At 43.1% G+C, this 60,948-nt stretch overlaps 1 protein-coding gene and 1 long non-coding RNA gene across 2 annotated transcripts; both read right to left on the bottom strand.

Annotated features, from left to right (window-relative positions):
* Positions 1 to 1,357: 1,357 nt before the first annotated feature.
* LOC132206685 (carcinoembryonic antigen-related cell adhesion molecule 1-like) lies at positions 1,358 to 43,537 on the bottom strand. The gene is made up of 7 exons (XM_059641295.1): positions 43,431 to 43,537; positions 38,585 to 38,906; positions 35,874 to 36,187; positions 32,782 to 33,087; positions 18,677 to 18,991; positions 3,906 to 4,029; positions 1,358 to 1,433 (listed from the first exon to the last, which is right to left on the bottom strand). Exons 1-7 carry the CDS (start codon positions 43,483 to 43,485, stop codon positions 1,358 to 1,360), a joined length of 1,512 nt encoding a protein of 503 aa, XP_059497278.1. The 5' UTR covers positions 43,486 to 43,537.
* LOC132206721 (uncharacterized) lies at positions 28,465 to 31,335 on the bottom strand. Its single transcript, XR_009443107.1, has 3 exons — positions 31,303 to 31,335; positions 29,827 to 29,890; positions 28,465 to 28,575 (listed from the first exon to the last, which is right to left on the bottom strand). It is a non-coding gene; the product is annotated as an uncharacterized LOC132206721 (long non-coding RNA).
* Positions 43,538 to 60,948: the final 17,411 nt, after the last annotated feature.

Raw genomic sequence — 60,948 nt, 5'->3', positions numbered from 1 at the left:
CTCTAAGGAGCGCAAACTTCAAACAGACCTCGGCAAAGAAGCAGTTCAATTTAAAACAAAACACGATTTAGGGGATTTTTGTTTTTCCCTGCAGTTGTAGAGACTTTCCACTCCAGCTGTTGCCACTGGATGATTTCATGGATCAGTTGTGGCTGGTTGAAGTCATTTTTCAGGAGACAGTGGTCGAGATATTCATGCTCCTTTACAAAACTTCAGCAGTTTCTGTGTCACAGCTAGATTGCTTTATTTTGCCAAGCACTCTTTCTGAAATGTCCAATATTAAGCCAGTCAATGACATTAAATATTAAAAGATTTTAAAACACCCTGCTTGATACCTTAAAAGCCTCCCAGTAGCAACTGTTTTGAATATCATGATGCGGGGATGACACTGCCTACAGGAGAGCGGCTCTCTAGTCATTAGCAATTGCTGAAGCTGAGTTCTCACCATTTTCATAGTACATTTCATTCTGTTCTCAATTCAAGTGTGCTTATGGCATTCAGAATCAATCACATCATCAATCAGCGAAGCAGTCAATCACCCTGAAGAATTCTCAGAAGGAGATCCAAGGAACTCAAAGTTTTGCATGACCTTCACGTTTGATCATTAAATCAGGAGCTGAAATATGGTGCACAGATGTTACACGATAGGTTCTGCAATTCTAGTTTAAATAGAGAAATTCAACAATCCATAGATGCATTGTTTTTTTGTGTTCGAGATGCAATTCTTAATAATCTTCTCCAAATATATTTGCTTGGCAAAGCACAATATTTTCCAAGTACTTTTTTAAATTTATGATAAATATAACTGAAGATGTTCACATCCCCTCTGTTGATTTATATTTGTTTGTGAAGATTTTAACAGTGAGCCACCTAAAAGGTAAGTCACTCGATACAGAAGTATTACAGTATTCTGCATGTTCATGCACAGTTTTTAATCATTACAGCCATACAGTGCAAATCAGGACATTTTGTATCCAGTTGCAGTTCAGATATGGACTAAACGAGACAAACGTAGAACAATAAATAAATTTGGCAGTCTAAAAACATAAATCATAGGTGCAAGCAATAAGATGCCCACAGGAGTTTGGTGCTTAATTCTAAAGATGGGAAGCGTGTGCATGGCACATTTACTCAGAATCGCTCTTGTGTGGAAGAATGCCATTACGCCCAAGTCCACACTGACCCTCCGAACAGCATTCCACCCAAACCCTACATTTCCCATTGTTGATCCACTGAGTCCGCACATCCCTGGACACTACGGACAATTTAGCATCGCCAATCTGCCTAACCCTGGACTGTGGGAGGAAATCAGAGCACTCGGAGGAACCCTGAGCAAACACAGGAGAACATGCAAAATTCACACAGACAATCGCCCAAGACTCAAAGCAAACCTATGCCCTTGAGGCAGCAATGCATACAATTTTGCCAGTGTGCTGTTCAATACAACATGAAAAGCAACAGTTCAATTAATATTCAGTTTCCACAGTACTCAACTTCATTTTAGAGGCAGAATTGAACATTCAACCCAATACATACTACCCATACTCGCCTTCCCAATTTCTGCCCTTGCCTGAGACATGATGACCCTCAGCTTAAACGGCTACCAATAGACTGTCTCTACTGAGAGCAGCCCTATCATCTGGTGGAACAATAGCTGTTTTGCACTTGTGCACATGGGTCATTTTTGGATTAATGCTCACAGCACTTTAACTGCATATTAATTGAACAAACATAACTATAATAATTGTACCAAACTTTTCTTATTTGAAATACTTTCATAAATCGTTGATGATATCTCCCTGGGTGCTGCAGAGCAGTCTGAGAATACAATAATTTACAATGAATGGATAATTGCAGTGACACAGAATGTCAAAATAGCAAAGGAAGCTTTTTATCCTTCCATGCAAGTACCACCCTTCACTGATAAAGTTAAATTCATTCCCTTACTATTTTATCGCAGCATAGTAAACAGTTTTCCTCTAAATATTTATCAATTTTCTTGTGAATTCCGATGCAATTTGTTTAAAACAACATTTCCATCTGTATGTTCGAGATCTGAGCAACTCAAAGTCTGAAAGCAAAGTGCAAACTCTCACAGCTCAATCTCATTTTACAAAATATTTATTTATCTTTATTAAAAATTACATGGAGGTTCACAGCTTTTCATACTGGCTTCCACAAAATTTTATGCAGATGCCAAATCTGCTATTCACCTCCATCATCCAGGAAAATCAACCCACTGTCCTCACTGCCACAATGAACTGTCAACTGACATCTCTGGAACTATTGTAATAACATTCCCAGACAGTACCATTGAGCCGAAAACAATGGATCATTCCAAATTCAATATATTTGGAATAATTGCATCACAATGTATGAAATTGAAACTGCTATTCCTCATTATTCCCTTGCTGTTTTTTTCAATGAATTCTGTATCTCCCAACTTTGTCATTATTAGCAGTTGCATTGAATATCAGACCAAAGTTTAAACTTCGAATTGTTCCAATTAAAGAAAGCAAAGAAGCTCAACCAACCAAACAATATCCTCGATTCTTCTTGCACATGTTCATGTCAACTAAGTGATAAGAGTCAAGGTCTGAATTTGCATTTTGCAAAAATACATTTGTTGTGCTCTGAAGTAGTGTGTTGATTCCTGGTTGTCATTTTCATATTCAAACCATTACGGTAATTACAAATAAAACATTACATAGTTGCATCAGAGTTAACTGAAGTTACAGAATGAAATCCTGACTGGTTAGTAATAAATAATTAGATTGTATTCAGCATCCGTATCAAGACGTGCTCTCCATGCTCCCATTAGGCTGTTAGGCTGAACCTGTTAGGCTTTGAGAATAAAGGAATACATAATGTTGCAAAATATATCACAAAATGTGAAAGTATGTTAGAAATTGAGACTGTGTGATTTGAAAGTCATAGAATTTGCATTAGAATATGCATTATATAAAGGACTGTTACTTATCAACAAACTTATCATCAAAAGAACTGATTCATACAAATGCGGATATCATCATTCCAAACTGGACTTTGCGATGATTACAAATGGAAAGCATTTGGCAGCAATTGTTACATTAAGTGATCCTAATGTAGCCGCACACATGAACATTCAAGTCAGTATGATGCATGCTTCATCAAATTAACTTCAAATCAGCAAACACTCTTAAATCTTGTATTATTATGGCAACACAGAAATGATAAAATAATTCACTTACACTTTTCCACATAGCAAGTATTTTGCCCTTGTTCTGGAGATTTCATCCTAAACAAACATTGTGCAAAATAGAAAATTGTAACCTTTTCACGAGACTATTGTATGGTAATTCTTATGACCTGGAACAGAAGTTCTACTGTTCACGTGTAATTGTTCATGAAAACTGTATATTTTCAAAGTGTAAAGCACAACTTTATTACTCACTGGCACCCTTTCATATTAAAAATTTAGCGCAAATCCTTCAGGTGATGATGGATTGAAGAAACAAAATGATCAGGAGATTAAGGCATAACTTGAATTATTTTAGCCTGTCATTTACATTATTACAACTGTTCAAAAATCAAAATTTCAAACTGCTTAGAAGCAGAGTTAAGTCGATGAAATCTGGAAGATTTTCTACATTGCAGCTTCAGTATTGGCAATTTAAAACCATATCAATGCATCGACATTAAAAAGAGCTTTCTGTTGAACTAAAATGCAGAGTGAATACAGAGAAAGCTCTTTATCAATGCAAAATATAAAACATCAACATTGCCAGCGTAGATGTACTTTGCAATTATCTATGATTGATATAGAAATATCACGAAACAAGCTTTTACAAATCTACATTATTTAAAATTACCTGGTCATGAAGAAGATAGTAAATTTCAAGGAAAATGCCACATCATGTACTTACCCTTCCGATTTCCTTTTGATTAACCATGCAGTGATAGCTATGATAAAACCCAGACAAAGAAGAACAGCAATCACGATGCCTGCTATGGCACCATCACTGATATTATCCCTGGAATTTAATTGATCTGAAAATGCAACAGGAAGAGGTATTGAAGAATTGTGTAATAAAATGGCAACAACTGCATCTTCTAGAACTTAACAGTCACTTCATTTACATATATGGCTCATAAGACAGAAACATAGTAGTAATGTCATTCGACCTGTAATTGTGAGGCTGGCTAATGAAATGAATGTTTGTGACAGCTACATTCAGTGATTAAATCTCAAATATGTACAGCTGGCTTCTGTGATGTTGTATGTAAAATGTTATCAATTGCAAAAATCCTCTGGCTCACAAATTGCCTTTATGGAAGGAACTCTGCTGTCCTTTATGGTCTGTCTTACATGTAACTCCAGATAAGTGCAGTAATATGGATCTCTGAAATGCCTTCAGTCATAGGTGCAAAAGCTACAGAGCACCAGGACAAATCATGATAATCTTTGCAGTGCTGTCCACAATCCATGAAAAATAAGAAAAAAAAACTAACTTCTGAGAATGTCCAAATGATGGACTTTTGTGCACTTGTGTAAAATCAAATATTTAATGCTTCCTTCTACAGATCTTACAGGCTGAATCAAGTGCTGAGTTGCTTTGAATTACTTTGCAATCTCAATTACTTGATAACTACAACTTCAAATCTTTTAACATAAAAAAGGCAGTACGTTTCTTGCCATACAACTCCATGCATACAGCAATTGAACATGCAGCTTACTAAGGACATGCAGGGTGAGGGTCACTGATGCTTGGTCGCCCACTTCAGAGACCATGGTAACAGTGTACTCCCCACTGTCTAAAATGGTCAATGATTTCAGCAGAAGTGATCCATTTGGCAGTAAAATCTCAGCACGTGATTTATATTCGTTACTTAGTAAAAAAGATGAATTGATCCAAAGTGAAATAATCATCCCATTGAAATTCCAATGCCCATTCTTCACTGCACCTGATGGTTTCACTGAAAACAATGCGGTTTCTCCAATACTCGTATTAATCCACCTATGTTCGGTCTGGATCAGCTGCACTTGATGGGCCATGACAAAATAAAGATCATGAACAGAAAATTGATAAAAGATAGATTTCTCTAAAATGACAATGGCTTTGTTTTTTTAAATTTGACCACTTATTTTCCTATTAATTGATCGGTGTCTTCATGCTTCAGTCCCTGAAACAAACCGGGAGAAGACGTAATTCTCACTGACTGAGGACCTATGGAGCTCATGAGGGCATTAACTATTCGTTTGGGTGGTAAAGCTGTGCAGGGATATTGGGGGAAAGGCAGCAGATTAATACTAAATGGCAGAGGCGTTGCACACACTGTTTGCAGAATAACCTCTTCCTTCAGGGTAACAATTGTGTTGGACACCATTTACTTGAGGTTGAAGTAATTATGTCCATGCTGAGTGTAAATCCAGAGGACGTTTGTGGAAGAAGAAATGACACTTTGTGGTCAGCAGATATGTTCCAGCTTTTTAAAAGCAACTTGAAAAGTTACCCCATCAGTATGCAATGGCTGTCGTGTAGTTGTCGACATATATGTAGTTGACATATCAGTGCCACAAACTTTCACAAACAGGTTGTATTGTAGCGGGCAGATTTGCATCAACAACTTGTGCAAAGTTGCCAAACCCTGAGCTTGCCAAAGTCTTGCTCTGAATGCCAGTGCAGAACAATTTCCAATCTATATCCAATGGCAGGGATGTGTTTAAGTCAGATGGAAGTTCAGATGTTGCAACCCATCAGGTCACAGAAGAGGCTCTGCAGTAATGTTTAAGTAACATACTGTGTCACGGCAGCAGCTGTCACAGATGACATTGGAATTTTACAAAACATTTAGATGAGAGATAGTAGGAGCTGCCGATGCTGCAGAATCTGAGGTAACAAGGTGCAGAGCTGGATGAGCACAGCAGGGCAAGCAGCATCAAAGGAGCAGGAAAGCTGTTTGGGTGTAGACCCTTCTTCAGAAAAACTTGACCAGTTATTTTTTTCCGATTGCTCTCTTCATGTTTCAATCACTGAAACAAACAGGGAGAAGATATAATTCTCACTGACTGAGGACAGACGGAGAAGGGTCTGAAGAAGGGCATAGAACTGAAACTTCAACTTTCCTGCTGTTACCTCAATGTTATCTGAAAACATTTAGATCAAGTTTAGGATTCAGAACTATTAACCGGAAACAAATGTTGTATCACAGCATTCCGTTTCATGTATTTAAGCTTATTCTGATGGTTTTGCATTGTGAAAAAGTCTGTCAATTGCCAGTAACCTCATGAGGATTGTCACTCCTTCAGTTCAGGAAAGGTGAAAGCATACGTGCTACAGATGCTCAGTGGTTAGCACTGCTGCCTCACAGTGCCAAGAGCCCGGGTTTGATGTGTGGAGTTTGCACATTCTCCATGTGTCTGGGTCGGTTTCCTCGCACAATCCAAAGATATGCAGGCGAGGTGGTTGGCCATGCTAAATTGCACGTTGTATTCAGGGATGTGTGGAATGGGTGGGCTGTAGGAGTCTGGTTGGGATACTCTGAGGGTTGGTGTGCACTTGTTGGGCTGAAGGGCTTGTTTCCACTGTAGGGATTCTGTGATTGACACCTGTGGTTCAGAGCATCATTGGACTCCTCACAGTTCTAATGAATATGGAAGAAAAATGCACTGTTTCAAAGTTGAAATTTACCCCTCTTGTTTACATGATAGCTTCAGTAAAAAGAGTAAATGCTGGGCCAAGGCATATACATGATGATGTGTATTCTACTGATAAATATTGTATCATGAACATAAGATATGTAAACTCTTATTTTGGCCTATGGATGCCGTGGAATAGATAATGGACAGTACAGTAAAATTATACCAGTGGATGAAAAGTGTAATCAATGGAAAAATTCTGATGTCAATTTGGAAAGACTTTCCATGTCATATACTGGTTTCTCATACAGGTGACTCCAGACCTGCAGTCACATGATTGTCCATAAGCTGCCAATTGTGTTTTATTTATCATTCACAGGATGTGGGCATCACTGGCTTGGCGAGCATTTATCGTCCATGCCTAAATGCTCAAAGAGCAGCTAACAATCACCAAATTCCTGGTTTGGACTCACATGTATAACAGACCAGATCAGGATGACAGGTTTCCTTCCCTGAAAGATAGTAACAAAACATGAATCCTCTTTCATGACCCTATTTCTGAAGAAGGGTCTTGGCCTGAAATGTTCGCCATCCTGCTCCTCTGATGCTGCTTGGCCTGCTGTCTTCATCCAACTCTACACCTTGTTATTTCTAACCATCCCCCCCATCCTGATTGTCAACAATAGTTTCAGGGTCACTATGAGGCCCTATATTCCCGATTTCTATAAAATTCAAATGTCTTCAGTCACTAATTTGAACCCGGGTCTCCAGAATAGAAGCAACAGTCTCTCGGTGACACAACTAGTCCACCTCTTCACCAAGCAATGGTCCTTATGAAGGGGCAATTAAGGATGCACACAACGCAGGAATTGCAAGTGACACTCATGTTACAATTCGGAAAATCAAAGGAAGTTCGCTCAGGTACACTCACTGATATCCAGGCCCAGAAATTTTCCAATACTTACTTAACTTTCACTATAACAACCAAAAGAACTGTGGACGCTGTAAATCAGGAACAAAAACAAAGTTGCTGGAAATGCTCAGCAGGTCTGGCAGCATCTGTGGAGGATCGTTATCATTTCGGTTCCGGTGACCCTTCCACAGAACGGTTCTGAGGAAGGGTCACAAAACCCGAAACGTTAACTCTGTTTTCTCCTTCACAGATGCTGCAGAACTGCTGACCTTTTCCAGCAACTTTGTACTTGTTCCTAACTTTCCTTGTCTCTCTCGTGATGTCTGCCCTCTAACACGACCCTAATCCTAACCCCAACTGAACCTTCCAGCCACTCCAATATTTTTTTTTCCATATCCCATGTGACGTTGGCCTGCCAGAAGCCAAAGCCCTGGTGGAAAACACTTGAAATGGAAGGGAAACTTGTTTCGGTGTTCCAGCTCCATAACTGACAGTGATATTAAGTGCACAACTCTGAGTGGGTGGAACTCAGAATGAGTTTGAAGCTCGCTCCCCGCCACCTTGATTGTGCACACAGAAAACCATTCTTGAACATCATACTCTTCACAACTCCCATTATGCTGACAACTGGATGCATAGAGAAATAGAACATGCAGCTTACCACATACATGCAGGGTGAGGGTCGCTGATGCTGGGCCGCCCACATCAGAGACCATGTTAACAGTGTACTGCCCACTGTCAGAGGACATCAGTGATTTCAGCACAAGTGATCCATTTGGCAATAAAATGTCAGCACGCGATTCGTATTGTTTACTTAGAGAAACAGATGAACCGATCCACAACCCGATACTTTTTCCATCGAATGCCCAGTTTCCAGTCTTCACAGTAAGTGATGGGCTCACTGAAAAAAGTGCGGTTTCTCCAACACTCACATTAATCCAACTACGTTCGGTATGGATCAGCAACTCTTGGGGCAGAACGAGAGGACAAAAAACATCATTAACAGAAATAACAAGGTGTAGAGTTGGATGAACACAGCAGGCCAACCAACATCAGAGGAGCAGGAAGGCTGACGTTTCAGGCCTCGACCCTTCATCAGAAATGGGGGAAGGCGGTTCTGAAATAAATAGGGAGAGAGGGGTAAGCCGATAGAAGATGGATAGAGGAGAAGATAGGTGGAGAGGAGACAAGTTAAAGGTGGGGATGGAGCCAGTGAAGGTGAGTGTAGGTGGCGAGTTAGGGAGGTGATAGGTCAGTCCAGGAGGAGCAACAGGTCAAGGGGACGGAATGACCTTAGTCGGAAATGGTGGTGCAGCTTGAGATTGGAGGAAGCGACAGGTGGGAGGAGAAACAGGTTAGGGAGGCGGGGACAAGCTGGGCTGGTTTTGGGATGCGGTAGGTGGAGGGGAGATTTTGAAGCATGTCCACATTGATACCATTGGGCTGCAGGGTTCCCAAGCAGAATATGATCCCCTGTTCCTGCAACCTTCGGGTGGCATTGTTGTGGCACTGCAGGAAGCTCAGGCTCGACATGTTGTCTGAGGAATGGGAGTGGGAGTTGAACGGAAACTTGACGCAAGATAGAATTCTCGAAAATGACAGTGGCAATTTTTAGCTTGACCTTTTATTCCCCTAATCAACTGATTACAGCCTTGATGCTTCAGCTACTGAAGCAAACAGGGGCGAGGTTGTGATTGAAGACAGACGGAGCTAATGAGGGTGTTAGCTGTTTATTCGGATGGCAATAGTGTGCAGGGATTTTGTGGAAAAGGCAGATTCATGCTGAGTAATAGCGGCATTACAGGCACTCTCTTCCTGCGCGGCAATAATGATGTTGGATATCTTGTATTTTCCATTGAAGTAATTGTGTCTATGCTGAGTTTTAATTCAGAGGAAAGTTCCAGAAGGAGAAATGAAACTTTGTGGACTTCAGACATGTTCCAGCTCTTTGAAAAGTAATCACATCAGTTTACATTGGCTGAACCACGTGTGCTTGCGCACATGCATTTAATTGACATATTAGTGCCAAAAACCTTCAAAGCTATTGTAGCTGAGGTAGTAGGAACTGCAGATGCTGCAGAATCTGAGATAACAAGGTGTAGAGCTGGATGGACACTGCAGGCCAAGCAGCATCAGAGGAGCCGGAAAGCTGATGCTGCTTGGCCTGCTGTGTTCATCCAGCTCTTCACCTTGTTATTTAAGCTATTGTAGCTAACAGATTTGCATCAACAACGTGTGTGATGCTCCCAAAGCCAGAACTCTCTGAAGTCTGTCTGTGAATGCAATTGCACGACAATTTCCAATCTGCATCTCAGGATGGAAATACTTTCAGATGGTTGGAAGTTTAGATTTTCAAACTCAATACATCATCGAAAATTGAAATATTGTTCCTCTTTTCGGCAGTCATGATGAGGCTTATTATTCCCTCACTTCGGACTCCCAGAGCTCAATTTCCACTTTAGCAGTGTGTACCTGGCCTTTCTGAATGGCGCTCAGGTTCATTCTCACATTCGCTCAAACAATGCAGCTGGCCAGGCCCCACTTGCACTTGGATCTGAGCAGCTTCAGTGCCTGTGCTAAAGGATGGCAAAGAACATTCATAGCACAGAAGGGCCAGATGATGATCATTTCACTCAAGAATTTGGAACTAGCCCATTGCTTTCAGTGGCATTGCCAGGCTCTTAATTTCCCCTCTCAACAACCCAGTGGTCGCCTTTGAAAATAAACTTCATAGACACCTCCTTCATCCAGCTCTGATCGGGGATTGCTCAGGTACCGCCCCCTCCCATGCAATAACATTTGAGCACTGACAATGTTCATGTTGAATATTTGATGAAATATTTTGGATATGCCTGGGTACACACAGCTGTGGATAAACAACGCTGTCTGGGATAAAGTCATCTGCTCGAACTGAATGGTAATCAGCCATATTAAACTTTCTTTTTCCTGCGGAATATTTGTTCCCATTGTTTGAAGAATTGAAGGAGTCACAGATGAGCAATGCTCGAAAAAGACAAATGAAATAATGATGGCAGTAAGAAATGCTTGTTTACAGAATGACTGAAAGACTTTGCCTGAGCCAGAGGAAGCTGACCTGGGGAACTCCTGCAGACACCTGGAGCTGAGATGACAAACCTCAAGTAATCATTGCCATTTTCCGATGTGCCAGGTTAGAATCCAACTTCGGAAATTTGCCTTGGTTCTCATTTTCTCCAGTTTTGCTGGGGATCATTGACACCACACCCTATCAAATACGGCGTTCCTCTCAAGTGAAGTCATCATCATCCCACTGTCAATTGCTGTCGCTATCCGAATGCTGTGATTTATCAAAACAACATGTACCTTAATGGTATTTCAGTTTCAACAACAGCACAGGTATCTGCAATATAAAACTTGTATCTAAGCAGGAGCCTACTTTTCAGAATCAATTGCAAACCCTTGCTGTGAAAATGCATGTGATTGTGCTCCTGTAAGATGTATCGCAGAGGGATGACCATGTTGTGCTGCTGGATCGTTGAACAATGACATATGGTGCCTGAGGAGTCCAGGACCTTGAGAGTCAAGGCTACAATTGCAACTTGTCTTTGTCCAGAATACTGTTGGACTACTGTCCGTGAACCTTACGTGTTTTACAGTGACTACAGAGGAACTGGGCGGTTACAAGGAGTAATATTTATCCTTCAACAATCAAAGTGCAATATTGCAAATAAAAGGGTAAGAATGGATTTTTGAATCATTACATTCTGTCAGTTCTTAAATAAAAACAGAACAATATTTTCCAAAATGGCAGTGGAACTAAGGGCTGCTTCCATGCTGCATATTTGTCCAAATCATTGAAAAGTGAGAGCATGAAAAAAAAAGCATTCTTGGCTTCCCATCCAAGTAAACATCATGAACATCAACTAGCCACAAAACGACATGACCCACTATCACTCGTATCCTTACATACAGACGAGGAAGGACACCACTTTGATTGGGACAACACATCCATCCTAGGACAAGCGAAACAGTGACACGCACGAGAATTCCTAGAAGCATGGCATTCCAACCGGAACTCCATCAACAAACACATTGATTTGGAGCCAATCTACCATCCTCCGAGAAAAAGAACAGGAAATGACATCACCAACGCAGGAAATGACATCACCAACCCAAGGAACCCTAACCAGACAAATAGAAAGTGGGACATAACACCAGCGCTTCGTCAGAGGCTCACTGATGATGTTACCTAGAATGGTGACGAAACGTCAGAAAACTAACCTTCCAGCTCAGCGAGCAAGCTCACATCCATACTTGAAGATAGGGAAAGAGGCTCAAGAACAGAAAGTGAGGAATAGACGAGAAGAGTGGGCATTCATTTCCAGGCCAGCATTTGAGGGTCATTACTGATTTCCCTTGAACTGAGAACTTGCAATCTGAGTCCACTTGACAGCTGTAAAATTAATCTCGTTCTTGCGGATCTGGCTTTACACAATCCATTCTCACACTGAAAACTCACAAGGAGTTAATTTTCCTCAGTCACTCCAGAACAATCAAATATCTGTTTTCTTTATCTACAGTAATAAACCCTTAACTATTTGTAATTTATTTTTGAAAGAGCAGCAATATTTCTGGGCAGCAGCTGGAAGGCGGGGATAATGGGAACTGCAGATGCTGGAGAATTCCAAGATAATAAAATGTGAGGCTGGATGAACACAGCAGGCCAAGCAGCATCTCAGGAGCACAAAAGCTGACGTTTCGGGCCTTACCCTTCATCAGAGAGGGGGATGGGGGGAGGGAACTGGAATAAATAGGGAGAGAGGGGGAGGCGGACCGAAGATGGAGAGTAAAGAAGATAGGTGGAGAGAGTGTAGGTGGGGAGGTAGGGAGGGGATAGGTCAGTCCAGGGAAGACGGACAGGTCAAGGAGGTGGGATGAGGTTAGTAGGTAGCTGGGGGTGCAGCTTGTGGTGGGAGGAAGGGATGGGTGAGAGGAAGAACCGGTTAGGGAGGCAGAGACAGGTTGGACTGGTTTTGGGATGCAGTGGGTGGGGGGGAAGAGCTGGGCTGGTTGTGTGGTGCAGTGGGGGGAGGGGACGAACTGGGCTGGTTTAGGGATGCTGTAGGAGAAGGGGAGATTTTGAAACTGGTGAAGTCCACATTGATACCATATGGCTGCAGGGTTCCCAGGCAGAATATGAGTTGCTGTTCCTGCAACCTTCGGGTGGCATCATTGTGGCACTGCAGGAGGCCCAGGATGGACATGTCATCTAGAGAATGGGAGGGGGAGTGGAAATGGTTTGCGACTTGGAGGTGCAGTTGTTTGTTGCGGACTGAGCGGAGGTGTTCAGCAATATATAGCTGGAAGGCGGGACTCATTTAGATTTAGATTTAGAGTAGTCTTGTGCAGACCAAATGAGCAAAGAGCGTCTTCTATGCTGGATGGTACAACCTAAATAAAATGGGAATGTCACAGGAGAGCATCGCAGTCATGAAACAGATATCAAAATAAGTGACTACACAACGGCAGCAATGAGCAAAGAGGTAGAGGTGGAAATGTGGAAACATTTTGAGACAGGATTCCGGAAGTTTGGACTGGTACTATTATCAAGAATATTTCACATAAATACCAAGAATGCTGACTGAGACAGTGACACCCATATTCTATAAACAAATACAGGGCAAAACTGAACAGAGCTCAATTTCCACAGGTGGTCCCTGACGTAAATAACTTTCAATTGCATTTAATATTAAAGTTCTTGACTTGCTCACTGAACTGGCCTGTTTTTGTTCAGACGTTTTGTCATCATGTTAGATGACATCATCAGTGATGCCACCGATGAGGCGATGTTGTTCTATGTTGCTTGGAATTTATACTGTCCAGTCCATTCTGGTGAGTAGTGACATTTCCAGTTTTGTACATGGGGTCCAATTTTATATGTTTGTTAATTGCATTATTGGTGGAGAACCATGCCTCTAGGAATTCCTTTTGTGTCTATGTTTGGCTTGGGCTACTGTATTTACATTATCACAGTAAAACTGATCGCCTTTAGTTCAGGTACTGATATGACAGAAATTTCATCATGCTGCTTTGCTGCAAGCTAATGTTCGTGTACTCTGACGGCAAATTTCCTTCCTGTCTGACCAATGTAATTTTTGTGGCAGTCGTTGCATGGTATATTGTAAACAATGTTAGTTGTGCATAATGTGGGACAGAGGTCTTTAAATTTTTGTGAGTGTTTGTTATAGAGTGGCTGTGGGCTTGTGGGCTATCATGACTCCTTTTAGCATTCAGAGTCTTGTTGTCAGTTCTGATACGTTCTTGATGTAGGGCAGTGTGGCCAGTGTCTTCGGGCGTACAGTGTCCTCTCATGTTGACTATTTTGAAGGTAGCTGCGGATGAAGTTACAGGGATATCTGTTCAGAGCAAATGTTCTGTGCAGGTGCTCTTCCTCTTTCCTGCTTTGTTCTGGCATATTGTAATAAGTGGTGGCCCATTTAAATAGTTTCCCAATACATCTTTGTTTGTGGATATTGGGATGGTTGCTATGGAAGTTGAGAATTTGGTCAGTGTAGATTGCTTTCCTGTGCACTGATGTTTGGAACTTAATGTCAGTACACTCAGGCCGTGAAGGCTGTCAGTTTAATTGAGACACCAAATCTATGGTATTCTATAGTAAACAAGAGTAGCCCAAGCCAAACGTAGACACACATGGGGATTCCTAGAGGCATGGCTCTCAACCCACAATGCAATCAACAAGCATATAGAAATGGACCCCAGATACAAACCCATACAGAACAAAACGGCAAAATGACACTACTCACCATCATACACCAGAAACGAAAAATTCCAAGTGGAGTCCTCACTGATGATATAATCTAGCATGCTGATGAACATCTGAACAAAAACAAGCGAGCTCAGTGAGCAAGTCAACAATTTCATCCACAACCTGAGCTACAGACCTTTGCTAAAGCTTTAAATATTTAATACTGACTGAACTGAAGAAATAGGATGGTGGCTGGGATTGTACAAATGGGGTGATGGTTGTGGGTGGGGTAGGAGATGAAATTGTACACTCACAAATAGTGCTAGATTAGTATGGCAGTGGTTATTTTCACTGGGAACAAGAGCTTTCAGACATGAGACAGATCACGTGCTAAACACAAATTACATCTTCATGCATTTGAACATCTTACTTTAAAAAAAAATTGGGAAGCAGAAGATTATGGAATTCTGTTTGGGTGTCTCTAGTTGAGTTCAACAAGCATGATGTTACCTGGCAAGTCCTGTTATTAAATTGGCAAAGACACCACAGGCCACTTGCTATTGAGTGGTAACTGGTAGTAAACGTTTACTTGAGGTATGTCCAAACTCAAGTAGGGAAATGAGGTTAAGAGGTAGGGTCTTCCGGTAACCTCAGTAAATTCAGGAATAAAATGCATGTGCTGGCAGCACTCACTATCACAGGGCAATGCAGGCAACAGTGCAACAACTAAAAGGCAAACTTTTGGAAAATAATGTTCAAATTTGAGCCACCTTCGACAAGGATCACAGGTTGTCCCACTGGCATTAAATACACAGCGGTGATGAGTTTGTTTTGAATTATTCAAAAGACATTCATTTTGCTAACATGAATGTCATTTATGCGAGAACATGACTTTTTCAGAAAAGTTGTACGATGACTAACAATGGATTTTCTTGCTATGTTTTCTTCGCTTGTCAACATTAAAAGAATTCAATTACAGGAAGAAAGATGAAAGTGATGTGCTCAATAATTGTTAACAATGAACGGTACTGGCATCAGAAAAGATGTGACATAATGGACTCCCTGAGGGGTTTTCTCCTCATGATATAGAATCTACCACACAGTCAGTTTGAAAATGCTGAGACATTGTCACTTCTAACTGAACATGCACAAACTGACATTTGGCCTGGTGTATGCAATTCACTATCCAATTCTTACCATTTTGGGCATGGCAGGTAATTTGTAATCATGAGGATTGTGTAAAGTTGTATGGCACTATTTCATTATACTTGCTGCATATCTGCTTTGTTTAATTAAATTGTGGCTACACTCTACTGCAACAAATTTATTTTTCAGCTGTCCTCCACAAAATGAATTTTGTTCCCAAATAATAGTGACTCAGGTTAACGGTGTTTCATTATGTTTTTGAATATTGATGTCTCCTGCTTTGCGGTTCCAAAGCATTCAGATCTTGATCCAATGTCCTCTTGGAGGGAGCTGAGTCGTAATACATTCTGATCATTATTCCAAATTTGTTGCGCAACTGTGTGTTACCAAAGAGTGTTGCTGCTGTGTTTTCCATTCTAATGCTTGACTTCTGGCCATTATAAAGCTAAAATTTAAATTAAACTAACATAATATTTCATCTGCAACATATTTTCATTGGCAGTAAATGTTGGCACATTAGATTTATAGGTCAATCATGTTCATCTTTAGGGAATGGAGGGTATCTAATCTAATCTAATCGAATCTTTCATATTATTTTAAAATAACACCATGCAATACTTCGAGGAACTGCAGGCAAGATACTGAATTTCTCCTTCCTGTTTCACCAATGCATTTACAGAACTTGTTTGGTTTTCTATCTCTGTGTCTCACTGCTGCCAGACTCCTTGTTTCTCTTCTATTTTCAGGCAAAAGTGCCAACCATATGGAGTACACTAACAAAGCAAAGCGAAAATACAGGAGGCAATGATCTCTGGTGTTTTTGCTAGGCTGTTCATCCAGATACCTTGGTTTAAATCCCACACACTGTAAATGGCAGAATTGGCATTAAATATTAATCAGGAAATGACAATTTAATGATGACCATGAAACCATTACCACTTCTGAGGAAAAGAACAAAAAGGCATGTTTGCTAATGCCATTTAAGGGAGAAAATCTGCCATCCTTATCTCTGACCTATGCGTTTTTCCAGGACCACACTGAAGTGGGTTACCTTTACCTAGGGATGACCAATGAATAGTTAATCCAGCAAGTGACACCCACATCACATGAACTAATAAAAAGAATTAGCGACATGGCTTGTGATGAAAGACATTGTGCAGTGATACTATGCTCTAGCCCTGAGCCAGAAGGTTTCTGCTTCCTATTTGACTTATTTTATAATTCATTTGAATCCAATGACGAAAAAAAGATGAGCACAGTTCTATTTTTCAATTCATTCATATTTTTGAGAGAGGTGTTTACTATCCTTACAATTTCAGTTCAAACGACAATGCGTACTTTCACTCTGTACCATTCACCAGGTATGAATCTTGGTATTGATTATTGGTATGAGATTTGTACAATGTGATGAACATAGCTAAAATGTAGTTCAATGATTTGGTCCAAGATTATAAGCAGTGATTTTCAACTTCTGACTTCAGGCTGTTTGCATGACAGCCTCATTAAGCCCTCTGACAGATGTCCTCTGAAAAAATGGTGAAGGAAACCTGGTGGGCTGCTATTTGCGCAATGACGATGTCCCATAACTGATTATCCAAATGCCTGCTAATGTTTTGGGAATATTGGATCAACCTGCAACATGACAGTTGATGAATTTGTAACTCAGCAAAGACCTGGCTTTTTGGTCAGAAAATTCTACTCTTCACCTTGACTGGTTTACAAATAACACGAGACCAATTTTTAAAAAAAAACTCACTGAGGAATGAATACATACAAATTAAAACATACCTGCGAGTTGATGCTATTGGTCATACAACTCATACTTTCACAGTTATTCACTATTCTAGGTGACATTTAAGGACAGTGATCATTGTAAAATCAAAATGGTGAATGTCAATGTTTCTGGTAGTATCCCTGAGTGAATCTGTGCTAATTGTTATTTTCTCATGGCAGCTAACTAATGGACTGTCTCACCTATCTACATTTCCAAACAGTTAACATGGTGGCGATTGCCATCCTGGTCCAGGGGAAACTGTGATCTTTCTAAATGTATCATGTATTACTTTACGGCCATGGCAGCAGCAGATCTGTCAATTGTGATCTTGAGTGTTATACTTAATCTAACTATTGGCATTTACTTTCCCAGAAATTATCAATTGCTGACTCTCGGATGTCAAACCAAATATGTCCTTGTTTGTATAATAAGAGACTGATCTGTATGGTTTACTGTTGCATTTACTTTTGCTCATTTTACGGCTATCTGTTGTCACAAGTTCAAGACCAAATAGAACACACGGAAAACAGCTGTAGTGGTAGTTGGGATGTTGTTCATCCTTGGTTGTTTGAAAATATTCCCTTGTACTTTCTATTTGAACATTTGCACATAATTAACAATTTGCTGTGCTATTGCCAGATAAGATCAAACTTTTATAGTTCAACAGGATGGTTCACATTTTCTTATTTTAAGGAGAGAGGAGGGAGATTTAAGAAAAAAGACATCAGGGGCAACTTTCTTTAAACAGAGAGTGGTTTGTCTGCGAAATGAACCTTCCAAACTAAGTGATGGACATGAGTGCACTTACAATATTTAAAAGACGTTTGAATAACGATGTGAATAGGAAAGGTTGAGGGGGATATGGGAAGGAGTAGGCATTTGAGACTAGTCTAATTTGGGTTTATAGACGGCGGGGCCTCGTTGGACTGTAGGGTCTGTTTTCGTCGTGCATGACTCCATTACCCTATCCATCTCATCATCTTTTCATCGGCTCTTAGATAGGCACATGGAGGAGAGTAAAATGTCGGGTATGCAGGGTAAATTGATCTCAGTAGGATAATAGGTCGGCACAAAATCGTAGGCCGAACGGCCTGTGCTGTTCTGTACTGTTCTCCGTTCTATGTTCTATCTCTGCACCAGCCCACAACTCTACCGAACCACTGCAAACCAAACCGGAGATCAATTTCAATCCCCCTCTCACTCCAATATATTATTTTCCCATATCTCAAGTGAGGTTGGCCTCACCAGCAGCAGATTCCTGATGGGAAACGTTGGAAACGGAAGGGATACCTGGGTATGTGCACAGGATAGCTGCCTGACAGTGCTGTCAGGCACACTGCTCTGGGTGGGTGGAACTCGGAGGCGTTTGAAACTCCACTGCCCCATCCCCACGGATGTTCAAAGAGCAATTCCCGCTTTTCATAAACACTCCTCTAACGCAGCAGCCCCATACACAGAGCAATAGATCGCGCAGCTTACCAAGTACATGCAGGGTGACGGTCGCTGATGCTTGCTCGCCTTCTTCAGGGACCATGGTAACAGTGTATTTCCCACAGTCTGAGAACGTCAGCGATTTCAGCAGGAGTGATCCATTGGGCGTTAATATCTCAGCACGGGACTTGTACTCGTTACTTACAGAAGCAGATGAACCGATCCACAGCCCAATACTTTTGCCGTTGAAATCCCAGTTCCCATTCTTCACAGAACGTGATGGTTTCACTGAAAAGTTCGCCGTTCCTCCGACACTCACATTAATCCTGTTTTCGGCCTGGATTGTGAACGTCTGGGGCTCAACTGGAGAAATGAATATCGTTAAAGAAGTTGCAAACAGAAACTCTCTCCATGATACATATGTTGCTGTAAAATGCTGTACATCACTCTGGCTCTTTAACAATCGCTTGTCGTCACGTTTCTCCATGTTCTCAGATAGATTGCAATAGTCCGTATTCCTACCTCTGAGCCTGGACTCTCACCTACAAGTCTTACCTTCTCTGGAGATATGTAACAGCATTCCTGCAAAGGTGACGCCGGAAAATATCTACACCAGTTAGTATGAGGATGTGCACCTTACCTACTGCCATTAATAAGCCAACAGATCGTGGGAAGTCGCTGTCTCGCCATCCCGAATGCACCCCTCCAGTCTCCTCTGCATTCAGAGACTGATCCTCTCCTCCTGGGGCAGATCACTGAAGATAGTTCCGAAAGAAGCACCACGAACTGGCCCGAATTCCGGACATGGTGAAATGTTGAAGGGTGAATATTTGAACACGCTGATATGTAAGAAAATAGGTGCTGAGCTGTGCCGTGGATGCCTTTGTCTCGCAGACAGATTGTGGCAATCTGATTATACTCCGCTCTCTGTAAATACTGAACTAAAGCTAAAAAGATAGGGAACTGTCTGGAGCAGCTGTTGAGAATTGAGGAACTATGTACCTGTTTATGGGCAGCTGAAATTTGCTTCTAATGATCAGAGATCTAAGTCACGTACAATCACTGATGTTAGGCACCTAACTATGGAGAAGTACAAAAATTGTATCTTGTATACGTGACTCACTGTGATGTAAAATTCTATGTAAAGGGAGGACAGTTCCCTTTTCGGAGAGCATCACTGTGCAATGCGCCACACAGCGATGGACTTTTTTGAGTGATCCTCCCCCTGTGTTTGCGATTATTTAAGTAAATGTTACTGCAAGTTACCTACCTGTTGACGCCGTGCATTTGTATCAACCGTCAAAAGACCTCGACCATACAATTTGGCGACGTGGATGGGATCCGAATATGTGCAGAATTCCGAAAAGGACTGGGTAACTGATCGACCTTGTGCTGGTGACGTGAGACAGCTGGGCCCACAAAGTAAGATCTGTCTTGGCCTCTTTCATTAACCTAACATTTGGTAGAACCCTCGTCCCAGTGGTCTCTATCGATGGTATCTCAACATGAATTATACGGTCGGCCATTAACAGATCTTAGATCGGGGGTAGGGGGAAATTGGTTCAGCAGAAGTTGTGTTAAAGTGACCGGGAGGTTTGAGTTCCCCGGCGGCGGGAAAAGTAAAAATTCAGGAGGTTCGCAGGTAAAATTAATTAAGTCTGGAGGGGTTAGTATCAGACTGGTAAAGTAGAATAAGTATTCGGGTGTAGGTAGAGGATAAGTGCAGCAGGAGGAGAAGTGTAGCTAGAGGATATTTACAGTGTCTGTCTGTTTCAATCTCTCTGTGGTTGTCAACCGGTTGTTAAGAGGTGAAATGCCCCACGCGAAAGCCAGGACCGTGAAGTGGGTGTCGAGACTAAATGCACTGGTAGTATATAGAAATAAGTAAAAAGTAAAAGATCTCAAAATGGGACAAACCTTGGATAAATCGGGCACTGGAGCTCCCCTGCATCGAATGTGCTGAGATAATTCTGAGGATGAGGAGAGATTCAGAGGTCTGTCGGCATGCCTTAATAACAAATTGGGAAATAAATTTTGGCCATGGGGGAACTTGGAATGTAGATAAATGTATAAAGGCAGAAGCTATTTGGAAACGTAATACGGGGACAAAACGAAAAACTTTAATATCCACGTGGAGAAAAACTGCTGAGGAAATAAATAACAAATCTAAACGGGCCAGTTGGGAGAATAATGCACGAGGAAGGGGGATTAGAGTATGTGATCACGAGGGAAACCTTAAGTCGTGGGAGGTGTTGAAGCAGCAGAGTGAGGATTATGATTTGAGTAAGGCAGAACAGGAAAGATTGAGAAAGGAAATGCAGAATAAAGATTTAGGCTGAATTATGCGCGGATATAAAAAGGAGGTGCCTCCTGACATATCTGGCATGCTCATGTTGTTCCAAAGTAATGGCATAAATGAGTAAGACAAGGAGGACTGGAGAAGTCACCCCTCTGCCCACCACTATCCCTCCACAAGTCTACCCATACTTGGCCAACCGACATCAGCAGGCACCCCAACACTGCCACAAGTCCCAGCAATCGCTGTAGTCCTATCACTGCCACTGTACGCTGACCAAAGCAAACCTCCTGTTATAGAAGCTCCAAGCCCTTCAGTAATCAGCCCACATGAATCTCCAGACACACCCGCGGCCTGTACAGACCCTATCCCCTGTCCTACTAGGTCTAAAACTAAACAGAGAAACAGGAAACAGATTACGGAACAGGCTGTGAGTGGACAAAAGGAGGAAGGGCAAGATTCTTTTAAAACTCACAGGGGAGGCCTGAACTAAACATCCTCAGGGACACCCATCCAGAATTCCCTGCATGTTAAAAACTTTCTCCAGGCAAACCTCCTCCCTAAACAATTGGCAATTATCAAATGCACTGCCCATGCCTCCGATGATTCTGTAGTTACTTAGGGTAACACTCAGACTGATCAGGCTTCCAAACATGCTGCCACAGATCAAACCTTTATCGTGCCCTCTATGAGCAATCAGGCGATAAATTGCTCGCCTCCTTCGAACACGACGGGCATGCCAGATATTGTCACTGTTCAGTGTTGGCAGGGGGTCGTACATGTCTCTGAAAAAATATTTGGAAGGTACATGGATGTTCACATTCTTCATCCTCAGGCCGCTGGGTCACTCCATTTGGCCAAGTGTGTATAGCTGATGCTTTGTTACCAATGCTTATTGACTGTCTTCATACTGATACCCACTTCGGCAGGGAGTGAATGAGTAATAGCATGCTACGCACCTGGTGGGACCCTCGACTGGCTGAGGTAGCCCAAACCCGTGTCCAAGCATATCTAACATGCCAGAAGAATAATCCTGGTCAAGGAGTGCGGTGTGTAACAGGAAAACACTCTTGCCGGGAGGTCCTTTTGAGTGCATTCAGCTTGATTTTATTGAATTGCTGCGTGTACATTGCTGTAAGTATTGTCTTGTTATTGTTGACGTATTTTATAGATGGATTGAGGCCTTTCCAACCATTCATAATAAAGCTTCGTCAGTGGTGAAATTACTACTGACAGACATCATACCAAGGTTCGGACTGCCTCGACAGATTAGTTCAGACAATGGCCCCCACTTTGTAGGGAAGATAAACAGAGAGCTATGTGAGGCACTGCACATCCAGCAGCAATTTCATTGTGCTGAACACCCCCAAGCAGCAGGAACAGTGGAAAGGGCAAATGGAACCCTTCAGACTAAACTGACTAAATTAATGTACGATACCAGTCTCAATTGGCTAAAAGGCCTGCCTTTGGCTTTATACCACATGACAATAACCACCCGCCCCCCCCCCCATCCGCCGCCATTCAGGTAATCTATGGCCGACCTAATAGAACCCCCTGGGATGCTGACACAGGCCCACCTACCCAGACAGAGTTCAATATCATGGGAGAGGAAATGCAAATATACTTTCAGCAGCTAACGTCGCCTCTAAAGTTTCTCCATTCACGGGTAAAGAACGCCTTCAGAACACCACTACAAGTGACGGATCAGGACTCAGACAACCAGAAGGAATCTCCCACACTGCAAACGGGAGACCCCATGTTGATCAAGGAATGGGGTCACCCCAAGCTCGGGCCAAGGTGGAAGGAGCCATTCAAAATACTCCTGAAAACACCAACAGCAGTCAAAGGTCAGGGACAGAGCCACTGGGTTCATCTGAGTGATTGCTCACGATGGACCCCGCAGAAGGACGAAAGACTGCTATTGGACTTTCGATTTTCATGGCCGCCTTTCCAGCATTGGGCCTAGAGGGCAACTTGTTTTATAAGACTCATCTCCATTTGTATGGAAACCGCACTGGATGCCACCCGCTGCCTCAGTCAGTTGAGGCCTTGTTTGTAGGCACCCCTGGATGGACCCCCTTTGACTTATACACGACTGACCCAACTAACGCCCCCTGCATAGGCCAGACTGCTGCATACCGATGAGGTATTCATGGGAGATGTGTAGAGCTGATAAACTCAAACAGGACACAGTCCGCCAGTTGTTTAGGAATTCGGGGAAAGAACGGCACAAGATGTTCGAAACCACTAAGTTACTCACTTTGCTTCTCAAGACAAGGTTGGGGATGTGCATACAGTTTAGTCCACAAGAACGCTTCCTGTATACAGTCCAAGTGCTCCCACCAACAATGCCAAGTGAGCAAAGGTCTGTTTAGGTACACTTGTGATGACCAAAGAGGCCTTAACATAGCTGCAAATAGGCGGTTTATTTGTGGCCAATGTAACGGGACACAGTAGTTCAGCCACCTGGATGTTTCCTCTTGATACCTATAAAATAGCGGGGTCAGGCGGAGACTCCAGCCAGCCGGAGAACTGGTGGGACAAACAGTTCGTGCAGAAAAATAATCGGGAGGTCAAATGCTATCGAAGCAAGAAAGGCTTTGTGTTCCCCCTTAACAGGATATGCATGACAGCCACCCAACCCTTCCTGTCCTCTTTGCAGGTGGTGCTATCAGACCAATTACTGTCCCATGCCCGCAGCGAGGACATACCCGTAGGAAGATAGTGATCCGAGCCGTTAGCGAACAATTATGTGCAGATTGGAAGGACCCGGTAACATTGGGGTCTTCACTTGGCTACGGCATTCTCGGGACCCTTTCTCTTGGCGGGGGGGGGGGGGGAGCAGCGGGAATCATTCAAACTACCTTATTTGTGGGTTAACCAGCCTGGGAAACAATACTGTAACAGGGCTGGAAGCTGTTAATAAGGAACTGGCAGAACTAAGGCTCTGCGCACAACAGACAAGGTACGCTTTGGATTATTAGTTGCTCAACAAGGGGCAGTATGTACTATAGTGGCAGACAAATGCATCACCCATATTACAGAACAGTTCCCATATTGAAGGAACAGTTCACAGGTGAGGAGCTTGAGGAGATCATATCTAAGCGGTTGGAATGGAAGACATTTGAAGCAACACATTCACTAAAATTTCTCACCTCTGGAAATATAGGTAGAAATGATGAAAATGCCCAGGAAAAGCTTCATCTTCATTTTGTTGTTTGGTGTTTTCCTACAGTGCAGCTACTAACAGCTCTTCTCAAAGCCTTCTGTTTTATCGGCCAGTTTGCACTCACTAGGAAGTACAATACATCAAACAGAGAGAGCCTTTGAACAGTTCAGCGTTCTAGACAAGGTAGCATTATGCCAAATATTAGTGGCATTGTGCCAAACATTATCAGCCCCATTTAATACTGAGGGCAATCTATTGGTTCAAAGTAACTGCATGAATCACGATGATTCGAGTGGTGGGAGTGGTGAGAGAGAGCACGAACCAGGAAGTGAGTGATTATAGATAATGAAATGTGAGGCTGGATGAACACAGCAGGCCGAGCAGCATCTCAGGAGCATAAAAGCTGACGTTTCGTGCCGAGACCCTTCATCAGAGAGGGGGGTGGGGTAAGGGTTCTGGAATAAATAGGGAGAGAGGGGGAGGCGGACCGAAGAAGGAGAGAAAAGAAGATAGGTGGAGAGGAGAGTATAGTTTGGGGAGGTAGGGAGGGGATAGGTCAGTCCAGGGAAGACGGACAGCTCAAGCAGGTGGGATGAGGTTAGTAATTAGGAGATGGAGGTGCGGCTTGGGGTGGGAGGAAGGGATGGGTGAGAGGAAGAACAGGTTAGGGAGGCAGAGACAGGTTGGACTGGTTTTGGGATGCAGTGGGTGGAGGAGAAGAGCTGGGCCGGTTGTGTGGTGCAGTGGGGAGAGGGGACGAACTGGGCTGGTTTTGGGATGCTGTGGGGGAAGGGGAGATTTTGAAGCTGGTGAAGCTCTCTCTGCCTCCCTAACCTGTTCTCAGTTGTAGTATGGCACACTGACGTCTGCATCACTGAGGCCAGATGGCAACTCTCCGACACCTCCTCCTATCACCGACTTGATCATGTCCCCACCACTGATCACCAAAACATCATCTCCCAAACCATCCATAACCTCAATATCTCAGCTGGACCTCCCATCCACAGCCTTCAATCTCATCGTTCCCCAAGCCCACGCCGCACGCTTCTATCCCCTTTCTAAAATCTATAAAACCAACTGCTCTGTTTGATCCATCGTCGCCACCTGCTCCTGCCCCACCGAACTTATCTCCACTTATTTTGACCGCATTTTCTTGCCCCTGGCCCAGGAACTCCCCACCTACATCTCGACACCACCCACGCCCTCCACCTCCTCCAAAACTTCGATTCCCTGGCCCCGTACATCTCATCCTCGTGATGGACAGCCAATCCCTGCATTCCCCTTCCCTAAAAGCCCTCCACGTCTTCCTCTCCCACAGGCCCGAAAAGTCCACCCCCCTCCACTGACACCCTCACCCAGTTTGCAAATTCTCCTTGAACTCCTCTCACTTCCTACAGACAAATGGGGTGGCCATGGGTACCCGCATGGACCCATGTCTCTTTGTAGGTTACATTGAACAGTCCCTCTTCCACAGCAATACTCACCCTATCCCCCACCACTTCCTCCATTATATCAATGACTTTATCAGCGCTGCCTCATGCTCCCTCGAGCTCGGACAGTTCCTTCACTTTACTAACACCTTCCACCCCAATCTTAAGCTCACCAGGACCATCTCTTATACCTCTTTCTCCTTCCTCGACCTCACTGACTCCTTCCCTGGTAACCACCTGGAAACTGATATCTATTTCACGCCAACTCCCACAGCTACTAGAATACATCTCTTCCCACCCAATTTCCTGCAAGAATGCCATTCACAATTCACAATTCCTTCACCTCTGCTGCATCTGCTCCCAAGATCAGGCGTTCCACACCAAACACTCCAGATGTATTCGTTTTTCAAGGACCGCAATTTCCCCTCCACAGTGCTCGAAAACACCCTCAACCGCATCTCTCATTCCACCCCCCCCCCACCCAACAGCTCTCATACCCACTTCCCACAATAACAACAAAGACAGAATTCCCCCGTCCTCACCTAGAGCCCCATCAACATCCGGATAGAATCCATCATTCTCCACCACTTCCACCACCTACAATCTGACCCCACTGCAAAGGATATAGTTCCCTCCCCGCCCTTATCTGCCTTCCAGGAGTCTGCTCTCTGCGTGACTCCCTCGTCCTATCACACTACCCACTAGCCCCACCACCCCTAGCACTTTTCCCTGCAACTGCAGGAAATGCTACACCTGCCGCCACACCTCCACCCTCACCCCCATCCCAGGCCCTAAAAAAACCTTCCACATTAAACAGATGTTCACCTGCACATCTGGTAATGTGGTATTTGTATTTGCTGCTCCAGATGTGGCCTCCTCTACATCAGGAAAACCAAGCAGAGGCTTGGATATCACTTTGTGGAGCATCTACACTCTATTTGCAACATATGACAACACCTCCCAGTCACAAACAAATTCATCTCACCCTCCCACTCTGTGGGCAGTCTGTCTATCCTGGGCCTTCTCCAGTGCAACAACGATGCCACCCAAATGTTGGTGGAACAGAACAGCACCTCATATGCCCCTTGGGAACCCTGCAGCCCAATGGTATCAATATGGACTTTACAAGCTTCAAAATCTCCCCAGCTCTGACCTCATCCCAAGACCAGCACATCTCATCCCTGCCTCCCTGACCTGTCCATCGTTTCTCCCAAGCATCCACTCCTCTCACCTCACTGACCAACCCCCACCCCCACTTCCTACCTACCAGCCTAATGCCCGCCTCCTTGACCTGTCTGTCTTCGCTCTCACCTACCTGCCCCTCCCTCCAAACTGAATCCTGATCCCAACTCCCCATCTACATTCACCTTTTCCGGCTTCATCCCTGATTCCTTGACTTGTCCATCTTCTCTGCACCTATCTGCTCCTCTTTCCACCTTCTAACATTGCCTCCTCCTCTCTCTATTTATTTTAGAGCCCCTACCCATCCCCCATTTCTGAAGAAGGGCCCAGACCCGAAACATCAGATTTCCTGCTCCTCTGATGCTGCTTGGACTGCAGTGTTCATCCAGCTCTGCACCTTGTTACCTCCGACTCTGGCATCGGCAGTTCCTACGATCTCCTAAATAGAGTGTAATGGCAGGCTATGTGATAACAAGGCTGGTGTCTGGGGTAGGGGTGGGTGTTACGACATGGGAGAGTTTAGGGCCTAATGTTATTGACTTGATATTGAGCGCAGAGGGCTTCAGGGTCCCCAAGCAGAAAATGAGATTGTTTTTCCAGCTTGCACTGAGCTTCAGTGGAACACTGCAGAAAACCAGAGAAAGAGATGTTGGACAGGGTGCGGGATGCTGTGCTAAAGTTGCAGGCAACCGGTAGCTCAGAGTCTTTTATGCAAGAACGTCGATGGTCACCCAGTCTACGCTTTATTTCCCGAATGTAGAGGAGCCCACATTGAGTGCGACGAATACAGCAGACGAGATTTTGGAAGTAGAGGTGAAGAGTTGCTCCACTTGGAAGGTGCATTTGGGTCCTCGGATAGTGGGGAGGGAGGAGGTAAATGGGCAGGTGTTGCACTTTATCTGGTTGCAGAGGAAGGTGCCGTGATAGGGTGGAGAGAGGGGGGATGTTGGGGGTGAAGGAAGAGTGGACTAGGGTGCACCAGAGGGAACAGTCCCTGTGAAATGTGGACAATGGAAGGGACGGAAATATCTGTCTGGTAGCTGAGGAAAGTTGGGATTCAACTTCAGATAAACCAATCAGATTGTTTAACTAAGACATATAGAAGCTCTTTATTGCAAAAAAAAATAAAAATTGCAAAGCGGCAAAGATTATTACCAAAATATTTAAACAATACTAATATATTTGCACAACTACCCTCTAGATATGGAACACGCCCCTACGTAAAACCTTCAGACTTTGGAACATAATATAAAGCTCTTATGAGCGCAAACTTCAAACAGACTTCGGCAAAGAAGCAGTTCAATTTAAAACAAAACACGATTTAGGGGATTTTTTTTTTCCCCTGCAGTTGTAGAGACTTTCCACTCCAGCTGTTGCCACTGGATGATTTCATGGATCAGTTGTGGCTGGTTGAAGTCATTTTTCAGGAGACAGTGGTAGAGATATTCATGCTCCTTTACAAAACTTCAGCAGTTTCTGTGTCACAGCTAGATTGCTTTATTTTGCCAAGCACTCCTTCTGAAATGTCCAATATTAAGCCAGTCAATGACATTACATATTAAAAGATTTTAAAGCACCCTGCTTGATACCAAAAACGCCTCCCAGTAGCAACTGTTTTGAATATCATGATGCGGGGATGACACTGCCTACAGGAGAGTAGCTCTCTAGTCATCAGCAATTGCTGAAGCTTTGTTCTCACCATTTTCATAGTACATTTCATTCTGTTCTCAATTCAAGTGTGCTTATGGCTTTCAGAATCAATCACATCATCAATCAGCGAAGCAGTCAATCACCCTGAAGAATTCTCAGAAGGAGATCCAAGGAACTCAAAGCTTTGCATGACCTTCACGTTTGATCATTAAATCAGGAGCTGAAATATGGTGCACAGATGTTACACGATAGGTTCTGCAATTCTAGTTTAAATAGAGAAATTCAACAATCCATAGATGCATTGTTTTTTTGTGTTCGAGATGCAATTCTTAATAATCTTCTCCAAATATATTTGCTTGGCAAAGCACAATATTTTCCAAGTACTTTTTAAATTTATGATAAATATAACTGAAGATGTTCACATCCCCTCTGTTGATTTATATTTGTTTGTGAAGATTTTAACAGTGAACCACCTAAAAGGTAAGTCACTTGATACAGAAGTATTACAGTATTCTGCATGTTCATGCACAGTTTTTAATCATTACAGCCATACAGAGCAAATCAGGACATTTTGTATCCAGTTGCAGTTCAGATATGGACTAAACGAGGCAAATGTAGAACAATAAATAAATTTGGCAGTCTAAAAACATAAATCATAGGTGCAAGCAATAAAATGTCCATAGGAGTTTGGTGCTTAATTCTAAAGATGGGAAGCGTGTGCATGGCACATTTACTCAGAATCGCTATTGTGTGGAAGAATGCCATGAAGCCCAAGCCCACACTGACCCTACGAACAGCATTCCGCCCAAACCCTACATTTCCCATTGTTGATCCACTGAGTCCACACGTCCCTCGACACTACGGACAATTTAGCGTAGCCAATCCGCCTTACCTGTGCATCTATGGACTGTGGGCGGAAATCAGAGCACTCGGAGGAACCCTGAGCAAACACAGGAGAACGTGCAAAATTCACACAGACAATCGCCCAAGACTCAAAGCAAACCTATGCCCTTGAGGCAGCAATGCACACAATTGTGCCAGTGTGCTGTTCAATGCAACAGGAAAAGCAACAGATCAATTAATATTCAGTTTCCACAGTACTCAACTTCATTTTAGCGGCAGAATTGAACATTCAACCCAGTACTATATCTTGAACTGGACATTCTGTTAGGTCCACTGGCTGGATGGCTGGTTTGCAATGTCGACTGAGAGCAACAGGATCATTTTAATTCCTCCGCCACGTTGAGGTTGCCATGAAGGACTCGCCTTCGGAATTTCTGCCCTTGCCGGAGACACGATGATCCTCAGCATAAACGGCTACCAATTGACTGTCTCTTCTGAGAGCAGCCCTATGATCTGGTGGAACAATAGCTGTTTTGCACTTGTGCACATGGGTCATTTTTGGATTAATGTGCACAGCACTTTAACTGCATATTAATTGAACAAACATAACTATAATAATTGTACCAACCTTTTGTTATTTGAAATATTTTCATAAATCGTTGATGATATCTCCCTGGGTGATGCAGAGCAGTCTGAGAATACAATAATTTAAAATGAATGGATAATTGCAGAGACACAGAATGTCAAAATAGCAAAGGAAGCTTTTTATCCTTCCATGCAAGTACCACCCTTTACTGATAAAGTTAAACTCATTCCCTGACTATTTTATCGCAGCATAGTAAACAGTTTTCCTCTAAATATGTATTCAATTTAATTGTGAATTCCGATGCAATTTGTTTAACACAACATTTCCATCTGTATGTTCTAGGTCTGAGCAACTCAAAGTCTGAAAGCAAAGTGCAAACTCTCACAGCTCAATCTCATTTTACAAAATATTTATTTATCTTTATTAAAAATTACATGGAGGATCACAGCTTTTCATTCTTGCTTCTCGAAAATTTTATGCAGATGCCAAATCTGCTATTCACCTCCATCATCCAGGAAAATCAACCCACTGTCCTCACTGCCACAATGAACTGTCAACTGACATCTCTGGAACTATTGTAATAACATTCCAGGCAGTACCATTGAGCCGAAAACAATGGATCATTCCAAATTCAATATATTTGGAATAATTGCATCACAATGTATGAAATTGAAACTGCTATTCCTCATTATTCCCTTGCTGGTTTTTTGAATGAATTCTGTATCTCCCAACTTTGTCATTATTAGCAGTTGCATTGAATATCAGACAAAAGTTTAAACTTTGAATTGTTCCAATTAAAGGAGGCAAAGAAGCTCAACCAACCAAACAATATCCTGGATTCTTCTTGCACATGTTCATGTCAACTAAGTGATAAGAGTCAAGGTCTGAATTTGCATTTTGCAAACATACATTTGTTGTGCTGTGAAGTAGTGTGTTGATTCCTGGTTGTCATTTTAATATTCAAACCATTACAGTGATAACAAATAAAACATTATATGGTTGTATCAGAGGTAACTGAAGTTACAGACTGAATTCCTGACTGGTTAGTAATAAATAATTAGATTGTATTTAGCATCCGTATCAAGATGTGCTCTCTATGCTCCTATTAGGCTGTTAGGCTGCATCTGTTAGGTTTTGAGAATAAAGGAACACATAATGTAGCGAAATATATCACAAAATGTGAAAGTAGGTTAGAAATTGAGACTGTGTGATTTGAAAGTCATAGAATTTGCATTAGAATATGCATTATATGAAGGACTGTTACTTAGCAACAAATTTATCATCAAAAGAACTGATTCATACAAATGCGGATATCATCATTCCAAACTGGACTTTGCGATGATTACAAGTGGAAAGCATGTGGCAGCAATTGTTACATTAAGCGATCCTAATGTAGCCACACACATGAACATTCAAGTCAGTATGATGCATGCTTCATCAAATTAACTTCAAATCAGCAAACACTCTGAAATCTTGTATTATTATGCCACCACAGAAATGATGAAATAATTCACTTACCCTTTTCCACATAGCAAGTATTTTGCCCTTGTTTTGGAGATTTCATCCTAAACAAACATTGTGCAAAATAGAAAATTGTAACCTTTTCACGAGACTATTGTATGGTAATTCTTATGACCTGGAACAGAAGTTCTACTTTTCACGTGTAATTGCTCATGAAAACTGTATATTTTCAAAGTGTAAAGCACAAATTTATTACTCACTGGCACCCTTACAGATTAAGAATTTTGCGCAAATCATTCAGGTAATGATGGATTGAACAAACAAAATGATCAGGAGATTAACGCTTAACTTGAATTATTTACGTATGTCATTTACATTGTTACAACTGTTCAAAAATCAAAATTTCAAACTGCTTAGAAGCAGAGTTAAGTCGATGAAATCTGGAAGATTTTCTACATTGCAGCCTCAGTGTTGGCATTTTAAAACCATATCAATGCATCGACATTAAAAAGAGCTTTCTGTTGAACTAAAATGCAGAGTGAATACAGAGAAAGATCTTTATCAATGCAAAATATAAAACATCAACATTGCCAGCGTAGATGTACTTTGCAATTATCTATGATTGATATAGAAATATCACGAAACAAGCTTTTACAAATCTACATTATTTAAAATTACCTGGTCATGAAGAAGATAGTAAATTTCAAGGAAAATGCCACATCATGTACTTACCCTTCCGATTTCCTTTTGATTAACCATGCAGTGATAGCAATGATAAAACCCAGACAAAGAAGAACAGCAATCACGATGCCTGCTATGGCACCATCACTGATATTATCCCTGGAATTTAATTGATCTGAAAATGCAACAGGAAGAGGTATTGAAGAATTGTGTAATAAAATGGCAACAACTGCATCTTCCAGAACTTAACAGTCACTTCATTTACATATATGGCTCATAAGACAGAAACACAGTAGTCACGTCATTCGACCTGTAATTGTGAGGCTGGCTAATGAAATGAATGTTTGTGACAGCTACATTCAGTGATTAAATCTCAAATATGTACAGCTGGCTTCTGTGATGTTGTATGTAAAATGTTATCAATTGCAAAAATCCTCTGGCTCACAAATTGCCTTTATGGAAGGAACTCTGCTGTCCTTTATGGTCTGTCTTACATGTAACTCCAGATAAGTGCAATAATATGGATCTCTGAAATGCCTTCAGTCATAGGTGCAAAAGCTACAGAGCACCAGGACAAACCATGATAATCTTTGCAGTGCTGTCCACAATCCATGAAAAATAAGAAAAAAAACTAACTTCTGAGAATGTCCAAATGATGGACTTTTGTGCACTTGTGTAAAATCAAATATTTAATGCTTCCTTCTACAGATCTTACAGGCTGAATCAAGTGCTGAGTTGCTTTGAATGCAATCTCAATTACTTGACAACTACAACTTCGAAGCTTTTAACATAAAAAAGGCAGTACGTTTCTTGCCATACAACTCCATGCATACAGCAATTGAACATGCAGCTTACCAAGTACATGCAGGGTGAGGGTCGCTGATGCTTGGTCGCCCACTTCAGGGACCATGGTAACAGTGTACTCCCCACTGTCTAAAATGGTCACTGACTTCAGCAGAAGTGATCCATTTGGCAGTAAAATCTCAGCACGTGATTTATATTCATTACTTAGAAAAAAAGATGAATTGATCCAAAGTGCAATAATCGTCCCATTGAAGTTCCAATGCCCATTCTTCACTGCAGCTGATGGTTTCACTGAAAACAATGCGGTTTCTCCAATACTCGTATTAATCCACCTATGTTCGGTCTGGATCAGCGGCACTTGAGGGCCAATGAAAAAATAAAGATCATGAACAGAAAATTGATACGAGATAGATTTCTCTAAAATGACAATGGCTTTGTTTTTTTTAAATGTGACCACTTATTTTCCGATTAATTGATTGGTCTCTTCATGCTTCAGTCACTGAAACAAACAGGGAGAAGACGTAATTCTCACTGACTGAGGACCAATGGAGCTAATGACGGCATTAACTATTCGTTTGGGTGGTAAGGCTGTGCAGGGATATTGGGGGAAAGGCAGCAGATTAATACTAAATGACAGAGGCGTTGCACACACTGTTTGCAGAATAACCTCTTCCTTCAGGGGAATAATTGTGTTGGACACCTTTTACTTGATGTTGAAGTAATTATGTCCATGTTGAGTGTAAATTCAGAGGACGTTTGTGGAAGAAGAAATGACACTTTGTGGCCAGCAGATATGTTCCAGCTTTTTAAAAGCAACTTGAAAAGTTACCCCATCAGCATGCAATGGCTGTCGTGTAGTTGTCGCCATATATTTAGTTGACATATCAGTGCCACAAACTTTCACAAACAGGTTGTATTGTAGCAGACAGATTTGCTTCAACAACTTGTGCAAAGTTGCCAAACCCTGAGCTTGCCAAAGTCTTGCTCTGAATGCCAGTGCAGAACAATTTCCAATCTATATCCAATGGCAGGGATGCATTTAAGTCAGATGGAATTTCAGATGTTGCAACCCATCAGGTCACAGAAGAGGCTCTGCAGCAATGTTTAAGTAATGTACTGTGTCACGGCAGCAGACGTCATAGATGACATTGGAACGTTACAAAACATGAAGATGACAGATAGCAGGAACTGCTGATGCGGCAGAATCTGAGATAACAAGGTGCAGAGCTGGATGAGCACAGCAGGGCAAGCAGCATCAAAGGAGCAGGAAAGCTGTTTGGGTGTAGACCCTTCTTCAGAAAAACTTGACCAGTTTTTTTTCCGATTGCTCTCTTCATGTTTCAATCACTGAAACAATCAGGGAGAAGGTATAATTCTCACTGACTGAGGACAGACGGAGAAGGGTCTGAAGAAGGGTCAAGTCCCAAAAAATCAGCTTTCCTGCTCCTCTGATGCTGTTGGGCCTGCTGTGTTCATCCAGCCCTATATCTTTTTATCTCAAAACATTGAGATCATGTTTAGGATTCAGAAATATTACCCGGAAACAAATGCTACATCACAGCATTCTGTTTCATGTATTTAAGCTTATTCTGATGGTTTTGCATTGTGAAAAAGTCTGTCAATTGCCAGTAACCTCATGAGGATTGTCACTCCTTCAGTTCAGGAAAGGTGAAAACATACGTGCTACAGATGCTCAGTGGTTAGCACTGCTGCCTCACAGTGCCAAGAGCCCGGGTTTGATGTGTGGAGTTTGCACATTCTCCCTGTGTCTGTTTCGGTTTCCTCCCACAATCCAAAGATATGCAGGCGAGGTGGTTGGCCATGCTAAATTGCACGTTGTATTCAGGGATGTGTGGAATGGGTAGGCTGTAGGAGTCTGGTTGGGATACTCTGAGGGTTGGTGTGCACTTGTTGGGCTGAAGGGCTTCTTTCCACTGTAGGGATTCTGTGATTGATACCTGTGGTTCGGAGCATCATTGGACTCCTCACAGTTCTAATGAATATGGAAGAAAAATGCACTGTTTCAATGTTGAAATTTACCCCTCTTGTTTACATGATAGCTTCAGTTAGAAGAGTAAATGCTAGGCCAAGGCATATACATGATGATGTGTATTCTACTGATAAATATTGTATCATGAACATAAGATATGTAAACCCTTATTTTGGCCTATGGATGCCGTGGAATAGACAATGGACAGTACAGTAAAATTATACCAGTGGATGAAAAGTGTAATCAATGGAAAAATTCTGATGTCAGTTTGGAAAGACTTTCCATGTCATACACTGGTTTCTCGTACAGGTGACTCCAGACCTGCAGTCACATGATTGTCCATAAGCTGCCAATTGTGATTTATTTATCATTCACAGGATGTGGGCATCACTGGTTTGGCCAGCATTTATCGTCCATGCCTAACTGCTCAAAGGGCAGCTAACAATCACCAAATTCCTGGTCTGGAGTCACATGTATGTCAGACCAGGTAAGAATGACAGACTTCCTTCCCTGAAAGATAGCAATGAACATGAATCCTCTCTCATGACCCATTTTTCTGAAGAAGGATCTAGGCCTGAAATGCCAGCCTTCCTGCTCCTCTGATGCTGCTTGGCCTGCTGTGATCATCCAACTCTACACCTTGTTATTTCTGACCGTCTCCCCTATCCTGATTGTCAACAATAGTTTCAGGGTCACTATGAGGCTATATATTCCACAGTTATCGTTTCGGGCCCGGTGACCCTTCCTCAGAACGGTTCTGAGGAAGGGTCACAAAACCCGAAACATTAACTTTCATGATCTCTCTCGTGATGTCTGCCCTCTGGCACAACCCAAATCCTAACTCCAACTAAACCTTCCAGCCACTCCAATAGTTTTTTTTTTCCATATCCCATGTGACGTTGGCCTGCCAGAAGCCAAAGCCCTGGTGGAAAACACTTGAAATGGAAGGGAAACTTGTTTCGGTGTTCCAGCTCCATAACTGACAGTGATATTAAGTGCACAACTCTGAGTGGGTGGAACTCAGAATGAGTTTGAAGCTCGCTCCCCGCCACCTTGATTGTGCACACAGAAAACCATTCTTGAACATCATACTCTTCACAACTCCCATTATGCTGACAACTGGATGCATAGAGAAATAGAACATGCAGCTTACCACATACATGCAGGGTGAGGGTCGCTGATGCTGGGCCGCCCACATCAGAGACCATGTTAACAGTGTACTGCCCACTGTCAGAGGACATCAGTGATTTCAGCACAAGTGATCCATTTGGCAATAAAATGTCAGCACGCGATTCATATTGTTTTCTTAGAGAAACAGATGAACCGATCCACAACCCGATACTTTTTCCATCGAATGCCCAGTTTCCAGACTTCACAGTAAGAGATGGGCTCACTGAAAAAAGTGCGGTTTCTCCAACATTCACATTAATCCAACTGTGTTCGGGCTGGATCAGCAACTCTTGGGGCATAATGAGAGAGAAAAAAAACATCATTAACAGAAATAACAAGGTGTAGAGCTGGATGAACACAGCAGGCCAACCAACATCAGAGGAACAGGAAAGCTGATGTTTTGGGCGTAGACCCTTCTTCAGTAATGGGGCAAGGGGTTCCTGAAATAAATAGGGAGAGAGGAGGAGGCGGATAGAAGATGGATAGAGGAGAAGGTAGGTGGAGTGGAGACAGACAGGTCAAAGCGGTGGGAATGGAGCCAGTAAAGGTGAGTGTAGGTGGGGAGTTAGGAAGGAGGTAGGTCCAGGGAGTACGGACAGGTCAAGGGAGAATCTGAAATAACAAGGTGTTGAGCTGGATAAACACTGCAGGCCAAGCAGCAACAGAGGAGCAGGAAGGCTGATGCTACTTTGCCTGCTGTGTTCATCCAGCTCTTCACCTTGTTATCTAAGCTATTGTTGCTAACAGATTTGCATCAACAATTTATGTGATGCTACCAAAGCTGATACTGTCCGAAGTCTGTCTGTGAGTGCAATTGCAGGACAACTTCCAATCCACACCTCAGGACGGGAATACCTTTCAGATGGTTGGAAGTTTAGATGTTCAAACACATTATGTCATAGAAGAGATTTTCCTACAGTGTTTATTTATTTCCTGTGTTACTGTGCCAGCTACCAACTCATTTAAATTGTAAATTAGGATTCAGAAATATTAAAGTGAAACAAATGCTGTATCACATCATTTTCTGAAGAAGGGTCCCGACTCGAAACGTCAGCTTTCCAGCTCCTCTAATGCTGCCTGGCCTGCTCTGTTCCTCCAGCTCCATACTGTGTTGTATCTGCTCTATCACAATATTATGTTTCATGCATTTAAGTTTATTCTGATGGTTTAGGCATTGTTCCGGGGGGAAAAAAAATCTCTTTTTGGCACTGTGGATGTTAATTGCCAACAACATAATGAGGATTGTCTCTCCTTTAGGTTCAGAAAAGGTGAAAACATGACTTGTACTATGAAAGGAGAACGCAATGATTCAAAGGTAAAATTTACCCCTTGTTCACGTGACAGCGTTGGAAGAGTAACTGATGTGTCGAGGCATATACATGATGATGTATATTCTACTGATTAATATTGTATAATAAACATAAAATATGTAAACCCTTGCTTGTGGCCTGTGGATGCCGTGGAAAAGACAGTGGCCAGTACAGTACAGTAATATTGGTGGATCAAAAAATGCAATCAATAGAAAAATCCTGATGTCAATTTGGGAAGGAATCCCACGTCATATATTGGTTTCTGATACAGGGGACTTTATTAATCATTCACAGGATGTGGGCATCTTGACAGGTATTCATTACCCATGCCTAACTGCTCAAAGGGCAGCTGAGAGCCACCAAATTCCTAGTCTGGAGTCACATATATGTTAGATCTGACAAGAATGACAGATTTCTTTCCCGAAAGGACAACACTGAATACGAACCTAAACACACACACAGACACACACACACACACACACACACAGACACACACACACAGAGACACACACACACACACACAGAGACTGGGATGATCAACAATGCAAGACATTTGTGGAAAAGCTCAATAGGTCTGGCAGTATCTATGGACAGAAATCAGAGCTCACATTTCAGGTCGGTTTCAAAATGGTTCTGAGGAAGGGTCACTCAGTCTGAAACATTACCTCTGATTTCTCTCCACTGATGCTGCCAGACCCACTGAGCTTTTCCAACAATTTGTACCTTTTTCTGATCTACAGCATCCACTGTTCTTTCGGATTTTAATCATGGTTTCACAGTTACCACAAGGCTCTTCATTCCAGTTTTTTTTACTCAATTCAAATCCCACCATCGGCTGATTTGAATACCACCTCATAGAAGAACCCAGGTTTCTGCATTGACAGTCCAGGGATTATACCACGAGGTCATGTCCTCCTCAGTAAGTGGTCCTTCGGCTGAAGGATGACCACAGAGCGGCCATTGCAAGTGACGGCCACGTTACAAGGCAGAACGATTAAGGAAACTTACTCAGGTACAGTCACTGAAATCCTGTCCCACCAATTCTCCATGCCTCACGTGCCTTTCATCATCCCTCTCATGGTTTCTGTCCTCCACGCCCAGCTTCTCCCCACCTCACTCCAATATCTGTTTCCATGACCAATGTGAAGTTGGACTGCCCAGTAGCAGACCTCTGATGGGAGACATTGGAAAGGAAGAGAAAATTGTCGCAGTGTTCAGGGTCCAGAAGTAACGGCGGTGCACACAGCTCTGGGTGAGCGGAACTCGGTGCAAGATTGAAGGCTTCCCCCAACTCGCAACAATGTACACAGAGCATTCCCACCTCCCTCCACCACACCTCGGCAATGCAGACAAACCCCATGCACAGAGCAATGGAACATGCAGCTTACCAATTACATGCAGGGTGAGGGTCGCTGATGCTGGACCACCCACTGCAGGGACCATGGTAACAGTGTACTTCCCACTGTCTGAGGACGTCAGCGATTTCAGCAGGAGTGATCCATTGGGCAAAAATATCTCAGCACGGGACTTGTAGTCGTTACTTATAGAAACAGATGAACCGATCCACAGCCCAATACTTTTGCCTTTGAAATCCCAGTTCCCATTTTTCATAGGACGTGATGGTTTCACTGAAAAGTATGCCGTTTCTCCGACACTCGCGTTAATCCGACTGTGCTCGGCCTGGATCGTGAACGACTGGGGCTCAACTGGAGAAATAAACATTATTAAAGAAGTTGCAAACAGAAACTCTCTCCACGATATATATACTTCTCTCAAATCCTGTCCATCATTCTGACTGTTTAACGATCGCTTGTTGTCTCCTTCTCCAAGTTCCCAGATAGATCGCGATAGTCAGTGTTCCTACCTCTGGGCCAGGGTTCCCAGCTACAAGTCTTACCTTCTCTGGAGATGTGTAACAGCATTCCTGCAAAGGTGATGTCGGAAAATATCTATACCAGTTAGTAGGAGGATGTGCACCTTACCTACTGCCATTAATAAGCAAACAGAGATCGTGGTATGTGGCAGTCCCGCCATCCCTAATGCACCCCTCCAGTCTCCTCTGCATTCAGCGACCGATCCTCTCCTCCTGGGGCAGATCACTGAAGATAGTTCCGAAAGATGCGCTGCGAACTGGCCCGAATTCCGGACAACAGACAGGAAACGAATTGCACAATGCACAGCGAACCGTTAACAGCCAGTAACAAAAATGAGCAGTGGAAACAGATTCTTGCTCGTTCAGAAATCGGAATGTGGTTCCTCTTTTCGGCAGTCATGATGAGGCTCATTATTCCCTCAGTTGGGACTCCCAGGGTTCAATTTCCACTTCAGGTGCTTGTACCTGGCCTTTCTGAATGGCGCTCAGGTTCATTCTCACGTTCGCTCAAACAATGCAGCTGGCCAGGCCCCACTTGCACTTGGATCTGAGCGGCTTCAGTGCCTGTGCTAAAGGATGGCAAAGAACATTCATACCACAGACGGTGATCATTTCAATCAAGACTGTGAAACTAGCCCGTTGCTTTCAGTGGAATTGCCCAAACTCTCACCTTCCTCTCTCAACAACAGTGGTCGCCTTTGAAAAGAAACTTAATAGAAGCCCCCTTCATAACACTCTGATCAGGGAATTGTTAAAGTACCACTCCTCGTCAATACAAAGACGTTTCATCACTTCAAATGTATGTGTTGACTATTTGATGCAATATTCTGGATATGCCTGGATATATACAGATGAGGATAAACAACGCTGTTGAGGATAAAGTCATCTGCGAAAATTGAATGGTAATCAGCCAAATTAAACATTGTGGTAGTAGCCTATATTGTCCACAGAAGCACGAGAGCACGGCATCAAGCCTTCTCCGATAACTCATTGCAAATGTATAACTCTACTTTTTCCTGCAGAATATCTCTGCCCAATGTTTGAAGAATTGAAGGAGCCAGAAATAAGCAATGGTCGAAAAAGACAAATTAAACAATGATGACAGGGGGAAAAGTTTATTTTCAGAATAACTGGACATCATCTGAAGGGCTTTGCCTGAGGGTATAGTGGGGGGATGTTCATTCATGGTGTTCAAAAGAAAGTATGATCACTATCTGAAATGAAATATCAGCAGGATGTGGAGCAAAGGCCTCAAACGGCTCTTTCTGAAAGCCAGGGAAAACAAGATGAAACAAATGGACTTCTTACTTATGGCAACGATCTGCCCTGCTTCAGTCTCGCATGGGCAACGTATGAGGTTCGGAGCAAGTTCCGCTCTACGCACCTCTACCATTTACCTTCCTGAGCACCTCGAGAGATTGTCATCCAGCAACTTTTAATCTGAAACAAAAACAAAGTTGCTGGAAAAGCTCAGCAGGTCTGGCAGCATCTGTGAAGGAGAAAACAGAGTTAACCTTTCGGGTCCGGTGACCTTTCGTCAGAACCGAGCGTTTAATCTGAACCTTCGCTTCAATCCTACACAGCGCAATCAAAACTTGTGTTCTACTGCTATTTACTATATACGTATATTTCATTTGTGGGACATCGGCTTCGCTGCTGGGCCCAGCATTTATTGCCCATCCCTAGTTGCTCTTGAGAAGGTGATGGTGAGTTGCCTTCCTGACCCATTGTAATTCATGTGCCATTATGGAGGCAGTTCCAGGGGATTCCACTGAAGAAGCGGTGACATAATTCCATTTCAGAATGGTAAGTGGCTTGATGGGAAACTTATCAGATTCCCATGTATCTTCTGGCTTTGTCGTTCGAATTGCTGGTGGGCATGGTTTTGGAAGGTGCCATCTGAGGATTGTTGGTGAATTCCTGCATGGCTTCTTGCAGCTGGAAAGCACGGATGCTGCTGAGTGCTGCTGATGGAGGAGGGATTGGAGGTTTGTGGATGTGGCGCCAATCAAACAAGGAACTTTGCCCTGGGTGGAGTCAAAGATCTTTAGTGTTGTTGGAGTTTCATTCATCCAGGAAGGGTTGGAATACTCCATCTGGCTCTTCACTTGAGCCTTGTGTACAGGCTTTAGGTAGTCAGGAGGCGAGCTGCTTGCTGCAATATTGTGAGCCTTTGACTATTTGTGGTGCGATTGTATTCATATGGAGAATTCAGTTGAGTTTAATAAATGACCAGGGTAGTTTCATCATTGAAAGCCAATGTCCAATATTCAAACTTGAACACACGAAAAAAATACACGAAAAAACGCAAGTCAACTTCATACAGTAAAAATGCAAACACCAAGCCCCAGCCTCGCCACGCACCCAACAAAAATATTTCTTTATCCTGCGGAATATCTCCCGGTTGTTTGAAGAATTGAAGGAGCCAGAGATAAGCAATGGTCGAAAATGACAAATGAAATAATTACCTGTAATGAGAAATTTAAAAGTTCCTGATTTAATTAATTGTTAATTAACACGGTGCAGAGAGATAAGAAAGCCTGTGAAAACATCGTGCGCAGGGACAGACAAAAAACCTGTCAATCTTACTGAGTAGCAAGCTGAGAGCCAAGTATAAATGGACAATTCGGCTCCACTGACCAATAGTAACTAAAAAGGAGAGGGGCGTGTGCACACTAAGTTTAAATTGCGGAAGTCAAAATGTTTTTGTGCCTTCATTGCCATTCCTGCTGTATCACAAATAAAGATCGCCTGAATCTGCCCTGCGACTCGGACTCTCATTGAAAATACAAGATCTAACGAGAGTAAAGGCTACAAGTGCATCCTGTTTTTGCCCAAAATCATGGAGTTCCACTGTCAGTAAATCTGAAGTCTTACGGAGCGGCTGCAGGGAAGCTGGCATGATAGAAGTAATATGGCTCCTTTAACAGCCTAAACATATCTTTCCTGTCATCACATTTTGCCAGTTCTTAAAGAAAAACAGAATAACATACTTAACATTGCAGTGAAACCAGGAGTTGCTTCTATGCTGAACATTTGTTCTATCCACAGAAAGATGAGAGCAAGCCCAGCTCTTCCCCTCCACCCACCGCATCCCAAAACCAGTCCAACCTGTCTCTGCCTCCCTAACCTGTTCTTCCTCTCACCCATCCCTTCCTCCCACCCCAAGCCGCACCCCCATCTACCTACTAACCTCATCCCACCTCCTTGACCTGTCCGTCTTCCCTGGACTGACCTATCCCCTCCCTACCTCCCCACCTATATACTCTCTCCACCTATCTTCTTTTCTCTTCATCTTCGGTCCGCCTCCCCCTCTCTCCCTATTTATTCCAGAACCCTCACCCCATCCCCCTCTCTGATGAAGGGTCTAGGCCCGAAACGTCAGCTTTTGTGCTCCTGAGATGCTGCTTGGCCTGCTGTGTTCATCCAGCCTCATATTTTGTTGTCTAGAACACTTGGCCTCCTGTCCATATTGCTGTTCCTTCAAAGGGCTTTGAAAGGTTCTCTCATCAATGTAAATTTGATCCCCTTTCAGCCGTTGTCTGTACACACTTAAGTGATGTCTTCATGCTGCTCCTCACAGCAAATAGGTCAGACTGTAGAAAAGTTACGTTTGCATTTTTGAATAACATTAAATAGTATGAACATTGTCAAAAACTGAGCTACCCAAAGTTTATCTCTACATGTATATGCACAATAAGCTGTATTTTCTTTTATGTTTTAATGATTGGAATGTGGTCTGTCAGAACAAAGATCAAATGTTGCAACTAACTGTGCAGAAGAGGCTTAAGTCTTATTTCAATGCTGCCCTGGATTATCTATTAATATTTCAGCAATACATAATATTGAAATTAGCCTTCAGGTCCTGTTCTCCTTCGATATCAGTTCAGCAAAAGTCCTAACCAAATCAAGTTTTTTTTTGTTTCTGATTCCATGAACTATGCTGTTAGCTAACTTTAGGTCAACAGTATTTTATGAAAGGACAACAGCCTGTTAATGCAAATATATCCAAAACCAGCTATCCTGTACTTGAGTCTGCCTTCAAGAAACTCAGGTTTTACAGTTATAGCAAGTGCTTGAAAAACCTTTGTGACTTTCTGCTTTCCACCAAAACAGGCAAACCTGTCTAGACACATTCTCCCTCATTATAGATGGCAGCAGCTTTAAAAAACTAAATTGTTCAGCTAACTTATCTGTTATCCTTTGGTTTCGACCAGTCACTTTCTTAACTGGTGCAACGGTAAGTATAATGTTGGAACTCGAAGGAACAGTTCACAGGTGAGGAGCTTGAGGAGATCATATTTAAGCAGTTGGAATGGAAGATATTAGAAGCAACACATTCACTAAAATTTCTCACCTCTGGAAATATAGGTAGAAATGATGAAAATGCCAAGGAAAAGCTTCATCTTCATTTTGTTGTTTGGTGTTTTCCTACAGTGCAGCTACTAACAGCTCTTCTCAAAGCCTTCTGTTTTATCGGCCAGTTTGCACTCACTCGGAAGTACAATACCTCAAACAGAGAGAGCCTTTGAACAGTTCAGCGTTCTAGACAAGGCGGCATTACGCCAAATATTAGTGGCACTGCGCAAAACATTATCAGCCCCATTTAATACCTAGGGCAGTCAATTGCTTCAAAATAACTGCATGATTCACTATGATTTGAGTGGCGGGAGTGGTGAGAGTATGAGCCAGGAAGTTAACTATTATATTCGGGCATTGGCTAAACCCCAAACACTACAACTGTAGTGTTTCACGCCCATCCTCCTCCTCTAATGAAAAATAAAGGTCTGTGGAGGGTCGGTAAGGTGAATCTTTCTTTTCTTTATCAACAAATTTAATTCACTCATGATAATAAATTAATAAGGCTGCTGCCATCTATAATGAGGGAGAATGTGTCTAGACAGGTTTGCCTGTTTTGGTGGAAAGCAGAAAGTCACAAAGGTTTTTCAAGCACTTTTTCAAGTAGAGATGGCTGGGCAGGTGATGTGCTGTAACTGTATGATGTGGGAGCTGGTTGATCCCATTGCAAACTGCATGACTACATCTGCAGCAAATGTTGGTTGCGCAACGAACTTTGGCTCAGAGTTCATGAGCTGGAATTGGACTTTCAAACACTGTAGCACATCCAGGAGGGGGAGAAGTACCAGGACGATTTGTTTCAGGAAGCAGTCACACCTGGTAGATTAAGTAATTCAAATTTGGTCAGTGGCCAGCGACAGCAGGGTGTGACTGTAAGTGAGGCAGGTAGAGGAATCCTGCCGTCAGCAACACAGGAGCCTCAGCTCTTGACCTTGTCCAACAGGTATGAGAGACTTGCTCCCTGTGTGGATGTGAAAAGGGTTGCAGGGAGGATGAGCCAACTGGCCACTGCAACTGTGGTACACGAGGCCATTCGAGGGGGTGTGAGCAAAAAACAGGTGTTAGTTATAGGGAATTCTATAATTAGGGGGATAGATAGTATCCTTTGTAAGCAGGATCGAGAGTCCTGCATGGTGTGTTGCCTGCCCGATGCCAGGGTAAGGGATATCTCTGAATGGCTGGAAAGGATATTGGAGCAGGAGGGGGAAGATCCAGTTGTTGTGTTCCATGCTGGAACAAACAACATAGGCAAGACAAGGAAAAAAGACCTGATCAGAGATTATCAGAAGCTAGGAACCAAATTAAAGAACAGGTCCTCGAGGGTTATAATCTCCGGATTACTGCCCGAGACATGTGCTAATCGGCATAGGGACATGAGAATAAGGGAATTAAACACGTGGCTAAAAGTGTGGTGCAGAAAAGAGGGGTTCCTTTTCATGGGGCACTGGCATCAGTATTGTAACAGGAGGGATCTGTACCATTGGGATGATCTCCACCTGAACCGATCTGGGGCCAATCTTCTAGCAAAAAGGGTAAATAGGCTGGTCAACAGGATTAGAAAAACAAATGAAAATGGGAAGAGGGAAGGTTAATACAGGGCTGAAGGTGTTGTATCTAAATGCATGCAGTATAAGGAATGAGATAAATGAGCTTGTTGCGCAAATCGAAACTGGAAAGTATGACGAGGTAGGCATCAAGGAGGCGTGGCTACAAGGACATCAGGATTAGGAACTGAATATCCAAGGTTATACATCCCAGCAAAGAAATAGGCAGGTGGGCTGAGGGGGTGGTTTGACTTATTAGGAAGAAATGAAGTAGGGTCAGATGGTATAGAATCTGTGTGGGTAGAATTGAGGAACCGCAAAGGTATAAAAAAAAACCATACTTGTTGGGTTACGTACAAGCCTCAAAACAGTCGCCAGGAGCTGGCACACAAGATACACCAGGAGATAGAAATAGTGTGTAAGAAAGACAAAGCTACAGTGATCATGGGGGTTTTATTATGCAGGTGGACTGGGAAAATCATGCCGGTAGTGGATTGCAAGAAAATGAGTTTGTGGAATGCCTACGAGATGGCTTTTTGGACCAGCTCGTGGTGGACCCCATAAGGGAACAGGCAATACTGGATTTACTATTATGCAGACTTGATAAGGGAACTTAAGGTAAAGGAATCCTGAGGGGGCACTGATCATAATATGATTGAATTTACTCTGCAATTTGCGAGAGAGAAGATAGAATCAGAGGAAACGATATTGCATCTGAATAAACTGCAGAGTATGAGGGAGGAGCTGGGCAGAATTGACTGGGAGAGGAACCTAGCAGGAAAGACAGTGGAACAGCAATGGCAGGAGTTTCTGGGAGTAATACAGGAGACTCAGCAAAAATTCATCCCTCGGAAAAAGAAGCATGGTACTGGAAGAATGAGGCAACCATGGCTGACTAAGAAAGTCAGGGATCGCATAAAAGCAAAAGACAACACATATAATGTGGCGAAGGGTAGTGGGAAACCAGAGGATTAGGAAGCTTACAAAGATCAATAGAGGGCAACTAGAAAAGAAATAAGGAGAGAGAAGATTAAATATAAGGGTAAGCTAGCAGTAACATAAATTAAGTCTATAAGTTTCTTTAGGGATGTAAAGAGTAAAAAAAGGGGCAAAAGTAGACAATGGACCATTGGAAAGTGACAGTGGAGAGGTAGTAGTAGGGAACAAGGAAATTGCTGAGGAACTGAATAAATACTTCGCATCAGTCTTCACTGTGGAAGACACGAGTAAAATTCTAAAAATTCAAGAGAGACGGGGCAGAACTGAGTATGGTGGCCATCGAGCCAGGGGCAGAACTGAGTATGGTGGCCATCACCAAGGAAAAGATGCTAGTAAAACTGATTGGCCTGAAGGTGGACAAATCACCTGGACCGGACGGACTACACCTCAGAGTTCTAAAGGAGATAGCTGAAGAGACAGTGGAAGCATTAGTGGTGATCTTTCAGGAATCGCTAGAGTCAGAGAGGGTCCCAGAGGACTGGAAAATTGTGAAAGTGATACCCATGTTTAAAAAGGGAGTAAGGCAACAGCTGGAAGATTACAGGCCAATTAGCCTAACCTTGGTTGTGGGTGAGATTTTGGAGTCCATTGTAAAGGATGAGATTTCTGAATATTTGGAAATGTTTAGTAAAATAGGACCAAGTCAACATGGTTTTATCAAGGAGAGGACAAATCTGCTGGGATTCTTTGATGAAGTAACGAGCAAGTTGGACTAAGGAGAGCTAATGGATGTTATCTGTCTGAACTTCAAGAAGGCCTTTGATAAGGTGTCACACAGGAGGCTGCTGAGTAAGATAAGGGCCCACGATGTTGGAGGCAAGGTGCTAGCATGGTTAGAAGATTGGCTGTCTGGCAGAAAGCAGAGAGTGGGGATAAAAGGGCCTTTCTCAGGATGGCAGCTGGTGATAAGTGGTGTTCTGCAAGGGTCGTGCTGGGACCACAACATTTCACTTTGTACATTCATAATCTTGATAAAGGAACTGTGGGTATTCTAGCTAAGGCTATAGACGATCAAAGATAGGTGAAGGTTCAGGTCGTATTGAGGAGGTGGCAAGGCTTCAGAAGAATTTGGACAGGTTAGGAGAGTGGGCAAAGAGGTGGCAGATGGAGTACAATGTGGGAAAGTGTGAGGTCACGCACTTTGCTAAGAAGAATAGAGGTATGGACTATTTTCTAAATAGGGAGAAAATACAGAAGTCTGAAGTGCAAAAGAGACTTGGGAGTTCTAGTCCAGAATTCTCTCAAGGTAAACTTATAGGTTGAGTCAGTAGTCAGGAAGGCAAATACAATGTTGACATTTGTTTTGAGAGGACTTGAATACAAAAGCAGGGATGCACTACTGAGGCTTTATAAGGCTATGGTCAGGCCACATTTGGAGTACTGTGTGCAGTTTTAGGCCCCATATCTCAGGAAGGATGTACTGGCTCTGGAGTGTGTTCAGAGGAGGTTCACAAGAATGGTCCCAGGAATGAAAACTCGCCAATTTATGTGCCTCTTTTTGTGTCTAATATAATCTATAACTTCTCTTGTAAGCCATGGTTTGGCCACTGTTCTCTTTGCACTCTTGTGCCAGAAAGGAATAAACCTTTTTTTTGTTGTTTATGAATTCACTCTTGTTTGGCCTTGGCTGTGCATTCTCATTCTTTTTAGTAACATATCCCAACCCACCATAACTAACTCACACTTCATATTATATCATTATAATTTGCCTTATTCAAGATTCAGAACCCCAGCCAAAGAATCAACAGCCTCACTCTCCTTGATGAAGAATTCAATCATATTATGATCACTCTTCCCCAAGGGGTCACTACATTATCAATTATCCCTTTCTGCAGATTAAGGTCCCCGATAATCACCAATATTTCTTTACTGCATGCATCTCTGATACCCTGTTGAATGCCATTCACACCATCACCACTACTGTTCAGAGTTCTATACACCAACCTCAATAATGCTTTGTGCCAACTGATATTTCTCAATTTTGGATCACTTGACTTTGGAGATTTGTGCCATTAAAAGCATCAAGCTCATTTCTAGCTGGGGAATAGCCTGAAGGGACACTGCTTGGCTTCAGAAATTAATTCAGCCATATTTCCACATTGATTTGTTTGTCTTCATGTCTCAATTTGAATAACATAGAACATAGAACATAGAACATTACAGCAAAGTACAGGCCCTTCGGCCCTCGATGTTGTGCCGACCTGTCATACCGATCTCAAGCCCATCAAACCTACACTATTCCATGTACGTCCATATGCTTATCCAATGACGACTTAAATGTACCTAAAGTTGGCAAATCTATTACCATTGCAGGCAAAGCGTTCCACTCCCTTACTACTCTTTGAGTAAAGAAATTACCTCTGACATCTGTCCTATATCTTTCACCCCTCAATTTAAAGCTATGCCCCCTCGTGCTCGCCGTCACCATCCTAGGAAAAAGGCTCCCCCTATCCACCCTATCTAACCCTCTGATTATTTTATATGTTTCAATTAAGTCACCTCTCAACCTTCTTCTCTCTAATGAAAACAGCCTCAAGTCCCTCAGCCTTTCCTCGTAAGACCTTCCCTCCATACCAGGCAACATCCTAGTAAATCTCCTCTGCACCCTTTCCAAAGCTTCCACATCCTTCTTATAATGCGGTGACCAGAACTGTACACAATACTCCAAGTGCGGCCGCACCAGAGTTTTGTACAGCTCCACCATAACCTCTTGGTTCCGGAACTCGATCCCTCTATTAGTAAAAGCTAAAACACTGTATAACTTCTTAACAGCCCTGTCAACCTGCGTGGCAACTTTCAAGGATCTGTGTACATGGACACCGAGATCTCTCTGCTCATCTACACTACCAAGAATCTTACCATTAGCCCTGTACTTTGCCCTCTGGTTACTCCTACCAAAATGCATCACCTCACACTTGTCTGCATTAAACTCCATTTGTCACCTCTCAGCCCAGCTCTGCAGCTTATCTATGTAAAGTCTGACCAGTCATTTTATCTCTTCCATTTTTGTGCATATATATGAAACTGATAATGCATAACTTCAAAATGATTGTCCTCTGCTAAGATTTTTCAAAGGAGAAATTGTTGTTCAGGTATTCTATTGGCTTGCCCTGCCTAGGAACTGTAGCCTGTATGTTTGGTGCCATACACTCTCTCTAACACCAATGCGCAGTAGCAGTAATGTGTAACAGCTCGAAGATTCAGTAATTCACCTACGTTCCTTAAGTCAGCATCAAGAACTTAAAGCAAGTTGGCATCAGATGGAAGTACTCAACACTTGTTAAAAATACTCTAGGCTGTCTCAAGGAAATGGTTTCAGAGTGTCCATTATGGCCTTTGCTAACAGAGCTTTAGAATCATATAGCGTGGAAATTGGCCCAACTTGCCCAGGCCATCCAGGTTTCCCAAACTGTATGAGTCCCATTTGACTGCAATTAGCCCATATCCCTCTAAACCTTTACTATTCATGGACCTGTCCAAATGTCTTTTCAATGTTGCAGTTATACCTGCATTTACCACTTCCTCTGGCAACTCAGGCTACATAGGGACCACCCTCTGTGTGAAAAAGTTTTCCCTCAGTTCCCTAAATCATTCTCAACCCATTTTAAAATTATGCTGTCTGATTTGGACTCTCCATCCCAAAAAAAACCCTGTCTAAACTTCTCATGATTTTATAAGCCTCTATAAGATCATTCCTCAACCTCCTGATCTCCAGTGAGAAAAGACCCAGCCTAACCTGCCTCTCCTTCCAGCTCAAACACTCCAGTCCCAGTAACATTCTTGTAAATCTTTTCTGTACTGCTTCCAACTTAATAATATCCCCATAGAAGAGCAGCCAGAAATGCACACAGTACTCCAAACGTGTCCTCACCAATGCCCTGTACAAGCGCGACTTGACGTCCAAACTCCTATACTCAAATCAACTGAGCACTGAAGGCAAGCATGCCAAATACTTTCTTTGCCACCCTGTCAACCTGTCACACAAATTTCAAAGAATATATACCTGAAACCCTCGGTCTATCTGTTCGACAGCACACCCCAGAGCTCTACTATTTACTGTGTAAGTCTTGCCCTCATTTGCCTGACCAAAATGTGATACCTCACATTTATCAAAATTAAACTCCACCTGCCAGTCCTTGGTCATTAGCCCAATTGATCAAGACCCCTTTGTAATCTTGGATAACCTTCTTCACTGTCCACTATGCCAACATTTTTGGTGTCATCTGATTAACCATGCTTCCTAAATTCTCAACCAAATTGTTTATAAAGATCACATACAATTGTGAACCAAGCACTGATCTCTGCGGAACTCCACTGGTCACAGGCCTGCAGTGCAAAGAACAACTCTCCCCACCGCCTCCATCTCTTACTGTCAAGCCAATTTTGCATCCAATTGGCAAACTGTCTCTGAATCCTGTGTGATCCAATCTTGCTCATCAGTCAACCATGTGGGAGCCTTGTCAAAGGCTTTACTAAATTCAATGTGGACAATGTCTACCGCTCTTGCCTCATCTATCAGCTTCATCGCGTCCTTAAAATAAAACCAAATAAGTTTGTAAGACATGAATTCCCATGCACAAAACCATGCTGTCTATCCCTAATCAGTCCTAGTTTTTCCAAATTCAGGTAAATTCCATCCCGAAGAAACCCCTCCAACAAATTACCAACTACTGATATCAGACTCATTGGTCTATAGTTCCCAGACTTTGCTAGTTGAGTTTCACAAGGTATAACAAAATTCTGGCTGGATACATGAATTTGGCAAAATCTGTCAAACTTGCCATGCAGTGCACCGTGACTTGCCATGAATGGCCTGGTCTACCTTTCAGTGCTTCTGGAAAGCTCTTTGCTGGGATGATGTCTAGTACTATCAAGGATCAGCAAGGATGAGGAGTAATGAATTTGTCAGGTCCTACTGCACTGAAAAAGAAAGGTCTTCGGCCCATCTAGTGTGCACCAGTCAAGTGCAAAAACCTAACTCTATGTATCCTAATGTCTGGTACAAAACCTTGAATACTTTGATAATGTTAGTGCACATTTAAACATTTCTCCATGAGGGTTTCTGCCTCTACCACCCTTACAGGTTGTGAGTCACCGCACACTCTGGTTGGAAAAACTCAGTTTCCCCTCATCTGTTCCAAGCCTCTTGCCCCTTTCCCTAAATCTGTGACCCCCATGCCATTTACCTCATCCACACACACTGAGTCTTTAGTCCATTAGATATGGGGTAACAATTCATCCTTTCTATCTTATCTACATCCCTTATATTTTGTATCGCTGAATCATGCCTTTCCTCCAAGAAAAAATAAGCCCTTCAAGTCTTTCTTCTGATCTAAAACTGTCCAAGCCAGTAAAATCCTGTGAAATCTCCAGTGTACACTCTTTAGTGCAATCACAGCTCTCCTATCATTTGGATTCCAGAAATACACACAATAATCTAGCAGTAATCTCTCTACATATAAACTGCATGCCTTGGCTAATAAAGAAAAGCCTTCTGAACCATTTATCCACCTGCCTGGTAACTTAAGGGACCATTGGGGATACTCACCAAGTTCCCACTGATCCTCGATGCTTCGCAGGGTGCTACCTTTCATCATGTATTTAGGACCCCTGCAGAACTCTACTGGATAATGTTTTCCAGTCACAAAAGCATTCTTCGACCAACAGCCTCTGCTTCCAGTCATTCATCCAAATCTGGATCGAATTTGCCAAATCTCCTTGGATTTACTCTTTACCTTTGCTAGCACTCTTGCATACAGGACCTTAAAAAATACTTGGCTGATGTTCGAGTAGATGATGTGAAATGCATTGCATTGTTGGAAGGAAGTGGATCTAAGAAATGAAAGTATTGTTGTAACATATAAATTTATAACCTAAGAGTAATAAACAATGTGAATGGTTACAAAGTCCACAAAAAATATAGAAATGCAAGTTTATACCATCATTGCTGGGGAACAAAAAAAAACCGTTATCTGAAAGGGAAGAATGTGCGGGGCAAGTGAGAAGACAGTGTCTCAGTGCAAGTTGCTCTTTCTGAGAGTCAGCACATAAACGATGAATGTTAATTACTTTTCATGCATTGCACCAGTCCACTAATGACAAACAGCATTACATGATTTGTTCAAACATTCAGCAGTTTCTTTTACTGTCAGTGGTGACAACTTGCTCCTAGTCACTTACCATTTTAACCAAATTCACAATTGGAGCGATTAGAATGAGTTCAGACAGGTGGATCTCATAAAATATCGACAGTGCCAATCAGGGCACCCTTGCTGACAGATATAAAGAGAGGTTTCAGGGGTTCTAAAAGCCGGCTCAGAGCTAGCTGCTTAAGTGTCATATACAATGCTTGTGTAAATTTTTTGTAAATATTTACAGGCATAGAATCATAGAGGTTCACAGCATGGAAACAGACTTTTCAGCCCAATTTGTCCACACCACCCAGTTTTCACAGCTAAGCCAGTCCAGTTAAACCTGCATTTGGTCCATATCCCTCCATACCTACCCCATCCATATACCGGTCCACATGCTTCTTAAATGACATGATACTCATCTCCACTATTACCGAGAGCAGCCCTTCCCAGACACTCTTGTGTGAAAAAAGGTATCCTTCAGGTCCCTTTTAAATTCCCCCCCCCCCAACTTAAACAATTGCCCTCTCGTTTTAGATTTCCCTACCCTGGGGAAAATATGTTAGCTATCTAGTTTCTTAGGCCTTTTTTTTATTTTAGTTCTTTCAGTTCAGGGCTTTTAGCTTTTTAGGTTTCTTCTTCCTTTCCTGACCTCCTGGACGGAGCTCGGTGGTGGAGGTGGTAGCAGTACAGATGGCAGCATTTGGGAGACTTTGGCAGTCGGCCACAAGGCAGCTGGTATGCCCAGGTGGAATATCGGCAGTCAGCAGCATCATCAATGTCCCGGAATGGTGACAGAGCGGGACCCTGCGGCGAGGTCCCTAACGCGGCAGTGGAGCAAGGCAGCAGCTGGAGCCCAGTGTGAGGCTGGATGGTGGCCAGCGGTGAAGGATGGCGGCTGGCGGTGAGGCCTGGTGTGCCCGATGGAGTTCGGCAGCGGTGAAGGCGGCTGGCGAACACAGGTCGGTTGTAGCCCGCTGTGGGACAGCACGTCCAGTGCAGGGGAGATCGAACCCTCTTGGAGAAAGCTCAGCTTGGACCAGGCCCATAGCTTCAGAAAAAAAAGTGTAATGTTTACATTTTAACTTTATTTCTTTATCTTTCTTATCTACTCGGCCGACTGTAGTGCTGAAATTATTAACATTTTTCTTTATATTTGTACTGTTATACTAAGAGGATGGCACTTTTTAAAATTTAATTCTTTATTTTGCTACTTCTGTAACTAAGATTCTGTACCTTGGTACTTTGTACCTAAGATAGTGCCCTCTGTGGTGACATTATGCATTTTCACAGTACTCTCGTTCCCCACATCTAAGAACACATGACAGTAAAACCGAAATATATATCTGAAGGGTGTCACGGTGACAAATTGGGAGAGCTGTCTCCTAGATTCATCAAGCAATGTCCTAACACAGTCATGCTCCGAGAATCATAACTTACCGACAATGTCCCAGCTACTACCGTCATTAGGTATGTCCTGTCCCACCAGCAGGATAAGCCCAGCAGGGGTGATGGCACGATGGGATACAGTTGCTCTGTGTGTCCTCATCGTTGAGTCTGGATCCCACAGAATGTCATGACACAAGTAAGGAAACTTCCTGCTGGTTACCCTCCCTCAGCTGATGGATCATCCCTCCTCCATGTTGAACATCACTTGTTGGACGCACTGAGTGTGGGAAAGGGTGCAGAGTATACACTGGGGGGACGAGTTCATTATCCATCAGCATTGGATCGGCCGCACCGATACTGGTTAATTCTGAAAGGGCAAAGCTGCCAGACTGGGTCTGTAGGAGATAGTGTAGGAACAAATAAAAGCGACAAACATACTTAAGCTCACCGTCAACAAACTTCATGCCTAAAGTGCATTTATCTATGATCATATCAGTAGCAGTGACAACCCCACACAGTACTTTGGGAGACAAAGTCCTGTCTTCAAATTGAGGATATCCTCAATGAAGATGGATGGCACCAACAATGTGCTAAATAAGATGGATTTTGAATGCATCCAGCAACTCAAGAGTGGGCATCCGTAAGGCATCATGGACGATCAGCAGAGGTAGAATTGTACACCAATATAATCTGCAACTTCATGGTCTGGCATGTCTCCAAGTGTCCAAACAAACTGAAAGGCAAAGAAAAACGGTTCAAAGAAAAGTACAAGATGAGCAGCACCAGGCATAGCTAGAAATGAAGTGGTGAAGCTGCCAGGCAGCACCAGCAGAAAGTGATAGGAAGGGTGAAGTGATTCCAACCATCGACAGGTCAGATCTAAGCTTTGCACTCCTGTCATTTACAATCATGAATGTGAGTGGAGAAACAAATAGCTTTCTATAGGAAGGGGCTTTACAAATATCCCCATCCTCAGCACGTCAGTGCAAATGTAACAATCTACAGGCAGAAGTGCTGAGTGGAAGATCCACCTTGGACTCTTCCAGTGGTCCCCAGCATCAGAGATGCCGGTCTTCAGCCAAATCGATTCACTCCTTGTTACAGTGAGAAATGGCTGAAGACACTGTATACTGCAAATGCTATGGGCCCTGACAACGTTCTAGTAATTGTAGTGAAGACCTGTGCTCCAGTACCTGTCACTGCCTTAGCCAAGCTGTTCCAGTACAGCTGTGACAGGTGCAGTTTGGGTCAGTTGGAAGTTATAACTTCAGTGGAGCATTTGGGCAGGGATACCAGAACCCAGATTCGTCTGACAGGTAAATGATGGAAGAAATACCTGCATCCACACACTGTTGCACAATCTCAGAGCATTTTGACATGCTTTGCAAATGACAATGGCCTTTTTGAAGCAGTGGCCTTTGTAACGATAAGAGACACAAGAGGTTAATATTTGTGCACAGCTGTGGACCTGGAATCTAGGATTTGTTTTTACTTTAAGTGTTTGTGGGTTTGACGTAGTCTCTGTGGGCGAGCATTCCAGTCCCTGAAACTGATGTTTCATGTTCGACACCCACTCCAGGACTTGACAGCCAATGAATGCACATTTGCAATAGTGCGTATGCAACAGCCTCCTGTGAGTAAGAATTGATTTGCTACAGTGCTCCTCAAGCAGTAGCCTATTGTGACCTGCTCCAGGAAGAACAACCTACAGAAATAGACGTGGCATGTGCTTTGTCTGCCTCATATGTCACAAGGCAAGAAAGAGAAGGAGATGTTGATTGAAAGATGGGCCAAAGCATCTGTTCTGATTCAGAATCTGTAGCATTGACATGAGGCATTTTTGGTAAAACATCTCACTTGCCCCCACACCTGCTCCCTCACCCCTATCCCAGGCCCCAAGATGACATTCCACATTAAGCAGAGGTTCACCTGCACATCTGCCAATGTGGTATACTGCATCCATTGTACCCGGTGTGGCTTCCTCTACATTGGGGAAACCAAGCGGAGGCTTGGGACCGCTTTGCAGAACAACTCTGCTCAGTTCGCAATAAACAACTGCACCTCCCAGTCGCAAACCATTTCCACTCCCCCTCCCATTCTTTAGATGACATGTCCATCATGGGCCTCCTGCAGTGCCACAATGACGCCACCCGAAGGTTGCAGGAACAGCAACTCATATTCCGCTTGGGAACCCTGCAGCCCAATGGTATCAATGTGGACTTCACAAGCTTCAAAATCTCCCCTTCCCCCACTGCATCCCAAAACCAGCCCAGCTCTTCCCCTCCACCCACTGCATCCCAAAACCAGTCCAACCTGTCTCTGCTTCCCTAACCTGTTCTTCCTCTCACCCATCCCTTCCTTACACCTCAAGCCGCACCTCCATCTCCTACCTACTAACTTCATCCCACCTCCTTGACCTGTCCATCTTCTCTGGACTAACCTATCCCCTCCCTACCTCCCCACCTATACTCTCCCCTCCACCTATCTTCTTTTCTCTCCATCTTTGGTCTGCCCCCCCCCTCCCTATTTATTCCAGAACCCTCACCCCATCCCCCTCTCTGATGAAGGGTCTAGGCCCAAAACGCCGGCTTTTGTGCTCCTGAGATGCTGCTTGGTGTTCATCCAGCCTCACATTTTATTATCTTCATGCAAAGGACTCCAGGGCAGTCACATTTCTGCCCTGGTGTGTCAGCTCAGGTTACAAGCAAGGCCTCAAGGCTGACCTTGCATCACTGGAGCTAGATGGATGATAAGGAGTTGGTGATTTTGTGTTGTTCGCAAGTTTGCCAAGCCTGCATCTACTTGGAGTGGTTAGTTATAGGGTCATAGAGATATATAGTTCAGAAGACACCTTTCCACCCATTGACTCTGTACCGATCAAAGTAGAAACCATCACCGATCTACGTTAATCCCAATTTCTGGCACTTGGTCATAAGTCTTGAATGTTAGGATGTTCAAAAACGTTGTGAGTTTTCCCACCTCTACTACTTTCCCAGGCATTACAGATTATCCCCACCCACTGGGTGAAAAAGACATTTTCACAAATCCCCTCAAAATCTTCTGTAATTAAAATGATGCCTGTTTGTTATTGATCCTCCAAGTGAGGCAGCTGCTTCTTATCTACCCAGTCCATGCACCTCATAATCACATACATCACTTAGGCAGCACAGTGTGTCAGTGGTTACCTTACAGAACCAGCAACATGGGTTCGATTCCACCCTCAAGCAACTGTCTGTGTGGAGTTTGCACATTCTCCCCATGTCTGTGTGGGCTACCTCCGGGTGCCCCGGTTTCCTCCCACAGTCCAAGGTTGCGCAGGTTAGGTGGACTGGCCGTGCTAAATTGCCCAGGGATGTGCAGGCTAGGTGGAGTAGGTATGGTTTAATGCAGGGTCACAGGGATAGTTGGGGTTCTGGGGTTGTGTAAGAGTGGGATGCTCTTTGGAGCGTCAGTGCAGACTCAATGGGCTGAATGGCCACTTTTGGCAGTGTAGGGTTTCTATGATCTCTGTCATATTCACCCCCCTCAATTTTCTCTGTTCCAAAGAAAACAACATGGCCTTATTCGGCCTCTCTTTATCGCGAAACTGCAAGCTCCTGGTGAATACACCCCCTCGAATGCAATCACACCAATCCTGTGATGAGGTTAGCAGAATTGTATAGAGTCCCCCATTTCTTCAGAACAGACCCTTCAGAAGAAGGCTCATTGGACTCAATGCTTTAACTCTGCTTTATCTCCACAGGCTCTTCCAGACCTGCTGAGTTTCTCTAGTGATTTCTGTGTTTGTTTCAGATTTCCAGCATCTGCAGTTCCTTGTTTCATTTTATCCAGATAGGGCCACTTTTGGAATATGCATTCATTTCTGGTCTCTCTGCTGCAGGAAAGATGTTGTTAAATGTGAAAGGGTTCACAAGAGATTCATAAGGGTGATGCCAGGGTTGGACGGCATGAAATATAGGGAGAGGCTGAATAGGCTGGAGCTATTTTCCCTGGAGCATCAGACACTGAGGGGTGGCCTGATAAGGGTTTACAAATTGTGAGGAGCATTGAGAGGGTGAATAGCCTGCCATTCCTAGGGTAGGCGAATCCAAATCTGGAGGGCAGAGGTTTAAGGCAAGAGGGGGAAGATTCAAAAGGGACGTAAGGAGCAAGTTTTTCATGCAAAGTGTGGTGCATGTATGGAATGAGCTGCCAGAGGAGGTGGTGGAGGCTGGTAAAATTACAACATTTAAAAGGCACCTGAATGGGTACATGAGCAGGAATGCTTTAGAGTGATATGGAACAAATAGATTAATTTAAGATATCTGGTCGGCATGGGCAAATTAGACTGAAGGGTTGGTTTCGTACTGAAGAACTCAATGATGCTATGTGTCCTTTTGATCTCTATCATGACGAAATCGGCTTGAGTAACTGCCCAGTCTTCATTGTGATCAGCTGCAAAGTGAGGTTTATGCTCTGGGGCAAGTTGCACTTGATTACACTTCACTGAGAATCTAAATCCATTATTCGGGAGTCACAATGATAAATGTATTTTTCAAACTGTTGATACATTGATATGTCACTGAACTGAAGATTCTTTTAGAAAAATAAAAGTTATCAAAGCCAATTCATGTCAGTTTCAACAGTAAAAGTGCCTGAAATGATTGAAATGCAGACAAACATACTGTGTAGGTCAAATTGGTCTGATTCTGATTTTGACCTTTCTATAAAGATAGCCAATACATTAAATTTGTATTGAAGCAGCTCAGAGTGCAATATGCTGCCTTTTATTTTCACAGAATCCCTATTGTGTGGAAGCAGGCAATTCGGCCCACTGAGTCTCCACTGACCCTCTGAAGAGTATTCCACCCAACCTTACCCCAGTAACCTTGTACTATCCATGGCTGATGCACCAAACCTGCACACTACGGCAATTTAGCTTGGCCAATCCACCTAAGCTGCTTATCTTTGGACTGTGGCAGGAAACCAAAGCACCCTGGGAAACCCACACAGACATGAGGAGAATGTGCAAACTTCACAGACAGCAGTCCATGAGTTGTGTTGTAGAACAGAGATACTTAGCGTTTCAGGTAAATTCTTTGAAGTTGGCATCACAGGAAGACAGGGTCAATAAGAAGGTGTTTAACACGCTTGCTTTCATTGTTCAGACCATTGAGTATAGGAGTTTGGAATTCATGCTGAGGTTGTACAGGACTCTTGGAATACTGTGTTCAGACCTGATCCATTCATGAGCAAATCACACATCTATTTGTACTGAACAACAGCTGATCGGGCTCACCAACCAGGAAATGGTTTCACTCAGTGTGGCAGGGGTATTCCCAGAAGTGTTAGAATGTGCCAAGTTTCGGGTTGAATGCATATCTGATTTGACGAAATTGCTTTGGAATATCAGTGTTTTTTTTTCACTCAGGCTGTGTGCCAACACAGACTATTTTAACAGGAACCATTTTGGTCAATAATTAATCCAGGATATTACTCCTCACATTACACAAATTGTGCTTCACTGACAAGCCTTTAGGAGCAGGTCAAAGAGTTACATGAGAGGCTCAGAAAGAACCCAGAGACAATGAAGAGTCACTGAACTCAAAATATTAATTCTGCTTTCTCCCAACCGTTGCTGCCCGACTTGCTGACTTTCTCCAGCAACTTCTGTGTTTTTCTTTAATTAAAGACCAACAGAACTTGACTTGTGTGCAGGAGGCATGAATCAAAGAATCCCTGCAATGCAGAAGCAAGCCTTTTGGCCCACCAAGTCTGGCCCTCTGATGAACATCCCACTCAGGCCCGCCCACTACCTTACTCCTATAACCCTGCCTTTTCCATGGCCAGTCCATCTAAACCTGCACATCTTTGGAATGTGGGAGGAAACCCATACAGGCACAGGAGGAACACGCACACTCTTACACAGTCACTTGAGGCTCGGATCAAAGTCAGGTCCCTGGTACTGTGAGGCAGCAGAGCTAACCACTCAGCCACCAAGCTGGGTGAGCCCATAAATTGAACACTAAAGTCATCACACATCAACCGTGCCATGAAACAGGGTCCTGCAGGCCTGGATGAGGGACTAATATTTCTTCTGAATCTTTTGGTCATTGGTGACATTTCTTTGGGGAATAATGCGAAGGAAGCAATAAATCTATCCCAATATCATGGAATGATTTCAGCGCAGAAGGAGTTGGCTCATTTGATCAACACCAGCTCTCCGCGTGAGCATTTTACACTGTACTATTTTTGTATAATCTTGCACAGTGTTCCTTTTCAAATATAAGTCAGACTTTTGAATGCTTTGTTTGAATGTGCTTCCACCCTTCTCTCAGACAGTGTTTTCCAGGCCCAACCAATTACTGCCCAAAGACGTCTTTCTCATATCACTTTCACTTGCTTCATTAATTACTTTAAATCTGAGTGGCCTTGTTCTCAAAACCTTCAGGAGAAGGAAGTTTCTTCCCATCTACTGTGTCTGTCCAGGCCCTTCAGGATACTGAATACTTCTATCTGTACCTCTATTGAATACTTCCTTCTATACCTGCATTGAATACCTCTCTCTACACCCCAGTTGAAAACCTCCATCAAATCTTCTCCAGGTCTTCTCTTCTCCAGGAATAAAAACAAACCTTTCTTCTGTACTCTATTTTAATAACTGGTAGGGTCCTGGAGAGTGTTGCCGAACGAAGAGACATTGGAATGCAAATTCATATTTCCTCGAAAGTGGAGTCGCAGGTAGACAGGCAGATAGTGAAGAAAGCATTTGGTAGGCTTGCCTTTATGAGTCAGTGCATTGGGTAGAGTCAGAGAGAGCCATAGAATCCTACAGCATCCTTCAGCCCAAACTAGTCCATGCTGACTAAAATGTCCATCCACATTAACCTCACTTCCATACACAAGTCCCATATCCTTCTAAACCTTTCCTATCCGTGTTTTTGACCAAATGACTATTCAATGTTAACGTATCCACCTCAACCACTTCTGCTGGCAGCTGATTCTATATGTTCCAGCCTCTGTGGAAAAACGTTGCCCCTCAGGTTCCCATGTATTCCTTCCCCTCTTATCCTAAATTGATTCCATCTCGTCCTTGATACCCCCGAGTGCATTCACCCTATCCATGCCTTTCATGTACACTTCTATAAGATCCTCATCTCAGTCTCCTATACTCTAAAGAAAAATGTCCTAGCTTGTCCAACCTCTCCCTATCACTCACTCCCTTGAGTCCTGGCAATATCCTTGTAAATTTCTTATGCAGTCTTTCCAGTTTAATAACATCCTTCTTGTAGCAAGGTGACCAAAACTGAACACAGTACTCCAAGTGCAGCCTCACCAACGTCCTATACAACTGCAGTATAACTTCCCAACTTCTGTACTCAGTGCCATGACTGACAAAAACCAGTATGCCAAAAGGCTTCTTCACTGCCCTATCTACCTGTGACTCCACTTTCACAGTACTGTGCACCTGAAC

Source organism: Stegostoma tigrinum, chromosome 41 (genome assembly GCF_030684315.1).
Source record: "Stegostoma tigrinum isolate sSteTig4 chromosome 41, sSteTig4.hap1, whole genome shotgun sequence".
NCBI classification, from domain to species: Eukaryota; Metazoa; Chordata; class Chondrichthyes; order Orectolobiformes; family Stegostomatidae; genus Stegostoma; species Stegostoma tigrinum.
Note: the sequence above shows the minus strand (reverse complement) of the source record. Positions and strands in the feature narration are given on the sequence as shown.

Coding starts and splice junctions, on each gene's coding strand:
- LOC132206685 (XM_059641295.1), bottom strand. CDS start 43,485: ATGAAGATGAAGCTTTTCCTTGGCATTTTCATCATTTCTACCTATATT. Junction 33,088..35,873: donor CCTCACCCTGCATGTATGTG/GTAAGCTGCATG, acceptor TTGGCCCTCAAG/TGCCGCTGATCCAGACCGAA. Junction 4,030..18,676: donor CGTCACCCTGCATGTACTTG/GTAAGCTGCGCG, acceptor TTGCATTTTCAG/ATCAATTAAATTCCAGGGAT.